General features: G+C 34.3%; 2 protein-coding genes across 3 annotated transcripts; one reads left to right on the top strand and one right to left on the bottom strand.

The window, feature by feature from the left end:
- Window positions 1-19,908: 19,908 nt before the first annotated feature.
- LOC100251019 (GATA transcription factor 1) lies at window positions 19,909-22,554 on the bottom strand. Of its 2 annotated transcripts, none has more exons than XM_010651913.2 (2): window positions 21,035-22,554; window positions 19,909-20,752 (listed from the first exon to the last, which is right to left on the bottom strand). In XM_010651913.2, the coding sequence occupies exons 1-2, from the start codon at window positions 21,200-21,202 to the stop codon at window positions 20,144-20,146; spliced, it is 777 nt and encodes a 258-aa protein (XP_010650215.1). In that variant the 5' UTR covers window positions 21,203-22,554; the 3' UTR covers window positions 19,909-20,143. The 2 variants fall into 2 exon arrangements, with proteins under 2 accessions (XP_010650215.1, XP_002285624.1); XM_002285588.4 differs by having other exon boundaries at window positions 21,532-22,554.
- Window positions 22,555-37,856: 15,302 nt separating this feature from the next.
- Window positions 37,857-66,780, top strand: LOC100256177 (protein PAM71-homolog, chloroplastic). Its single transcript, XM_002285584.5, has 10 exons — window positions 37,857-38,193; window positions 45,635-45,794; window positions 47,479-47,662; window positions 48,836-48,883; window positions 63,943-64,039; window positions 65,208-65,371; window positions 65,458-65,523; window positions 65,938-65,988; window positions 66,088-66,192; window positions 66,262-66,780. The coding sequence occupies exons 1-10, from the start codon at window positions 38,070-38,072 to the stop codon at window positions 66,325-66,327; spliced, it is 1,065 nt and encodes a 354-aa protein (XP_002285620.1). The 5' UTR covers window positions 37,857-38,069; the 3' UTR covers window positions 66,328-66,780.
- The last annotated feature ends 465 nt before the right edge of the window (window positions 66,781-67,245 follow it).

The following is a 67,245-nucleotide window of genomic DNA, read 5'->3' as shown; positions in this document are numbered from 1 at the left end:
GGACTAACCCCTAACAGCTAGTTTGGTCTCTTTCCTCTTTAAATTTGCTTCAATCTTCATTGTTTGAAGAGATTAACTTTCCTAAACCTTTCTTAAATATATTTGAGCCTTGAGAGAGTGTTTTTTAGTGCACCTTGTTCTAAAACTTTCATATCTTTAGTGCACCATTCAATCCTAATTTATCTTGTATCATTTTAGCTTAAATTTTGTATTAGTATTTTGTAGGAATTTTCTATCCTTATTTGTAAATCTAAGTGTGAGGTATCACTTAGGGATCCTCAAGTATGGGGTATCACTTGAGGGGTTCTTGAAGAGTGAGATATCTCCTAAGGATTGTAAAGAGAATTTGGAGTCAAAATTCCAAGTACAAGAGGGCTTATTGGAACCATAATCCAATTGTAGTGCTTAAAGGCTTAGTTTAGAAGCCTTGAATTAATGGAACCTCCAAGCTTGGGATTGAAACTAGAGGAGAATAGATGTAGGTCGAGTTACATCAAACCATTATAAAAATCTTGTGTTTGCAGTCTATCTTCTCTACTATTTTATTTTATATACAATTGTCTTGATATTGTTTTTATTATATAAACTACATATAATTATCTTTTGCATTCATATAGTTTGAATTTGTAAAAAGTGACCATCACCCTATTCATCCCCCTCCCTCCCTCCCCTTCTCTCTCTCTCTCTCTCTCTCTCTACCCTCTAAGGTGATTACCTTGGGTCTAGATTAGCTAATTTTTCTAACAATTGGTATCAAATCTAAACCTCTTGTTTGAGAACTTAACCGTCTAAGAAGATATGACTAATTCATCAAACCGGTACCATTTTGAAGGTTTTTGAACCACCTGACCTTTATTCTTTATGGGAACTTATTATCCCTATTGGAAAACAAAAATGACCTTGTTTTTAAAATCTCCTAATGTTGATCTATGGGATGTCATTGAGGATGGTTCCCACATTCCTTCAAAATTAGAAAATGGAGTTATGGTTCTGAAACCTAAGCAAGAATGGGATGAGCTTGATAAAAAGAATGTTCAATTAAATGTCAAAGTCGTTTATTCCTTATATTAAGCTATTGATAGAAATGAATATAATTGTGTTTTTCAATGTAAGTTGGCTAAAGAAATTTGGAGACTATTAGAAATCACTCATGGTGGAACCAACCATGTTAAAGAATCTAAAATCAACATCTTTATGCATAATTATGAATTATTTTCTATGAGGGATTTTGAATCTATTATAGAGATGTTTTCTAGGTTCATGGTGATTGTGAATGAACTTCAAGCTTTGAGAAAGACCTACACTGAAAAAGAGAAAGTCATGAAGATCTCGAAGTCCCTATCAAAGAAATGGGAATTAAAAGTAACAACTATTCAAGAAGTAAAGGATCTCACCAAGCTCCCACTTGAAGAATTCATTGGGTCACTCATGACTCATGAGATAAATTTGAACAATCATTAAAAAGTTGAAAAAAATAAGAAAAGTATAGCATTTAAGGCCTCAACAAATGATGATGAAGTGGAAGAGAGTAAAAATGAAGACCTTGATCTCATCACCAAGAAATTCATGACGTAGATCAATCTTGAGAAGATCAAGGAAAGAAAAAAATCTCATTCAAGGGAAGAATCCTTAAGTGCCTAAAAGAAGAAAGTCATGGTGGCAACATGGAGTGAAAGTGATGAAGAGTTCATGGAAGAAGAATTCACAAATAAGGATGCCAACATATGTTTCATGGCTTTAGAGGAATATGAAGATGAGGTAAATTCCGACTCTAACTATAATGAGTTTCAAGATGCATTTTAAGATTTATATTTTGATCTTGAAAAACTTTGGTTAAAAAATGTCTTTTTCAAGAAAAAGATTTCTTTTTTTCAAAATGAGCTCAATGAGCTTAAGGAAAATTTTGAAAATATTGAGAAGGCAAAAATCTATTTTGAAAAGGAAAAGGGGAAGTTGAAAAAGAAAAATGAACGGTTAATATCCTCTCTAGAAAAGTTCTCAAATGGTTAAAAGAATTTTAATATGATTTTGACAAGTCAAAAGTGCATTTTTTATAAATGGGGCTAGGTTACAAGCCTTTTAAAAATCAAAAATATTTTAAGATATTTTGTAAAGAAAGCCTCTAGTTTTTCACCTTCAACTATTTGCAATCTTTGTGGAAAAGGATGTCACATTAGTGATAATTGTCCTATAATAAAATCTCCTCATGTTTTTCAAAATTCTAAATTATTTTGGATTCCAATTGAGGAAAGGCTAACCCTTTAGGACTCAAAAAGATATGGGTACCAAAGATTACTTAATTTGTTTTGTAGGGATCCATGCAAGAAGGAGAATATGCTTACCTTGGAAAGAATGCATTGATAATATTGGTAATGGTATCCCTTTTAAATCTTAATTTGTAATATTATTTTATCATTTTGCTAACACTTGGTATAATTTTTGTTAATAATATAACAATTGGTATCATATTGATAAAATTGGCATAATTGTTAAACCAAGGTTTGGATTTAAAAAAAAAATTTTGCGTATAAAACCTTAGGTGAAATTGAAATTATCATTTTCATTTGCATGCTTCATGCATTTCTTTTAAAATGCATGTATGTTCTCCCACTATCTTATGCTTCTTTCCAAATCATGCTTTAAATTGGGAATGCTCCAAAGTTGAACAATCTTTTATTTGAAAATTTTTCTTAAATGAAAAAATGGGAGAAATAGTAAAATGATTCCATCATGCCCATTTTCACGTGAAATTATATTATGCTTTTATTGTTTATTTTTAACTTTTGATATCATGTGGTTCTCCTTATATGCTTTATTAAGATTTTTTGTTGATGACAAAATAAGGGAGAAATAATGGTAGGTTGCTAACTTGGAAAGAAATATTAATATTTGATTTTAGCAATCTTATCCATAGTGATGCAATGTGCCTAATTTGTCATATTTGTATGCATCATGTTCAATTATAATATTTTGCCAACTGCTAAATTGCTTTTTATACTATTTATGTTTGATTATATCATTTTGAGCACCCTTAATGTACTCCTTGAAGTTTCTAAACTTGAATATTTTCTAAATTCAAAGGAACATATATTGAAGATGAAATTTTTAGCAACCTTGGTTTTGTCTTCATAAAAAATGGGGAGAATGTAAAACCAAGTTTTGGTTAATCTTGGTTTTAATGATAACAAAAAAAGGTATTTAACTAATGATTATATTTCCAAAGTCGTAATCACAAAGACAAAATCAAACCAAAGGGAAATCAATAAGAAGAAGAAGACCTCAAAGAGAAGTATTTTTCAAGACCTAAACTTCATAGGATCTCTTTGTAAGGTTGTTGGTGCACTAGGTTGTTCATGTATTACATTCTTTATATATGCACCAAAATCATTCAAGAGTTATTTTATTTTAAATCTTTTAAAATTGGATGATTTCATGTTATCAACTAAAATCTTATGGCAAATGTTTTCCAAACTTGTTTAAAAGGTTTTAAGTTGAAAAAAATGGTTGTTGAACCGAAAATAGCTCAATAGTTAAGGAATCTGCTCAGCCAGTTGAACCGGCTAAGGAATCGATCAACCTATTCAACTCAACTAGTTGAAGGGCGCAAAAACCTTTTTCTCTCTTCTAGAACATTTGTTCGACCAATTGAGGAGTAGTCGAGGTTTAACGATAACCTGCTATGCATTAAATGTTAATGGCTAGTGAATCGGTCGAACCAAAGCTTGACCAGACTAGCCCTCAACAGCTAGTTTGGCCACTTTCCTCTATAAAAAGGCTTTAATCTTCATTATTTGAGGAGTTTAACCTTTCTTGAATATATTTGAGCCTTAGGAAAGTGTTTTTTAGTGCATCTTATTCTAAAACTTGCATATTTTTAGTGCACCATTCAATCCTAGTTAATCTTGTATCATTTGAGTCTAAATTTTGTATTCGGATTTTGTGAGAATATTTCCTATCTGAAAAAATATGGGTAATGCTCTTAATACCACTAGAATAACTAAAATTCCAATAGAGAATACTCAGAAGGGGGGTGAATGGGTGATTTTAAACATTTAAATCAATATTTGTGAATTATAACCACTTTTTCTTATCCCAATATATTATAGAGATAACCTGAATATTTAAATAGGATTTCACCCCGATAAAAAATATGATTTTTATGGTTAATTGAAATCCAAATATTAAAAATACATGTTGAAGAATGTTAGGGATAATAATAACCACAAGAATAACCAATCTAACAAACTCAACAACTAATTAACCAATCAATCCAATTTATTCAATATCTTCAACTAGAATATATGCAAGTATATATAAATATAAACCTTTTAGAATAGCCCTCCAAGATATTAGGTTAAAACTAATTAACCTATTCTAGGCAATTTAAACGTAATATTAAATATAAAGAGATAGACCATGAGGCACAAGATTATTACGTGGAAAACCCCCATAAACTGTGGAGATAAAAAAAACCACAAGGTCTAAGACTTATCAATTGAAATCCACTATTCAAAATCAAGTCACATAGATTTACCTAGCCACTTTGCCCTAAAGACTTACTCTCTAGTACCTACTATTTGACCCACGTTTGCAATGCAACAACTACCTATTGATCCATAGTAGATCCTTTGGTCCCTCAAAAGGGATTACGGTATTCAACCAACAATTCAAAGACTCAAATCCTTGAATAAGAGAATGGGAATGGTGTGGAAAATTAGGTTTTTTCCTCAAAGAATACCTCTAAAGAATGAAAGGTCTCTAACAATTAGATTTCTACGATCTCTAATCTCTTAGCCCGAATCTCTAACCCTCAAAAGATTACAAGTAAGGTATTTATAGGCAAAAGTCATAAGAATTTTAGTATCTCAAGTTTCCAAATTAGAGTTGGATTTAAATTTATTCAAAATACATTTCTACACTAGGTAAGATTGTCATGACCACTTGAGCGAACTTAGACCGCTTGAGCGCTCCAATCCCTTGATCAAGATTAACTACTTGAATGCTTTAATCACTTGAGCAGGATGAACCGCTTGAGTGTCCCCTGCTTTTTGAAAAATCATTTTAAAAACATTTTAAGCTCAAAAATGATACCGAACCTTTTATAACTCAAATAAGCCTTTAAATGCCACAAGCCAAACCTTGTTAGACGTACCTGTAACTTCCTGGTTAGACGAACAACAACCCTTGATCTTCAATGAAGAGTAAGTCCTTATCTAAAAGGACTTCTATGGCCAAACATAAATCGAAAAAAAAAATTGCCAACATAAAAACAAAAGTCAATGTCCTAACACTATCCTTATTTGTAAATCTTTGAGAAGAAAATTCTAAGTATGGGATACCACTTAGGGATTCTTAAGTGTCGGGTATCACTTGAGGGGTTGTTCAAGAATAAGGTATCTCTTAAGGATGGTAAAAGGTGCTTGAAGCCAAAAGTCCAAGAAAGTGGATAGGAATCATAATCCAATTGTATTGATTGAAGGCTTGGTTTGAAAGTCTTAAATTAGTGAAACCTAAAGCTTGGGATTAAAGCTAGAGAAGAGTAGACGTAGGTTGGGTTGTGCTAAACCACTATAAAAATCTTGTTTTTGCATTCTCTCTTCTCTACTCTTTTATTTTATATGCAATTGTCTTTATATTATTTTTATTATATTAATTTCATATAATTACCTCTTGCATTCATATAGTTTGAATTTGTAAAAAGATACAATCACCTTATTCACCCCTCTCTAGGGTGATTACCTTAGGTTGAATTAATCGATTTCTCTAACAATTATGATGTTGCAACCTGTAGTCCTTACAAACTTAAAAAATAAAATAAAAAGGCTAGGTTTATTAAATTTACTCACAAAAATCATCTCCCTTTCCCAATGTCAAAACCTCTTTTAGAATTATCAAAAAAATTCACAGTCATTGTTTTCTTCATTCTATGTAAAAGGTTTCAACACATTCAGAATTTCGCTTTCCATTTAACTTTAGTCCATTTTTTAGATTCTATCATACCAAAAAGTAACTGATTTTAACAATGTATCTCAAAATTATTTGGTATTAAGGGAAACATTAATAATAAGATGCAAAAAAAGGACAAATATTAAAAAAAAAATTACATTAGTAATATAATTAGGAAAGAGTAGTAACTAACAAGTAAATAAGTAGTAATTTTAATAACATGCCCTACAAAGTAATTTAATAAATAAAAAAAACACAAGCAAAATTTTTTAATTAGCAAATAAACAAAAAATTAAATAAAAAAAAATTAAGGAAATAGATAAGAAAAATACTAACCAATGTCAAACATCAAGGCCGAAAGGTAGCAATCTTTTCTACAAAAAAATTACAATCTTTATCGGCTTCTTTTAAAAAATACTGCAATTTTTTTAATAGTTTCTTTCACAATATATATATATATATATATATTGAGCTCCTAAAAGTAAAACATAATGTAACAAAGTTAGACTTAACTATCCCCTTGCTATCCTTTTTGGAGTATTGACATTGATTTGAGCATTCATCCTATATCTATTACATTGTACATGACTTGGGTGCATTAGGAGTTCCACATAAGATACAAGTCATGGGTTCCTTGTAAGTAGATAATTTGTCCATAGTTGGTTCATGGATTTGGGCAATCCAGTGGAGACCATATATAATGCACCACCTCCTAATTGAGGGATGATTTGTCTTGGTCGTCGGAATGGGTTTCCTATGGTAAGTGCACTAGTGTATGTAATACACACTAAATAGGACCTACAGTGAATCATGATGTAAGGCTATCAATTGACATGTTTACCAAGCTACTATACTGCATGAACTCTCAACCTTGAGAGGATATTAAGTCTGTGTCAAAATCAATAGGAGGCTTTGACCTATGAATGAGACCCTAAAGTAGTCATATATCCATATGGATTAAGTCACTATTGATAAAGTCTAGTGACAACATGTATTCTCAATAGAGAAACCATGATATCTCATAAGAATTGAGACAGTGTGTCTTTTTGGGTGATCCAAAGGATATGTGATCATAAAATTTATGGCCATAGTAATTCCTTTAGTGGAATTTGACATATGCTCCTTGGAGCTAGCGTATGTCATTTGATCACATAATAAGTGGGATCTGTAACTCAAGGATTTGAGAGGTAATCTTGATAGGTGATAACACTACTTTGTTAGATTACAGACACCGGTTCATAAGGAGTCTACATGTAGTGGATAGTAGGTCACGGACCCGAGCACTTGGTGTCTCGTTGTAATATACATAGGGTACTGGAGTGCAGTTGACTATCTATAGTGGGATGATAATTCAATTTTAGAATTTAATTATGAGGGAACCAATACTCCTATGGGTCCCAATGGTCCCCACTCTGAGCTCATATTCCTTGATGGCACGGTTTATAAAGGTTGGATGAGTTTTTAGTTCACTTTTGTGCATAAGAGTGTTTTGGTAATTATGCAAGGTTGCACATGGATAAGTGAGTGGTATCTCTAGACTTGGTTAATTGATTAATTAGGGCTTTCTATGGTTAATTAATCGATTAGCAACCTTTTTGAGCTAAATTAAGTGACCCAAGCCCATGGTGGGCTTAAGTCACTTAAGCCCATGGTGGGCTTAAATCACTTAAGCCCAGTAGGAAGCCTATAAATACCCCTTTAGGAGTTAGGGTTTTTATGTCTTGCTATTTTCCTCCTATAGTCCAAAGAGAGAACTCTATCCTCCATCTTTGAGATCTCCGCCATCTTAGTGCCTAAACACAAGAAAGAGTCATCGGATAGAAGATCATGATGTTTACAAGATATATTAGGACTTTGGAGTTATCTACATCGATTAGAATGGATATGGGAACATTCGGATCAAGGTATGTGGCTTTATTTTATAGATTTATGTTTTTGTGGTATCCATATTGTTTTTTTAATACCTGTTTATTCGATGCAATAGATTTTATGAGCCTGTGATAGATTTGCATACACCATACGCAATCCAAGGCATAAGAACGAAGTAATATGGGTTTCCCAATAATTGGTATCAAAGCCCTAGGGTAGGGTCTAGCATATTAGATTTGTTCTATAATGTGCTAAATATGTTCTAGGTTGTTAACTCTATTTTACAGGGTTTTTTTTTTATTCCATGGCCCTAAAGGATGAATGAATTTTATTAATTATTCATATATTGAATCTGATTGATTGTTATTAATTCAATTAAATGAATGAATGAATATGAATAGATATGATCTATGTCTTTTGATTCTCTAGATTGGGTTGTACAACCCATAAGGGGTATAGGATTTTTATTTCATTGTAAAAAAATAAAAAAATAAATAAAATAAAAATAAAAATTAATAGATGGGTTGTAAGCTCCATTATAGTAGCATAAGAATTTTTATTATTGTAAAAATTTTAGTTTTTTATATCCATCTATGGTGACCTAAGAGAAAAGAAAGAATCTTGAAGGTTCTTTTTGAGATTCTATGGTGGTTAAAGAAAAAAGAAGGATTTTTGGAAGTTCTTATTTTGAGATCCATGGTTGCACATTGATGTCATATTAAACTTAAAATTGATACTACCTCCTAGTGTTTTATTGGTGCAAACCACATGTAGATTTGAAGCTTAGGAAGTCATGAATCCAATGGTTCAAGCAGATTGCAATTTGGAGTTGAAATGAGGGAGATATAACCGAATGAACAAGGTTGCACAAAGTGCATGGCAGCACAGTGACATCAACTTTAAGCCAAAATCGGGATCACTTACATTGAGTTTCCTAGGTCAAATCACCAATTTTTTTGAAGCTTAGAAAGTCAGGAATCCAATGTTTCAAATGGATCGCAACTTGAAGTTGAAATAAGGGAGATATGGCTAATCGAAGCAATGTTGCGCAAAGAGTATGTCGTTACGGAATTGCATACAAGTTCAATTCCTTTTAGTTGTTTGGGCTGAATTTTGGGCCTCTCCTTTTGGGCTCATTTTGGTAGTAGTTAGGCCTTTTGGGTTTTCAATTTTCACTAACCCTATCTTTGGTTGTAGGGCTATTTTTGGTAATTTGGATTTTATCCAAATTTTAATTACCAAATATGTAATAGGATCCTCAAAATCCATGGGAAAAGTTTCTATTTATTTATTCCCTTGTTTTTATTATATGCTCTTGATTAATTGCATGTGTGGCATCAAGATATTTTGGTATTCTTAATTGGAAATAAACTTTCATGTTTTTTCAAAATTGAAAAACTTATTTAAATTGGAATGTGCATGGTTATGAAATTTTATTTTAAAGAAAAGATAAGTTGGAAAATGATTAAGAGTTTTCTTATCTTTTTAAAATTAATTCTTAGATATTTTAATTTTATTTAAAATCTTCTCAAATCTTTGAGATATCTAAGAATAATTTATTTATTTATTAAAGAAAAACTTTTATTTTTCCAAATCTTTATAAAATATTATTTTTCCTATTTAGCATAGGATTCTGATTTAAAGAAAATAAGTTAATTTTGAAAATTTATGATAGATAACTTATAATTAAGAATGGTTATCAAAATAAGTATTAGAACCCAAAGAAAAGTGTTTTGGTATTCTTAGTAAATTTTCATGAGAATATATTTTCTAGGAGTATTTATTTAAACTGATTGTTGCTAAGAATATTGTTATTTCTTTATAACCATATGTTTATTAAACTTTAGGAGGTTTTCCTATCTTTCTCAATAAGAGAAGGAAAATTATACCTATAGTTGGTCCTTCAAGCTTTTTCCCCCAAAGAGAATGAGGAAATCATTTTGTTTGGATAATTCAATGATAATGAATAAGAGAGCAATTCTTTCAGCACAAAAGTCTCAATTTAAAAAATAAATAATGGATTTTGAAAATCTCATGATAGAGAATTTATGATAAGAAGGATTACAAAAATAAGTTTAGAAAGTTTTAGTAATTTAATGGAGATATAAAATATTTTGAAAAATACTTTTTATAATGGATTATTTAATTCCTTTTTGGAAATAAACATTTTTTGGGGTTTTTCATAGAGAATATTTTATCCATTAAGGAATTACTAAAAGGTTCTATTTTTTTATAGTATTTAATGGAATAAATTATTATGAAATTGCCATGAAAATATTAATTAATTTGGAAAAGTGTAAGGAATAAGGAAAGTAAATTTTATGAGACTTTTTTAATATGAGAAGCAAAAGTTCCTTTCATGGATAAGGTACTCTCAAGATTATTCAAAATCTCATAAATTGGTAATTTCCTTATTACACAAGAGTTTCCAATTTGGAAAATAAATATTTTAAAATTTTTCATTATAGATAATTTATTATTAAAAGATTATTACCAAAAGCTTAGTAATTTGATGGAAATAAATTTCTTTGAAACATTTCCTAGATAAAATATTTATTAATTGGAATTGTGTGTAGAAGAAGATTTTATGAAAATAGATTTTAAAATTTTTAAGAGTGGATATTTTATCAAAATTCTTTTTGTAAATTACTGTCATGGATATTTTAAATTTTTCATGTTGGTATTCTCCTATTCTACTAGGTTTCCAATTAGGAAATAAATATTTTTTGAAATTTCTCAAAGTAGATAATTTATTCATCAAGAAAATTACTAATGGTTTTAAAATGTTTTTATTTATCTTAAATGATTAAGTAGGAAAGGGCCTTCGGCAAGCCCACGACCTCCATTGTTGAGCCCATCTTGATTTGAGTTAATCACCACCCCCACGGTAGGTTAGCCCTAAGAATCAGGAGATATGGACTCTCCACATGGATAAGACTAGATATGTCTATAGTGGGAGCGACCACCCCCACAATGGGTTTCTTTACTTGGTGACATTGATAGTTCATGGACAATGATTATACACTTCATTGGATATAAAGTGGTAGAATCGCCCCATGTGGTCCCACTTGTATAGTCCATGAGCCAAATAAAAGATATGTTGATCTTGCCTTTAGATACCTTTATGGTTAGGGCAAGGAGATCAATCTAAGAGGGTCTCTAACTAGTAATAAGATCATAACCTGCCCCATATAGGCTTGATTCTTATGATACTAGGATACCTTGCAAAAGCACATGTAGTTTGAGAGTGCTCCTGTGGACCCGTATTTTTCACATGCATCCCTACTCGGTCAACAAGACTTTCTTTTATTTGAAAAAATAGTTTTGGAAAATTCAGAGTTGTCACTTATTTTATTTTTATTTTAAAAGGGAAAATAAAACAAGAAAAAAAAATCTTTAAAAAAATGTGACTTCATAGTTAAAATAAAAGGATATTACCTCTCACTTACCTGCATAACTAACCTTACATTTGAAGTTAAGGTAAGTATAATCCCATCATTGAATCTTCTCACTTGTTGAACATCCTATAAGGACTTACAGGCAGAGGGTTTGGAATCTATCCACCATAAATGGTGAAATCCACCACTTAATATTTAACAATTAGAAAATGATATATACTTTTCTTTTTTCCTTTAAGTAAATTGGGCATTCCTTTTCTAGTGTAATAAAAAGTCACAAAGGAATCACTTGCCCTTGAGTTTTCTTTTTTATTCCTTCTCTTGAACTTTCCTTATTTGGTATTGTTCTTCTTCTTCTTGGTAAAAGAATTTGAAGAACCATTGACTTCCATTTGAACACCCTATAATCTTTGAGAATCTTCTTAGCCATCTCAAAGGAAAATGGCAAGGTCTCTAAGATCATATGAATACTAGTGTTCATAATAGTCCTAAGAGTAGCTTGTCAAAACTGACCTACTCTTATCACCAAATAACCATTGCAAACTAGAAAGAGAATATCAAAGTCTCTATTAAATAGGCATGTGTTGATATTGCAACACGGATATCTAAGTATTAGACACTTGGTATGCTTATTAGTCTAATACCACCTTGATATACCACTCTTTCTTTTTTCTAGGTTAGTTCATAAGAAATAGCTAGCTCTACCTAAACTAGCTTATATGCAATTAGTTACTATATCCAAAATAAAATTAGTCCAATTGATTAGTTAGGTTTGCCCTATTGTGAGAAAGGGAGTGATTATAGAACCAACATGATATTTGCAACAAAGAATATAATCAAGCATATGACATAATTGAGCATTCATGGCAATTGGTAATTAATTTAGCAAAAATGTAGTGCTCTCAAACTACATGTCCTTTTGCAAGGTATCTTAGTATCATAAGAATCAAGTCTATGTGGAGTAGGTCATGACCCTATTACTAGTTAGAGACCCTCTTAGATTGATCTCCCTACCTTAACCATAAAGGTATTTCAAGGCAAGATCAACATACCTTTTATTTGGCCCATGAACTATGCAAGTGGGACCGCAAGGAGCGATTCTACCACTTCATATCCAATGTCAAGTTTATAACCATTTTCTTTGAACTACCAATGTCACCAAGTAAAGAACCCCACCATAGGGGTTGTTACTCTCACTACAAACATATCTAGTCTCGTCCATGTGGAGAGTCCATATATCCTTATTCTTAGGGCTAACCCATCATGGGCATGGTGATGAACCCAAATCAAGATAGGCTCAACAATGGAGGTCGTGGGCTTGCCTACAACCCTCTCCCACTTAATCTTTTGAGCTAAATAAGAGCATTTTAAAACCATTAGTAATCTACCTAATGAATAAATTATCTACTTTGAAATTTTCCAAAAAATATTTATTTTCTAATTGGAAATCTAGTGTAATAGGAGAATACCAACATAAAAAAATTTAAAATTTCATGAGATTAATTTTGAAAAATAATTTTGATAAAATATTCACTCTTAAAATTTAAAAAATCTATTTTCATACAATTCTCCTTGTATATATAATTCCAATTAATAAATATTTTATCTAAGATATGTTTCAAAGAAATTTATTTTCATCGAATAACTAAGCCTTTTGGTAATAATTTTTTAATGATAAATTATCTCTAATAAAAATTTCTAAAAGATTTATTGTCTAAATTGGAGACTCTTCTGTAATAAGGAAATTACCAATTCATGAGATTTTGAATAATCTTGAGAGCACCTTATCCAATAAAGGGACTTTTGCTTCTCATGTTCAAAAATCCTCATAAGATTTACTTTCCTTATTCCTTACACTTTTCCAACTTAATAAATATTTCAATGGAAATTCCAAAATAATTTATTCCATTAAATATTACCAAAAATAGAACATTTTAGTAATTTCTTAATAGATAAAATATTCTCTATGAAAAATTTTCAAAAATGTTTATTTCAAAATAAACAATCCATTTTGGAAAGTATTTTCAAAATATTTTATATTTTCATTAAATTACTAAAACTTTCCAAAGTTATTTTGGTAACCCTTCTTATCATAAATTATCTATCATGAGATTTTTCAAATCCATCAATTACTTTTAAACTAGGACTCCTATGCTAAAAGAATTGTTCTCTTATTCCTTATCATTGAACTGTCCAAGCATAATGGTTTCCTCCTTTTCTCTTGGAGGAAGAGCCTGGAGGACCAACTATAGGTATAGTTTTCCTTCTTTCACCGAGAAAGAACAGGAAAACCTCCTAAAGTTTAATAAATAGATAATTATAAAAGAAATAGTAATCTTCTTAGCAAAAACCAATTTAAAAAAATAATCTGGGAAAATATCTTCTCATGAAAATTTACTAAGAATACCTAAAAACTTTTCTTTTGATTCTAATACTTATTTTGATAACCATTCTTAATTATAAATTATTTATCATGAATTTCCAAAATTAACTTATTCTCTTTAAATTGGAATCCTGTGCAAAATAGGGAAAATACTATTTTATAAAGATTTGAAAAATAAGAGCTTTTCCTTAATAGAAAAATTTTATTCTTAGAGATCTCAAATATTTGAGAAGATTCTAAATAGAATTAATTTTTAAAAAAAAAAATAAGAAAGCTCTTAATCCTTTTTCCAACTTAAGTTTTCTTTAAAATGAAATTTCCTAACTATGCACATTCCAATTTAAATAAGTTTTCCAATTTAAAAAAAAACATGAAAATTTATTTCCAATTAAGAATACCAAAATATCTTGAAGCCACATATGCAATTAGTAAAGCACATATAATAAAATAAGGGAAGAAAAAAAATATAAACTTTTCCCATGGCCTTTAGGGATCCTATTCATATTTGGTAATTAAAATTTGGATAAAATCCAAATTACCAAAAATAACCCTGAACCAAAAATTGGGTTAGTTAAAATGGAAAACCCAAAATGCCCAATTGCCACCAAAAATTGAGCCCAAGAAGAGGCCTGAAATTCAGCTCGGACAACCAAAAAGAATTGGACCCATATGCAATCCCATAACAACATGCTCTTTACACAACATTGCTTCGATTGGTCATATCTCCCTTAGTTCAACTTCAAATTGCAATCCGTTTGAAACGTTGAATTCTTGACTTCATAAGCTTCAAAAACATAGATTTTCCCTAAGAAAATGAATGGAAGTAGCCCCAATTTTGGCTCAAAGTTGACGTCATTGTGTTATCATGCACTTTGCGCAGCCCTGCTTCATTCGGTCATATTTCCCTCATTTCAACTCCGAATTGCAATCTGCTTAAACCATTAGATTTTTTACTTCCTAAGCTTCAAATCCATATGTTGTTTGCCTTACGAAACTACTAGTAGATATCTTGATTTTGAGTTAAAGTCAACATTATTGTGCTATCATGGATCTCAAACCAAGAACTTACAAGAATCTTTTTTTCTTCTTTAACCATCATAGAATCTCAAAAAGAACTTTCAAGATTCCTTCTCTTCTCTTGGGTCACCATAGATGGATACAAAAAAACTGAAATTTTTACAAAAATAAAAATTCTTATGCTCCTATAATGGATTACAACCCATTTATTGAAAAGAAAAGATTTTTATAAACAAATATAAATCTTATACCCCTTATGGGGTGTACAACCCAATCTAGAGAACTAAAGGCAAAGAAGATATTCATTCATTCAAATGAATTACTAACAATCAATCAATCCAAATATATTAATACATTAAAATGAATGAATAATTTCATTCATTCATCCCCGAAGTTTGAAATATTAGTAAACACGAATATATCGATACTTGGATTTTACGGATATATCAAAAATATCGGTGGATATTTTGACAAAAATATTGATAACATAGAAATGGTTCAAAATTCATGTAAATGTTTAGAAAACTTTCAAAAAAAAAAATGGTAAAATAAGGAAGACTACACATATTAAAGTTATTTGCAAGTGTAATTGACATAAGTACGATTAAAGATAATATTTATCAAATTTTTATTAAAAAAAATATTAGCTTAAATTCCTTTATTCATTTATTTTAAAAAAATTTAAATACTTTTATTAAAACATGTTTTATTACATTTTAAATATAAAAAATTAAACTAATTTATATAAAATATTTCATTTGAGATTTAATTTCTAAGATTTTATTACAAATTTGTGATGACAAATTTTTCTTAACATTAATTTATTTAAATAATTAAATTTATTAATAATTTATCTTATCAAATTAATTTTAATTTATAAAATCTTAGAACTTCATTAATTTTTTTTATATTGTTGCCATTTTGTAGTAAAATTACATTTTTAATATTTTAAAATAAAAAATATTTAAAATTAAATAAAATTACAAGGATAAATATAAAAAAAATTAAGAGTGAAAAGGTAGTAATTTTAAAAAATAGGATTAATGAGATAAATATGAAAAGTAGTTAAAAATAAAAGGATAATATAAATTTAAATGAATAATTAAAAAATCATAAAATAAAATAAAAAATTGGATTTTTTGAAAAGTCACCCAAAATATTGGCAACTTTTCATAAAAATCACCAATTTTTCATAAAATCGGTGATATATCACTAAAAAATTGCCCATTTTTTTTAGAAAATCAGCGATTCATCAGTGATTTTTTGAGGAAAAATCTCCTCCAAGCAAGCGTGCTCCCCACTTCTGATTTTTTGGCAATATTTTGGTTTCTTACCAAAAGATCAGCGATATATCACCAATATTTTTCAATTTTTTGGCGAAAAATCCTCTAATCGAAAATCGGTGGCCAATTTCGCTTCGGCCACCTCCAATATCCGATATTTCGATGAAATATCCCAATGTTTCAATCCTTGTTCATTCCTTGGGGCCATGGGAGGAATAAAACAACCCTACAAAACAAAGTTAGCACATCCTAAAATATATCTAACATACTAGAATCTACCCTAGGTCTTTGATACTAGTTGTTAGGAACCTTGGATTACTCTGTTCTCATGCCTTGGATCGAGTAAGGTGTATGCAAATCTATCATAAGTTCTCTAAATCTATCACACTGGATAAACAGGTATTCAAAAACAATATGGATACCATAGAAAGCATAGATCTAGAGAATAAAGTCACATACATTTGATATGAATGTTCCCAGATCAATTCCAATCGATATAGATAATTCCAAAGTCACAATGGATCTCGTAAACACCATGATCTTCCGCCTAATGCCTCTTTCTTATGTCTAGGCATTGAGATAGTGGAGATTTCAAGAGTGGAGGCTAGGGTTCTCTATTTAAACTAAAAGGGAGAATGGCAAGACTTAAAAAACCTAATCCTTAAAGGGGTATTTATAGGCTTCCTACTTCAGTGACTTAAGCCCAGCATGGGTTTGAGTCACTTAATCTAGTCCAAAAAGGTTGTTAATTGATTAATTAACCATATAAGGCCTAATTAATCAATTAGCTCAGTCTAGAGATATCACTCACTTATCCTTGTGCAACCTTGCATAATTACTAAAACGCCTTTATGCACAAAAGTAAACTAAAAACTCATTTAACTCTCATAAGTCATGCAAACAAGGAATATGAGTTCAGAGCGAGGACCATTGAGACCCATAGGAGCATTTGCTCCCTCATAATCAAATTCTGAAATTGATTCAACATCCCACTACAGAGAGTCAACTATACTTCAATACCTTATGTATATTACAACGAGACACCAAGTGTTCAAGTCCATGACCTATTATCCACTACATGTAGACTCCCCATGAACTGGCATCCGTAATCTAACAAGATAGTGTTATCACCTATCAAGATTACCTCTTAAATCCTTGAGTTACAGATCTCACTTATTATGTGATCAAATGGCATACTCTAACTCCAAGGAACATATGTCAAATTCCACTAAATGAATTATTGTGGCCACAAATTTCATGATCACATATCCTTTGAATCACCAAAGAGAACACACTATCTTAATCCCATAAGATATCATGGTGCCTTTGTTGAGAATACCTATTATCACCAGCCTCCATCAATAGTGACCCAATCCATAGGAATATATGACCACTTTAGGGTCTCACCCATAGGTCAAAGTCTCCTATTGATTTTGGCTTAGACTCAATATCCTCTCAAGGTTGAGAGTCCATGTAGTATAGTAGCTTGATGAATCATGACAATTAATAGCCTTGTGTCATGATTCATTGTAGGTCCTATCCAATGTGCATCACATATACTAATACAATCACCATGGGAAACCCATTCTGACGGCCAAGACAAGTCATCCCTCCAATTAAGAGGTAATGCACTACAATCTCTACTGGATTGCTCAAATCCATGAATCAACTGTGGACAACTTATTTACTTACAAGGAACCCATGACTTGTATCTTATGTGTAACTTTTAATGTACTCAAGTCATGTACAATGTAAAAGACAGGGGTTGAATGCTCAAATAAATGCCAATACATCAAAAGGATAGTTAAGTCTAACTTTGTTATATCATGTTTTGCTTTTAGAGGTTCAATCCCAACACAACTAACATTTCAACATCTCAACAAATGAATCATTATTGGAAGCATTTTCAAAAGTGATGGAAAACAAGTTTTTTTTTTTTTTTCTTTTCAATTCCCCATTCAATAAATAATGTATGTATTTTCTCAATCAAGCAAATACCATCGTGCAGAGGTAGCATGAAACAAAAATTAAGAATCCTTTCTACAACCTCCAATCCTAATCAATAAAACATGTTGTGATACATAAGTATCCATCGGTGGTTATAGAAGGCCACAAGTCAAATGTCAAAGAAATTCTACAATTATCTACCTCCAACAAAAATTGAAGCTTTGTTTTTTCTCTTTTATGAATCTTCAATATATCTACTTTGGCGGTATTCCTAGTGATATGTTTGACTTCCTCACACAAACAACTAAAAATTTCTCTAATACCTTCATATTCAACAAATTGAAACGGCAAGTCATGCATTCAAGTACAATGCAAATGATGTAGGTTGAATGCTCAAATAAGTAACAATGCAACCATAAAAATATAAAAATAGAAATCATAAAAAATATAAATATATCATATGATGCTTTTAACAGTTCTATCCTAGTAACTCCTTCGGTGGTCATGTTGCTTCCAAAGTAATGACAATGTATAATGCTTTATAGCACGGTGGGTCCCTCAGGGGTGTTAATGATAATTTCTAATCGGCTCTCTCATGCCTCTCCTATTGTAGTAATACGTGGCAATCAATACCCACATCCCTAAGATACAAAAATATGAAAACTAAAAAACTAAAAAGAGTCTGACATTGAAAAAATTGAGAGAGAAGTCCCAATAGTAGCAGTAGTACTGAAAACCAAATTAGGAGTGACAATTGGAAGCGAAGAACTCATCCGAGAACTACAAAATGGATCATATTCGAACCAACCCACATGTGACCTTTCGACGCATAGATCATCTCATATACGTACCTTGAAAAGCCAGCGGACGCCCAACTTTTACTCAAACTTGGACCTCAATCAAGGCCAAACTAGTACATCAGTTTTGTTAGTCATGAAAGAAAATCAAAGAGGCATCTGAATTTGACGTGGAAAAATAGGGATGAGTATTGAATACATGTTAGATTTGACTACATTTTTGCCTTCTTGTACGCTACTCAAGGGGAAAGTGGACCATTAACACTGATATTTATGTCAAAACACCCTGCCATGTCTAGAAAGTGCCCAACTTTCTTCACGGCGTGAAAATGTGGCCACTCAATATGCTTCATTTGGTATGATAACTTGCAACTAGGCAAAAATGATTCCCTTCCCTACCAAGTATACACCAACTGCTTCTTTACGTTCATGTCTTCAACCATATTTCTCCTCCAGATTTTCTATTATATTCCCACATAGACTTTCAGATTCAGATGCCCCAAGCATGGGCCTAGAGCTTACTTCCCTTTTCCTTTTTTTCTTTTTTTCTTTTTTCTTTTTTCTTTTTTTTTCTTACCTTTTTTTTGGGGGGTGCATATTCGAAATTATTGAGTCAATATGTTTCTACTATTTTTTAAAAGTCGGTCTACTAAAATCAATCAGTCTAGAGAGTTCGTTTTCAATCTCCAAAATGATTAATGCTTTTGGGAAGGAAGAATTGATGGCAGCTTTGGGCTGCAATTCGTCTTTTCATCCTGCAGGCTACATGTGTAGTTGTTTTCAATGCCCCGAAAATTCCAATGTTTACGGCCACCGGCCATGAAGACAAGAGCCCCAACCAGCTCAAGATTTTTTTTTCACCAAACATCAATCTCATCCCACAATCCACAAAATCCTGAATGCATTCGTGACCTGCATCCCACTACCCAATAAAAAAATAAAATTAAAAAAAAAAAAAACCTAAAGAAACAAAGTGGTGTGGATTGCAGGCTTGCAGCACCCAGCAAAACAACAAAACTCATAATGCTGTGGCCCTATATGTTCAAGGCATCTACATTCTACACTCAGAAACCTATACTGAACTGAATAATTATAGCACATGAATGGAATGGAAAGTCAATCCAACCTAGGCCTAGGCCTCAAGCTCAAGCTCGCCTGCTGCTTGCGTTATCAAACATGATCAAAAGAATTTTCTTTCAATTCAAAAATCAATAAAACCCTCAGTTTCTGAAATCCCTCCAATCCAAGCAATCGGGGCGAGTATAAAATGAACAAAACCGAAACACTTTCTTCTTTTTTTTGGTTCTAATTCTAAAACATAACCAAACACACTAATGTCAAAATTCCTCCTTTGGATTTTTCGGAATCCAAACAGAGATTTTGCACTATCCCATTACAACAAACCCTAATCTCTAACTAAGCTAAAAGGGGAAAACAAAAACAAAAACCAAAAAAAAAAAAAAAAAAATCTGAAACCTACCCATCACTCCCCTAACCACCAAATTATCCACAAGGCCTCACCACCACATCCCTCTGCTTCAGCTTCCTCATTTCCATAATCTTCCTGTGCGAATTAGAATGCACCTTGCTTGAGAAAGTCGGGCTGCTCGCCGGCCGATACTCAGCCACGAGGCGGCCAGACTTGTACCGCACCCCGCAAGCATTGCAGAGAGTTTTGGGGCCGAGGGGGCCTGCCCGCCATTGGGGGGTTTTCTCCGCTTGGCAATGCTGGCACTTCCTCCCAATTGTAGAGCTTGTAATTGTTTGTTTGCTATTGGTAGGGCTGCTGTGGTTGGCGTTGGTGTTACCCTGGCTACTCCACCACCACCACGGCTGGCCCGGGATGTCCGAGAAGTCCTTGTGGCGCCTGCGGCGGCGCTTGCTCCTTGCCCGGCTGGGCACTCGGAAATTCTCGCAGCAGCTCATGATAGTAGTGGTGCTGCTGTTGCTGTTATTGCTGCTACTGCTGTGGCTGCTGTTCTCGAGCACCGAAATTGGGCTCTGCTGCTTGGGAATGTTTTCCACGCTCGTTGGAAGATAGTCCAGGAATGTCTCCACGCCCGGGAAGACGTCTTTGTTCAACCATTCCAGCTCTTCCTCGACAGGAGGATCCTGCAGGGGTAAATTCATACACATCAGCGATGAGTCCGTACAATTAGTCTGACTCGCTTACAACCCGGGTATCCAACTCAATCACTCGGGTTGGTCGCCCAGTTGACAAGGAGGTTACCGGTTTGGGATGGGGCCCATGACTTTAAAATAATTGGGCCAACCCATGTTACTTATTTTGGACTCGGGTAAAAGGACAAATTAGGGCTGCCCCACATGGGAAGAAATAAAAGGTTTTCAAAAAATGATGGATAATAGAGTCTTTCCATATGGTAGACAACTTACCAAAAGCAAAAATATTGAAATGGTGGCCCTAAGAAAGGTTTGAAAGAGAAAGAATCTCCTTGCACATTTATTTGTACAGCTCTGATTTTGTGACTGACAGCTCAGAGCGATAAAGATGGTGGCCATCTCCACATTTAATATTTCCAAAAACAAAAAAAGGAAACGCATGTGGCTTAGTGGTCATTCGGTGTCCTTAGGGTTTCCCAGGGACAATATCGTAAGTACGCCCACACAAAGGTGGAGGCGTGGTGCCCCCCTTCACAAACACGGCCTGCGCCTGCGCGTTTAGAAAAAAATCGCACCACCATTTAATGCGTTTGGTTCCGACTCGGCCGTGTCACCGTCACACAGGGGAGGCTCACTCGTGACTCGGCTGAGCCAACTCGGACCAAACCCTAAAAAATACGCCAACCCAGCCCCGAAATGAGGAAACCCAGGCCGGACTCGTCCGGCTCAACAGCAAACTCGGTCCCCTAGCAAAGGAGAGGGAAACTTACAGGGAGTGAACGGCTATGACCACCAACTAAGAGGGAAGAAGAAGAACGGGTTCTCCTTTTGTGGTCATCGTCGTCGTCCTCGCCTATGTCCGACGAGAAGTCCAGAAGGTCGTCCACGAAACAAGCTGCTGGGTCCAAAGACTCCATTTCTAGAGATACCAAAGTTTGCGATGAATACCCACAAACAAAAGGGCTAGGGGTTTGATAGAGAGATAGAGAGAGAAGGCCTTTAAAAAAATATTTTTCTTTTTTTGTTAAATATTTTCTAGAGAGAGAGAGAGAAGAGAAAGGAGGAGAGGGAGAGAGAGCCTTTCCTCTCTCTTTCTTTTGCCTATATTATCACTATACCGAGGGTTTTTGGGTGGCAACGAAGGGATGTCCATTTTTTGCTTTTGTTTTATTTTATTTTTCCATCATTTTATTATACTCTGGAGTAGCATCCCACCCTTCTTCTGTGAACCCGCGTGTATTATTCTACTCAAGCGTCGTACAGAAAGCGTATTAGTGAAATCGGACGGTCAGAATAACTAGAAAATGCGAGGGTATAACGGGAAGAGTGGTTGGCAATTTCCATGGGAGGTAAAGGAGGGCGGCCAATGTACGCAATGGCCTGCCCTAACTCAACGACCTTAACAAAGCCATGGGCCAATGAGGAGCAACTCACACGTCATTGGACAAATGGGATACTGACACGTTGGACGGTGATTTTGAATTTGAAAAGTTTGACCCCCGACACCGCACGTGGCGGCGATGATATTGTGGAGTTAGGCCTTTTAAGCTGTTTGTAATTTCACTCGGTAGGAGGAGGGGGGCCCACACCACGCGTCCTTTCCATGTGCAATGGGCCCCACCACGTTTCTTGCAAGTAGGTGGATAAATGGATGCCACGCCGCAACTGCCCCCACTCCCCAATCAACTCCGTGACATGCACGTGATATCTCATTATTTACTAATATTTGTTTTTCCACTATTATTCTTCTTTAAAAAAATGTTAAAATGTACCGTGGAAACGATTTTTTAAAGAAAAAATAGTGAAATCGAGGTGGTTGATTTATTTATTATTAAATTGATATATTTATTTTTATAAATTATAATTAAGATAAAAGAGATTAAATAAATGAAAATAATGAAATATTAAAAAATATCATAAAAGTAATAAAATAAAATAAAAATAAATAAAGATATGAACTTAAAAATAAATTAATTATCTTTATTTATTATTTAAAATTATTTTTGATTTTAAGTTTGAATAAGTTATTTTATTAAATATATTTTATTTACTTAATAATTTATTTTAAGTTATTACATTGGTTTACTAAACATTTAATATCTTAATCTAAAATATTATGAATGAATTTAAAAATTAATTTAATCGTACTCTAATTACAATGAAATACTTTAATAAAATCTATAAGATATATTTAATTATAAATATAAAAAAATCATCAAATATCAAGGAATTATATAAAAGATGAGCGAAATTGGCTTGATTTAAATTTTATCAATTAAGAAACTAGGAAACTGAAAATTGGATCAATAAAATTGATTTTTCAAATTTTCAAATAACCTACTTGAAAATTTTGATCAATTTTAATTGGATTACATCAATTCTATGGACTTATCTATTTTACTATATCCTTATCCCCATTAAAAGAATTTGTTTGGTTAAAACAATTCTAAAAAATAACTTTTTGTGACCGTTTTTGAAAACTGTTTTTTAGAGGAAAAAATTATTTGAAAACTTAAAATGTCCTTAATATATTTTTAATATTTTTAAATATATTCTTAAATAATTTTTATATTTAGTATTTTATTTTTAATTATTTTACATATTTGTACAATTATTTCTTAAAATAATTCTTAAAAACAAATAAAAATATAAAACAGATTTTAGTTGCTAAACATGATTTTTATATTTTTTGTTTTGAAGAACAAAAAATTATTTTAAAAAATAATTATCAAACACGCTCTAAGTTTTTCTTTTATATTTTGCAAAGTGTTTGTTGATATTGTAAGCATTTTGCTTACAAAATTTAAAAAATGTTTAGAATCACTCAAATAGTTCTTAATTTCTTGAAGTTTTTCTCATAATAAATTGTCAAAAATATTTATACTAGAAAAAACTTTTTAAAAGGAATAATAAATCAAAAGCATTGTTTGTCAAAATCATTTTAAAACTATTTTAAGAGCTTCTTTTACAGTAATTTTACAAAACATTTTTAGTATTTGAAAACTACTCTTTTAATAAAAAAATTTAAGTGGTTAGAATATTAGGAGTGTTCTCAAAAATCAATGTTAAGAGGATTCTAATTTATTTTATATTTTTATTAGCTTTCTAGTACGAAGTGTTTTTAGTTTTGAGAACTACTTTTTTAATAATTTTTTTTTAATATTAAAAATAGTAGAAATACTTTTTAAAATTATTACTAAAATATAGTTTTATGAGAGAGAGAGATGTTTTTAGTTTTGAGAACTACTCTTTTAATAATTTTTTTTTTTTTGAATATTAACAGAGAGGGGGGGGGGGGGGGGGGGGGGGGGGTGTTACACCGGTGGAAATTACTTCACAATAATGATTGTAGGAAAATGTCACTATCAAGTCAACATTAATCCTTATCCAAGCATTTTCCATTCCTTTTTCACAAAGCAACCTAACAAACCATGATTAAAACAAGCATATATTTTTTTATGCCATGTTCTTACATTGTTAGGTTGGAAGCTTCAAATTTAGGATAAATTTGAACCTTCTCTCTAATCAAATGTCCAAACTTTGGAAAATGATGTTATCATTTTCAATATTTTTATTTTTATTTTTTATAAAAAAAATAAATTAATAGATGGTTTCCTATGTCATCCATCCACATAAGTTCAAATGCAAAATTTGTAACATCATGATGATTACAAAGTTCAAAGACTAGTAATTATTTACATTCCATTGTGAAGAGAAAATGTAAAAAGAAAAAAAAAATATTAAAATCATTTTGTTTCGTTATAGCACATTAAAATCATTTTTAGATTAATTTTTAAATATGGTATTTATTTTTTAACTAAATATTTAACTTTTTCTATTTAAAGTAATTCGTTAATATTAATTAAAATAACTAAAGTGAATTTGATGTTGATATTAATAGATTGATTTAATTAGTTTGATTAATATCAATACGCTACTTTGAGTTGAATAGAAAAAATAAATTATTTTATTTTTTTTATTCAATCAAAAAATAAACATCAATTAAGAGTTTTTGTATTTATTAAAAAATATATATATATATATATGATTTAAAAATAATTTAATATAAAAATAAAAAATATTTCTTTTTATAAAAACTTTATTTTAATTTATATAAAAAAATGCTTTCATATTTAATAAAATAAAAAAATAAATTAATAATAAAGGATGGGAGGTGTGGCGTGCTATCAAATGACAGATCACGTGAAATAATTGTAGGGAGGGGGCCCTCCAAGGCTGTCTGGTGAGTGTATCTTGCCAAGGATGCCATGAATACATGAACAAAACAAAAGACATGTTCCTAATCTTCTTCTACATTCATCCCTCGTATCATCTCCACATGTGACACCCTCTATCACACCTCCACATGTTCCCTCTCTATGCATCTATTACCATATTTGCCAACTTTTATCATATCATAATCCACCCTTTTCCTATTATTTATTCTTACATGTATTTATTAGGTGGAGTAAATGAAAAGATTGACAAAAATCCCCTTGAATGTATTTTTGAAATCTTCATCTAGGTTTTCCAAATATGTTTCTTCTTTCTTTTTAAAAAATAAATAAATTATATTATAATATATAGTTGTGCTTCAAATATAACTTTTACTAACAAGCCTCCATCATTTCTTTTTCAACTTCTCATCATTTGGCTTAGAGCTTTATTTGAAGGTGGCTTTGGGAGTGTCAAAAGCAATTTTCTCAATACTTAAAAAAATGCTTCCATATTTTAAAATCTAAAAATTATTTGAATTAATTTTTGGATAATATTTAGTGGGTGGCTTTTTAAAATCATTTTTAATTATGTAATATGAAGATATAGTGAGAAAACATTTTTATATTTATATAATACTGGCCTAGTTGATTCTTATTAAAAGTTTTTATATTATTGACAAAAAATGTAGTAAACACATCAATCCAGAGTAAGTGTTTTTTATATTTAGAGGGTGTTTGGTAAAACGTAATACTTATTACTTAATGATTTAAATTAACTTTAAGTTAAATTATACTTAAGTAATTAACTTAAAACTTATTACTTAATTATTAGTTTAAGTATAAGATTGTTTGATAAAATTAATTTAAAATTTATTCTAAACCATCAAATTAACATATTTATTTTCATAAACTATAATTAGAGTAAAGGAAGTCACATGATAATGGAGGTTTGGAGTAACAAAAGAGATTGTAGTGGTAATTAAGATAAATAATGGTAAAATGGTAAAATGAAAATATGGACTTAAAAATAAGTTAATAGTTTTTACTTATTATTTAGAGTCGTTTTTTACTTTAAGTCATGTCATTAAATTGTTTTACAAAATATACTTAATTTATTTAATAATTTGAATTAATTTATTAAGTCACTTTAAGTTATTAAATCGGTTTATCAAACACATACTTTGTATTCAACTTTTTTTATTATTGTATTTCTTATCATTTTGGATGTTACTTTTTAAAAATAAATAAATAAATAAATAAAATTCTTTCTTCTTAGAAGCAGACATAATTGATCCTCATTTTCCATTAACATCTTAAATTATTATTAAGATTATTTTTCAGTAAAAAAATAAATAGAGAATGAAATAATAATTACAATTTGGTATTTTCTTTTAATTTCTCTTATCCTTTTTAATCTTTTTTTTTTCCCCTTCAAATCATTCCTTTTCGCCCCACTTCACCATTTTACCCATTACATCATGGGGTATTTTCGGTCTAATATCAGTAAGTTTTGAATTGCTAATTTAGAATTCCCTTTTCTAATTCCTTCCTTTTATTCTTTAAATATATATATATATATATATAATCTTTTCTTGGATTTTCTCTTTTAATTACTTTCTCCTTTTTCTTTTCTTTTTTCTTCTTTTCCTAAAATTTTCACTATCTTATTAACTTATTATTTTTTAACTTTTCAAAAGATATGTTATTTGGCATGTAGGACAAGTTAATCATATAATACATGTCATCATCTCCTAAGAAAGCTAATGACGGTGCAATAATCCAAGTCATCCATGGCCACGCATCCCTAATTGGGACCACCATCATGATGGCACATTAATTACAATTTGAGTCTCCTCATCATTATGATGATGAGATGACTATCAATAGTTTTCGTGCACTCTCACTCAACATAGGGATGAAGACACGCCACACCATTCTCTAACAGATGACCCATCATTAATACCAACTAGAATTATTAATCTATAATGTAAGAAAAATGAATGTCCATTTAATGAAATTTTCATTCTACTAGTATCAGAGAACCTTAAAGGTAGTATAATACCTTCCTCAAAAAAATTATAAAGGGATGCTAAGCTATCCATATAGAAGTAAGTGAAGAGACACATTCTATTTGTTGAAGAAACACATTCTATTTGTTGGTTGTTTGTGTAAGAATCATGGTTGACATAATCATCAAAGAGTGGTTAGCTTAACTAGCTCACTCCACTTTCTTACCATCTTCTTACAAGTCTATGCATGGGATCAATGGAGAACAACTTTGAGTCAACAAAGGTTGAAACGAATTTGCGTTGTATATGAGAATGAAAGTAAAGTCATTTGTCAGCCTTGGTCCAAACTCAAACCACTTCATAGTCATTTATGACTACCATTGCCAAGTGGATAAGCTTGATTATGCTTGGATAGTAGAACTTAGGTTGACCATGACATAATCAAAAGAGTGAAATAATGTACCTTGATTGATGAAAAAGACTAAATATTCTTTCTTTCTTTCTTTTGATTTGTGTGGGTTTAAGATTCAATTGGTGTGAGACTTGATTATATGAGGTTAGAGTACCTTTTACAAAAGCCTTCATGGTGTGCCACTTAAGTATGATGCACTTACTAGTTGTGCCACTTAACTTTGGCATACTAAAGAATGCACCAAGCCTTATTATCTCTTTTGACTAGTCTAAGTTGCAACACCTTTTTAAAATCACCAAAATGAAAATGAAAACAAAAACACTATCGAAGGGAAAACAAAAATTTAGAGAAAAGCCTTAATATGATATTTGCAACAAACTATAAGGTTCTTCCCCAATTTCAAACTTTTTGGTTGTTAGTTCTAGAGCCACAGTTTCCTTTGGAGATGAGATTCTTTCAATAAAAGAGCTTCAATCTTTCTCTATTTACCTTGAATTTGTTTCCATTTGAGATTTCGCAACTCCATTACCCCATTTATACTAGTACCTTGAGAAGAAGGAAAATGTCTCATGAAGTTTATCCCTTAACAATAAAAATTTTCTATGGTAGTGATAGGGTTTAAGGGCATTATGTTTTTACCTTTTGGCACCTTTCACAAACCTTGTAGTAAGCATATGCATCTCTAAAAATGTGTGGCTAGTATAATCCATCATGGAGAATTTTCAAAGTTGTTTTCTTTGCTAAAAAGTGCCCCTTCACTAGCTTTAGAGTCACACACAGATAGAATGTTTTTAATTTCCTTATTAGGCACACAACTTCTAATGATTTGGTTAGAAAAATATTTAAACTAGTATGGATCATTCTAATAAAAATTTCTAACATCACTTAAAACATCTTCTATCCACTAATGTCTAATGACTAAGCATTTTTCTTGATATAAAAAAATTCACAATATTTGTATACCAAAGTAAGGTCTTAATAGTCATTAAAGACTTATCTAGAAAGGCATTACTAATGTGCAAAGAATCAAGGGTAGCTCTAATCCTAGAAAAGTGATCTGCCACTATATTATCCACTCCATTTTTGTCTTTGATAAGCTGGTTAAATCCTTATAGTAAGAGTATTTGCCTTAACAATCTTGCTTTAGCATCTCTCTTGGTAAACATGTACTTTACTATGAAATGGTCAATAAAGAAAGTTGCTAATGAATCAATTAGATAATTCTTAAAATTCTCCAAGGCAATAACAACGGCTAGAAGCTCTTTTTTAGTGACTAAATAATTCTCTTAAGCTGCATTAAGAGTCTTACTAGCATAATGGATCATATGTGGGCCTCCATTTCTCCTTCATCATAGTAAAACTCCTACGACTTAATGACTCGCATCACACATTAATTCAAATGGAAAAGTTCGATAAGAAGGTCGCACTATCATGGTTGAAGTTAAACATTTTTTTTTACTTCTGGAAGGCTTCTTAAAAATTTTTGAATCCAGAAAAACTCTTTATCCTTATCCAAAAGCTCGCACAGGGGTCTAACAACATTGACAAAATCCTGAATAAATCTTCTATAATATCCATCATGTGTAAGAAATGATTTAATGTCCTTAATAGACTTTAGGGTAGGAAGGTTCCTATTGATGTTAGCCTTCTCTTTTACTACTTCAATTTCCTTTCTAGAGATGACAAGTCCTAACATTATTCTTAAAGGTACCATAAATTTATGTTTTTCCTAATTCAACACTAGGTTAGTCTCCTCACACTTGATTAAGCCTTTCTCAAGGTATTCCAAACAATCATTAAAAAAACTCCCATAAACTATTAGGTCGTCCATTAAAACTTCACAAAATCATTAATCATATACTAAAAAATACTTAACATGCACCTCTGAAGGGTGGTTGGAGCATTGCATAATCCAAATGACATTATTTTATAAGCAAATGTTCAAATAAGACAAGTAAATGTGGTCTTATCCTAATCTTCTAAAGTAATCTCTATTGGAAATAGCCTGAATACCCATCTAGAAAATAATAATGAGGGTGTCTAATTACATTTTCTATGATTTGGTCCAAGAAGGACAAGGGGAAAGGGTTTTTCCTAGTTGAAACATTCAACTTTCTTAAATCAATACAAACTCTCTAGCTTGAAGAAATCCTTGAATGGATCAATTCTCTTTGGTTGTTCCTCACTATATTAACTTTAGTCTTTTTTAGGACCACTTGAGTTGGGCTTACCCACTCATTGTTACATTGTTAGAGATAGCATGGATCATTCCAACATCTAATAGTCTTTTTATTTCTTTTGTGACTATTTTTTTTTAAGTTAGGGTTCAACCTCCTAAGTGGTGTTGAACTAGCTTTGCTCTATCTTCTAAGAAGACCTTGTAAGTGCATATTTAAGTTTGATTTATTTGAGATCAAATAAGGTTCATCCACTTGCTTTTCTATGTCTTTTTAATAACTCTATCAATTGTTTTTCCTATTCAACACCAAGAGTTGAAGATATTACCATAAGATTTTGATTATTTGCTTCTAAGCACACATACTTCAAAACTTTTGGAACAATTTTGAATTCAACTTTTAGTTCAGGGCTTAGTATAACTATTGGTTCCTTTAGTTTTAGTTCAAAGTTTTCATAATTTTGTTGCCATGTGTACCCTTAAATAGTACCAATATTAAAATGAGCTTCACAATTATTATCAATGATTTCTTCATCAATTTCTAGTTTTCTTCCAAATGATCTTACACTAAAGATTTTATTCGGAAACATTTTTCATTATGGACTCCTTTTGATTCAAAAGGTTGCTATATAAGCTTAAAAATATTTAGCTCAATCTTCATGTTGTCAAAAGTAAGTTTTATATGAGCATTCTTATAGCTAATTAAAGCATTTGAAGTAGACAAGAATGGTATTACCAGGATAATAGGAATGAGATTAGTTTTTTCCATGTCCTTAATGTCTAATACATTGAAGTCAACAGGGTATAAAATTTAATCTACCTGTATTAGCATGTCCTTCACTATAGCTTTGAGCATTTTAATGGATCTATTAGCTAATCATAAGGTCACAGATGTGGGCTTGAGGTATTCTAATAAGGCTTTCCTAATGTAATTTTGGTCGATGAAAATTGTGATATTTGTGTTAGGATAAAACCCTTAAAAGCATAACATGATGTAACAATAAATAGATTTATTTATTTATTATTATTTATAAAAGATTCCAATTTCTCATTTCTCTATCCTATTGATGCATTATTCATTTTGAGCATTAGGCTTTGCATCATTTGTGTTCCACAAGACTTGGATGTATTAGGAGTTGCATGAAAGATCCAAGTCATGGGTTCCTTACAAGTAGATGAGTAGTTTACAACTCGCTCATGGACTTAGGCAATCCATTTGAGACTATAGTGGATTACCTCCAAATTGGAGGGATGACTTGTTTTGATTATCAAGATAGGTTTCCCATAGTGAGTGCACTAGTATGTATAGTTACACATTGGATAAGACCTATGGTGACTCACAATATTGGTTATTGAGTAGTCATGACTTTACCTAACTACTATGTTGTATGAATTTTCAACCTTGAGAGAATATTGATCTAGTGCTAAGGTCTTTAGTGGCTTTGGCCAACGGGTGAGAACCTATGATGGTCATATATTCCTTATAGATTGGGTTGCTATTGATTAAGGCAAGTAACAATAGGTATTCTTAAAATAGACATCATGATATCTCATATGTTGGAAATAATGTGTCCCTTAGGGTGATCTAAGGGCATATGATCAAGAAAACTATGGTTATTTTATTTCCTTAAGTGAAACTTGACATATTTTCTTAGAGAGGTAAAGTATCTTCACTGATCACATAATAGGAGGATTTAAGGCTCAAGGATTATAATGGTAATCTTGAGAGATTGATATCATTCACCTCGTTAGATTATTAACATCAATTCATAGGGAACTTGCATACAATGGTTAGTAGGTCACAAACTCGAACATAGTATCTCGATTAAATATCATAGGATATTGGAATGTAGTTTACTCTCTATGGTGAGATGCTAAATCAACTTTAGAGTTGGATTTTAAGAGAGCAAATATTTTCTATGGGTCTTAGTAGTCTTTACTTGAGTTCATATTCCTAAGTGGCACATTATATAGGGGATATTTGGATTCTTTATTCATATGTGAGCATAAGGGTGTTTTGGTAAATACGTAAGGTTGCATAAGAGCTTATGAATGGTTTTTATAGATTGAGCTAATTAATGAATTAAGACCTAGTGAGCTAGATTAAATGATCTAAACCTAAGATGAACTCCTACCATTTAAGCCCATAGGTAAGCCTATGCCCCTTAGGGATTTTTTGCTATTTAATATTCAAGAGAGAGAAATTCTAGCTTTCACTCACCCTTTCCCAATTGAGAGGATTCCACCATCTTTAAGTGTCATGATCCAAGGGAAAAAGCCATTGGGCGAAAGATTGCAAGGTATTTGAGATCCATGCTTACTTCTTCAACAACTGGAATAGATATGGGAACATGTAGGTCATAAGTATCACTTTTATTCTCATGGATCTATGGTTTTAATAAGGGTTAATTGGTTAAAGGGGTCAAAATAACCCCCATATTTGCAAATATAACCCACCAGCCAAAAAGCAAAAAAATTGACCCGATTGAGACAAAAATGTCATTCTTATTTTTTCTCTCCAACACATACAACTTCTCATTTCCCTTTCCCCCCTCATTTTTCCCTTCAAGACAGCTTTCCCTTTCCCTTTGTTTTATAGTAGATTAGGTTCTAATTTTTTTATTCAGTCATTGGTTGCTCTTCTATCTCTTTTTCTGTGGAGATCAAGTTTAACTTCTTACCATTGTTTCATCTATTCTTCATTCTTGGTCATGAAAATATGAAAAAAATGTAAGCAGCCAACAATTTCTTTTTTATATTATCATTTTATTTCTTTCTGTTTCTTGAAAATTCAAAATCTCACTTCAACATTGTAGGTAAAAAAATAGAGACTCCATTATTAGTTCTGAACAAGTGAAAAGTCCGTTCAAATAATTTTCACCTGAACTTAACAGTAGTTGAGTTGCATTAACAAAGAACTTAACCACAATTAAGTTTACAGTCATAATTTTCACCTGAACTTCATAGTAGTTGAGTTGTATTAACAAAGAACTTAACCATAGTTAAGTTCACAGTAAGATATTTCACCTGAACTTAACAGTAGTTGAGTTTCATTAACAAAGAACTTAACCACATTTAATTTCACAGTCCGAATTTTCACCTGAACTTAATAATAGTTGAGTTCCATTAACAAAGAGCTTAACCATAGTTAAGTTCACAATCATTGTTTCACAATAGTTGGGATTTTTGCTCACTAGCTTTGCTTTCCTTTGCTTCACTTTCTACTGCTTCACTTTTTTCTTATGTTCGCAATTGGCATTTTTGCTTTTCGACACTTTTTAAAATCTTTTTATCCTATCACTCTTCAATGAACTCATTGTTTCCTTCGTGCTTGAAGATATATAATGTGAGATAACTTGAAAAAAATAGAATAACAATTTTTCCAAGGATTCGGAATGAAACAGAGGATTTCTAGGGTTTTTGAAGGAAATATGAGATTTTTGTTTTGTGCATCAAATGAAGATAATAAAATAGAAGAAAATAATGAAAGATGAGGACTCATTCTGTAAATGAAGCGGAAGAGGAGATGGCCTTTCCGTTTTATGCACCAAAAGAAGATAATGAAGTAGAAGAAGATGATGAGAGAAACTTTTTGGAAAATATGAGGAGTCGTTCTATAAATGAAGGAGAAGAAGAGAAGTTGTATGTGTTGTAGAGATAAAAAAAAGAAGGGCATTTTTGTCTCAACTGGGTCAACTTTTTTGCTTTTTGACTGGTGGGTTATATTTGCAAATATGGGAGTTATTTTGACCCCTTTAACCAATTAACCCTTTTAATAACTATTTGATTTAATTGCATAGATTTAGAATGTTAGATGGAGCCCTAGAAAGCATGACATGATGTAACAGTTTTAGATTCATTAATAAATTTATTTATTTATATTTTTTTTCCCTTTAGTATCTCATTTGCATTAATTGATTATTTGAGCATACATGTCCACTTCACTTGCATTGTACATGAATTAGGTGCATTAGGAGTTGCATAGAGGATGTGAGTCATGGGTTCCTTTCAAGATGATTAGTTGTTCACAATTGGTTCATGAAATTTGGTAATCTAGTAGAGACTATAGTACATTACCTCTTAATTAGAGGGATAACCTATCTTGGTCATTAGGATGGGTTTCCCATGGTGTTTGCATTAATGTGTATGGTTACACATTAGATAGAAATTACAGTGAATCATGATGTAAGGCTATCAATTGTCATGATTCACTAAACTACTTTACTGCATGAAATCTCAACCTTGAGAGAATATTGAGTCTATGTTAAAATCAATAAGAGACTATAACCTACGGGTGAGACTCTAATGTGGTCATATATCCTTATGGATTGGGTTATTGTTGATGAAAGCTAGTGACAATAAATATTCTCAATAGAGGCACCAAAGTATCTAATGGGATTGAGATAATATGTCCTATTGGGTGATCTAAAATGGAACATGTGATCAAGAAGACTATGGCCATAGCAATTCCTTCAATGAAATTTGACATTTTCTCCTTAGAGCTAAAGTATGTTAATTGATTACATGATTGGTGGATCTGTTACTCAAATATCATAGAGGTAATTTTGATAGGTTGATAGCACTACCATATTAAATTATGAACATTGGTTCACAGGGAGTCTATATGTAGTAGATAGTTGGACATGGACTGAAGCTTTGCCTCATTGTAATTACATAAGATACTATAGTGTAGTTGATTCTCTTTAGTGGAATGTTAAATCAACTTTAGAATTAGATTATGAGGGAGCCAATATTTTTTATGGGTCATAGTGGTCCCTTATTGAGCTCCTAGACCATGGTGGCACATTTGTTTTAAGGATTTTAGGTTTCAGGTTCATAAATGTGCATAAAGGCATTTTGGTAAAAGTGCAAGGTTGTATTAGATCTTATGAATTATCTTTCTAGATTGAATTAATTAATTAATTAGAGTCCAATAGGGTTAATTGATTAATTAGGATCTAGGTAAGCTAGATTAGGTGACCCAAGCTCAATTTGGGCTTAAGTTACTTAAGCCCACAATGAACCTTATAAATACCCCCTTAAGGATTATGATTCTAGACCTTTTGCCTATCTCTTCCAAAAAGCGTCTAGAGAGAAACCCTAGCCTTCCTCTAGAGAGAAAAACCTACTTTTTTTCTAGTGCCTAGACCCTTAGGAAGAAAATCAAGTGGAAGAATAGTGGGTAGATGAGTTTTATGATGTTTTCCACATCTTTATTAGCTTGAAATTGATTTCAGAATTTCCAAATCAAAGATATGATCTCTATACTCTCTAAATATATATATATATATATATTTTATAGCCATATTATTCCACTACAATAGATTTAAAGAACCCTAAAGTAGAAAGCATGTGTCATATTTGATCTAAGGCCATGGAATGGAGAAATCTGGAGTTCCCAACATAGGAAAGCCTAAGATAGTTTTTGCATGAACCCTAGTGATCCAAGGCCTCGAACAATTTTTCTTAGTCATTCCTATAAGTTGGGCACTCATGATCCTTATATTTCATGGAATTTTTTGTTTTGAAGAATAAAACTCACTTGTTTTGCCATAAACGCCTTTTTTTGAACATTTATCCCTCTTTTAATGGTACATAGATTTCAAAAGTTTGACATATGAGGGGATTTGTGTGGACCTGCATTTTTCATGTGTCCCCACTTGATGATAAGACTTGTTTTTTAATAAAAAAAAAATAATTTTTGTAAAAGATTGGAGTTGTCACTTATTTTTATTTATTTTTTAAAGAGAAAATAAAATATTAAAAAATGAATCCTTATTTGGAAAAACATGTCTTTGAAAACCCGAGTTCAACTTCAGGGGTCAAGTTACATATCAGGAAGGTACCATAAGGTAACACCCCTTTAAGCCTTAAAACATGTCTTTATTAAATAAATTGAAGTAATTATGACAATTGATTTGTACATTAGTGGATACCAAGAAAGTAATAACATGACAATGGTGATGATAAATAGAAACATATCCATAAAACATTCACACAAAGCATACATATAAAATGAAATCAAACAAACAGGAAAGAAAAGTGTGCATTTTAAAAACAAGTTAGGCACTTTCATAAAACAATAAAAGTTAGTTCAACAATTAATAACAATAAATATAAACAATCATATTAAAATCCCACATCATACATAACATGAATAAAATCCAATCAAAAATAAAAAGTGATAACAATGCATAAGCAATAATGAATTTAACATAGATACATCTATAAAGCATACTCAAATGAAATATATAAAAATAATATAAGGTCTCGTAAACGCAATGATTTTCCACCTGATGACTCCTTCTTGAGTTTAGGCACAGAGATAGTGGAGATCTCTAGGTTAGAGGCTAGGGTTCTCTCTCTTGATTGAAAGGAGAAAATGACAAGATTAAAACCTTAACCCTTAAGGTATTTATAGGCTTCTTATAAGGCTTAAGTGACTTAAGCCCACCTTAGGTTTGAGTCATTTAATCTAGCATAAAAGGTTGGTAATTGATTAATTAACCCAATTTAGTTTTAATTAATCAATTAGCCTAACTTAGAATACCTTTCACTAACTCTTGTGAAAACCTTGCGTATTTACCAAAACACCCTTATGCATATAAGTAAACCAAGAATCGATCTAACCCTCATAAACCATGTCATTAATGTATATAAGCTTAAGCGAGGACCACTAGGACCTATATGATAGTACTAACTCCTTTAGAATCCAATTTTAAAGTTGATTCAACATCCCACTATAAAGAGTCAATTACACTTCAGTACCTTACATATATTACAATAAGATACTAAGTGTTCAGGTCTATCTACTATATACAATCTCTCTATGAATTGATGTCTGTAATCAAACAAGGTGAAAGCTATTAGCCCATTAAGATTATCTCCACCATCCTTGAGTTACAAATCTTCCTATTATGTGATCAAATGACATATTCTAGCTCACAAAGAGTGTATGTCATCACACGTTTGTAAGATCACCTAAGAGGACACATAGTCTCAAAGTACATGAGATATCATGATGCCTCTTATAGACGCTCCATTTTGTCCTCTTAGCACATGTCCTATTAGGTGTTCTTTGAGTACTCCATAGTAGTTCCTTGATGGCCCATTACTACTCATACAACTTACATTTTTTAGTCATCTTAAAGACTCTAGTTGAAGGATTAATTTGGCCTCTCATTCTGACCATTGGTAACCTTGAGTTGGATCGAAGATTTTCCTTTTTCTTTTTAGAATAGCAGACTTAGACACATTTAGATGCAATTTTTGGGTAGTACACTTAAACCCTTTGTGATGCTTATCTAGGATAGCTCATTTAGGTAACACTTGGGCACACTTAGACCCATTTTAGACACATCCTAGGATACTTAAGAACTTTTTTGATCCCCAAGGCTCACTCTAAGCTCACCTAGTGATATTCCAATAATACCCATTATGGTGTCGAACATTTCATGATATTAGCAAATGGGTTGCCAAAGTGTTGTTCACATTTATGGTGAATACAAGCTTTATTGTTATATTCTCTACGAACATGGGCCTTGTTATATTCATCGCAAATCATGAGTGATTCAGTAGCCTAACTTACATAATTATGGTTACTCGATTGACTTCAATTAACCTTCTTAGTTATATGTGCCTAAAACTCCAAAAATAGAACATGCGAGGAGGAAAGAGGGATCTTCTTGGTCATAATTTGGCCAAAAAGCCATTAGCGCTTCTACTTTCACCTTTTATTCTCAATTCCATCCATATATATATATATATATTAATACTTTGTTCAATCCATATCAATTATATTTGACTTTATCGTGGAGGAGTCTAAAGAAATTTTGGGATCTAAAGGTGGTGGAAACATTGCTCAAGTTGGGGAGTACATCACACCAATAACATTATAACTCGGGATGTATGATTATATCTAAGTTTAATTATAACATTTCCATAGTTGAAGAGGCCTTTTTAAGGGAATGAATGAAAGAGGTAAGGTGAAATCTATGCCGTTACTAATCAAAATTTAAACGAACCTAGTATTAGTGGATCAAGCCCATTATAAAGGTTGTTATGTAAGTCACTAAATATAATTTCTAATATAACTTGAATGATTTGAACTAGAATTTACGTATTCAAATCCTCAGCGGCGGATTGGATTGAGTTACTTCCCCAAAGCCTGGTTTTCGTATTGAGCGGAAAGTCTCGCTACTCCAAGAAGAGCGGAAAGTCTTTCAGCGGGAATAAAAAATTAGTATGAGTTCCACACTTTATCTACCTTAATACACGTGGCAGCCTCTAAGAGCCCCACCCACTAAATATTTAGATCCAGGAGAGCGAGGGTGCAAGGGACACACTCCTCTCCATGCTGCACTCTCACGAATTCTGGAGTCATCGAATTGAAGATTCGCAAACTAAAAATTAGGGTTATGATAAATTGAATGAGAATGCATTTGTAAGAACAGTTTCAATTTTCCAAGAAGAAAAAAAGGAAAATTGAAAGAAAATGCAGAGGCAGGGACAGGTTCTTGATACATCAATTGTTTCAAGAAGGAAGCTTCCATTACTAGCTTTGGTAGATTCATTTCCTTGCTGTGCTATTCTATCCAGAAGAACCATTCCATCTTCACGTAAGTTCCCAATTATTTTTTCTTCATTTTTCTGGTTTGATTTTCTTATGGTTTCAAAGAATTGGAATTTGAGGTATTTGGGGTCAATTGAGCAGGAATCAGTTGATTGAAGTCTATCAATTATTGGTGTTTATGGCAGTTGTAGTGTACTTTTTGAATTAAGGTTTTGAGTTTTCTAGCTTGGGAGGTTTTAGAGGGAGTTGAATTTAATCTCGGTCAAAAGTACATCACTCTTCGGGTCCAAGTGGGTTTAAGGAATGAGTTCTTTGGCTTCGTTGGGTTTTCTTGGTGGTCATGGAGATGTATGAGAAGTGGTGGATAGAGTTGTTGGGGTCTGATGAAAGAGTTAGAATTGCATGCTTTTGTGTTGCCTTTGGATAAGAAAATGACCTTTGGTGCCTCAGATTCATTTGAGATTGCTAATTTATAAATGACCTTTGGATGTATTTTCTAGGATATTGTATCTTCCCTTTATTAAAGTTGTGGCTCTTCAGTACATTCTCATACTTGTAGATCTGAAGTGGTAAAAGACCAGTTTTTAATTGGTCTTGGATTGAATAATATCCAGGGTAAAAAATTCTGTCTGACCTGAATCTGAGCTGAACCGGAATTTCAAATGGGGATAAAAACTTGCCACCCTATTTGAGAGTCTGCTGCTATTTAGCCGCTTGTTGAAGTCTAGAATGTCTAAAATTTTATTGCTGGAATTTCTCACCTTGAAATTACTCTTATCACTTATAAGCACAGGCGACCAAAATCTTAAACAATTTTAACATAGGATAGACATTGTAAGGAACTACTGGTCCTAAATACCAACGATGTCTAATAATTAACTTTTAGAAGATCTTGAATTTGTGGTCAAAAGAATGTTGAACCCACTTAACCATAAGTCAAAAAAAGAGGGAGTTGTGCAAGTTTAAATGCTCAAAGAATTATAGAAGCAATAGGGGCTAATGGGAGAGCTGGTTGGGAATTAGCTTCTCTCATCCAATTACAATCTGAATAATCTCCTGCGATGTTCGAGGCTTCAGTGATGCTGGGAAGGGGAAGGCAGTTAAATCCCTAATCTGCTACCAAAAAGCTGTTTGGGTTTGCTTGCAAGAAACCAAATAGATTCTATGTCACTTTAGATGGTGAGAAGTCTTGGAGTGGGCAAGTTATTTGAGCGGAGCTCTTTAGATGCTAGGGGAGTAGCAGGAGATGTGGTCATATATCGGGATAATTGGGTTTTGGAGCTGGTAAGGATGAGGGTGTATCCTCCATTTATTGCTGATTTAAATGTTTTGAGGCTAACTTTATCTGGATGTTACCTGAGTTGTATACTTTAGTTTTAAGAAGGTAGCATGAAGCCTCTTGGAAGGGTTGGGGGATGTTAAGAGCTTCTTGGAAGATCCTTTGTGCATTTGGCAGGGGAGATGTGAGGGTGTGGGGAAGTCGGTTTAATGTGGTTAGATTCCCATCTACTAGGGTAGCCCAGTTGGTTAGGGCAAACACTCTAGTAGTAAGTGGCACATGGTTTTGGGTTCAAATCTTGCCATTGATGATACCTTGAATTTACCGAATACTGGTTGTTGCGGGGTAGTCAACACCTCAAGGTTTGGGTCCCCATGGAGAGTCTTAAAGGCTTGACAGTGGAATGTTCCTCGGTTATCAAAAAAAATAAAAAAATGTGGTTAGATTCCCACATGAAAGAAGAAATTGAAGTGGGTTTAATGTGGTTAGATTCCCGCATGAAAGAAGAAATTGCTTTCGATTTTGTATATTATAGTATTCTTTACTAACTTCATTGAAGAATTTAATTTGTTAGATTTTTGTTTTTGGAGGTAACTTTACTTGTGTGGTGGTGAGTTTTGTATCTTTTTGTTGAGATTTGACCACTTTCTAGTTTAGGAGATTAGGAGAGTCGATTATCAAATATGATGTGGTGCTTGTTGCCAGGATAGGTCTCTAATCTTTGGTTTTGTTGTATGATGGTGGAGTGAGAATAAGAGACACCATATTTCATTTAGAGACCATGTGACTAAAAATGTGCAAAGCTTGGAGATTTGCTTTTGTGGGGGTGTGGGTAGGGTAGGGTGGTTAATGTGGTTAGATTCTTGTATGAAAGAAGAAACTGTTCTAATTGTCTGTATGTAGGAGGTGCTTTATTTATTTCTTTGAGGAATTTAATTTGCTAGATCTTCCATTTTTAAGAGGTGAGTTGGTGTGGTGGTGATGTTGAGATTTGACTACTTTTTGTTTGGGGATTGGAGAGTTTCTCAAAAGTGATGTTGTGTCTATTGATGAGGTAGGACTCTTTGCTCATTCTTTTATTTTGTTGATGAAGATTAGGTGAGAATAGGAAGCACCCTATTTCATTTTCAGAACAAGTGGTTCAAAAACAATTTCAGAAGTTAGTGATGTGCTAAAGGATCAAGAGGATAAGATATGTTCTAAGGGTGGGTGGTTAATGTTAAATCTTTCTATTTCTCTTTGGAGTCTAATAGAGTTCTATTCTCTGCTAAGGGTGTTTATAGTTCTTGGGCTGCAAAAGTGGGTTTTTCTTCACTTGGATGCAATGGTGGAAAAAATTCTGACAATATACTGGCTCAAGAGAAAAGGGTGGTATCTAGGCAATTGGTGTTGCCTTTGTCCTGGGGAATCGACCAGCCACTTGTTAATATGTTGTGGTAAAGGTAGGAGGTTGTATCACTTGTCTTTATTTCTCTTATCCTTTCATGGTTGCTTTTTAGGTTTGAGCCAGAAGGTTTTATTAGAGTGGAATGTGGCTTTGTAGATAAGAAGCATAAGAAAGTTAAGATACAACTCTATTAATCTTGTTTTGAAACATTTGACAAGAGCAATAGTGGAACTTTTAAAAGCTTGGAGCATTTGGTTCTGTTGCTAAAGGAGTCTTTTATTATAATGTATACTAGGCTAACACCCTCGCTCATGTGCAAACCCATATGCAGTAGCAGTTATGGATTAAAGATAAATAGATGGGAGAATAAATGGTAAGAGAGACACAAACTCAAGACTATCATATAGTTGATACCATGCTAGGCTACTAATTGACTAAAAAGCTTAAATTGTTAGTATTATAACATGACATGGATTGTGGACTCAAATCCTAACAGTTTAAGCTTTTAGGAAAATTAGTTGTCTAACATGGTATAAGAGTTTTCAATATCTAGAGGTCTTGGGTTCAAGTCCTTTTCCATCTATTTATCTATCTAATTATTTGATCATAGTTGTGGTATTAGAACTTCGTTAGTAGGAGGTTATGAGGCTATTAGTTTAAATCTCATTGCATGTTTATTTTCTCAATTAGAGCACAATATATTTAAGCTTTTAGGAAAGTTGTTAACTTAACATGTTATTAGAGCTCTGGTTAGCTGGAGGTCTTAGGTTGAAGTCGTTGGCCGATCTATTTATTTGTCAAATTATTTGTAAGGATCATAGATGTGTGCTCACTTCCTTAAGCTTTTATGAAAATTGGTTATCTAATAGTTAGAAAATAAGGCCATAGTATATGCAAAACTAACCTTTTCTTTTCTTTTTGTTCTAGAAAGGCTGGGGGGCAATGATTTTTGTTCCTTGCTTTGATTTTATTAATTGGATGGGATCTTTTTAGAGTGTTGGTTTTGTCTTTTCTTATGCCTCTTGTGTACTCCTTTTCTACTTACGTTGCACCATTTTTCTCATTGCTTTTCTAAATAAGATTTCTTTGCCCGTAAAAAAATGCATAACAAAACTTTTACCAACTTTCTAAGGTTGCCTATAGAAAGGGGGGAATAAGAAATTATTAAGGTCAGCCATATGATTCCATTTTAGCTATTTAGTTTTAAGTAGAACAATGCTCTCTCCTAAATCCTTGAAATCATGTTTCTTCATATCGTGTTGACCACACTATTTACCTTGTCTTCAATTGCTGCTGCCTTTAACATCAGTGAATATATTCATTTTTATTCAATAATTTTTTTGTGTTCCTATTTTTTTTTATCAAAAACAAAGGATGCATTTATTAAGGTTAAAAAGAACTTTAGAAGGATGAGGGACCCTCCCCACAATTACAAAAGCCTAATCAAAATGTGATTGAACTTTAAAAATAGAGAGAAATATTTGGGGGAATAATTTTTGTGTATTGACCCAATATGAAATGCTTTACACAATTCCTACTTATAGGAAATACAAGGTATAATAATAGGAACTAAATAACTACTCTAGCTAACCTACAACCAAACTTTCGTAATTTACAGGAGTTGACTAATTTTATATTTGGAGGATAAAGCAACTAGCAAATCTCTAAGAATTCGGGTTGTTTTGATCCTTTTGTGGTATTTCTCCCCCTATTTGTGATACATCTATACTTGGCAATTGACTAGGATTTCCTTTATTTCCAATATCTTGAACAAATTGTCCTTGAGTTTTTGTTTTAGAAAGAATAGGAGAAAAAAAATGGGAGAAGTGGAATTGGGAAGAATTGAATTAGGTAGAGGAACAAAAATGTCCCAAAAATTGTCTTCTTATCTCTCTTTCTCTCCCTGAAGATAATTTTTGCTAAAGTAAGATTGATTTTCCAAAAAGGAGGCATCCATATTTACAGGGATTTTTCTGGTTTGAGGATTGTAACACTTGTATCCCTTTTTGTTTAGAGTATAACCCATGAATATACATTTTGCAACTCTAAAATCAAGTTTAGATTGAAATTTGTTGGGTATGTAAACAAATACTGTGCAGCTGAAAACTTTTAATGGCAAATCAAATTATATTCTAGATTCTGGAAAATTTTTTTTGAGGCGCTCTAAAGCTGTGATATATTTTAAAACTCGGGTAAGCATCCTCTTAATCAAATAGGATGCTGTTAAAACAGCTTCTCCCTATAAATAGTTTGGAACATGCATAGAAAACATTATGGCATGAGCCATTTCAAGTAAATGTTTATTTTTTCTCTTAGTAATTCCATTTTGTTGAGGAGTATCACAACATGTAGATTGATGTTGGATACCTTTCTTTCAAAAAATTTCCCAAGTATTCATTAAAATATTTTGTTCCATTATTAGAGTGAAACATACTAATTTTTGTTTGAAATTGATTTTCAACCATATTGTAAATATCTTTGAACAATTTTTCGACTTCAGATTTTTCACTCATTAAATATACCCAACATAACCAAGTGTGATTATCCGTAAAAGTCACAAACCATTTTTTTCTGGATAAAGTGGTAACCTTTGAAGGACGCTTCAAATTTCTCTCCTCAATTCTTCAGAAAATACTTCGCCAATTAGGGGAAGAGGTTGTCTACCTATTATTCTTCCCCTCAATCAAATTCAATGTTGGGCCCAACAAGAAACTTGAAGATGTGATTGTCCTCCACTATTTTCTTGTTGTGATTGTAGTCCTCTGTAGATTTCCATTCATAATTGAGCAAATCCAGGTCTTGCCACAACCATATCAGGGAATTGAAGTACTTTGTGACACTATCTTCTCCTTGTTGGATCCCACCAAGTTTCAATGTCAATTCATAAACCTAGGATTGATTACCCAGATCAAAGTACATCTGTTGATATTGTTCCAAAGTTCCTTAGTTATTGGATAGAAAATACAGTTGGAGTTAATGTCTTCATCCATGGAACTCACGAGCCATGTCATGTCCATGGAATTTTCTGCATCCCAATTCGCATAAGTTGGGCTCTCCTTTGCTGATACCTTCCTATCTCCAGTCAAATATTCGATTTTCCCTCTCCCTCGAATATACAATTGAATAGACTAAAACCAACTTAGAAAATTATCACCATTCAAATGGATAGTGGTGATCTGGACAGACTGTGAATCAGAATTGGAGGCTTGGTTTTCAATGTTTTTTGTCGAGTTAGTAAGAGAAGGAGGCTTTTGTGGAAAAAAGGGTATAGGTTGGCTAAGGAGGCTTTTGTGGACTAGGTCCTAGGGTTTCTTTTAGAAAGAGTCAATAATCAAATCCTTGGTCTAATATCATAAAAACAGAGAGAAATATTTGGAGGAATAATTTCTGTTCATTAACTCAATATTAAAATGCTTTACACGATTCCTTCTTATAGGAAATACAAGACAAAATAATGGGAACAAATAACTACTCTGGCTAACCTACAACCAAACTTTCCAAATTTATAGGAGTTGACTAATTCTATATTTATAGAATAAAATAGCTAGCAAATCTCTAAGAATTAGACAATATCCCAACAGGATCTTCTATTTTTCAAAAAACTCCACTATACAAGGAGTCTACACAAAAGGTTTAGACTACAAAATAATTTACAAAGATGCCATCTCCTCAAGTCCTAACTAAGCTCCTCTCAACCCTTTAGATTTGTACACCAAATGTCAATTGAGTTGAATAACATTGAGAGGAATGTCTTTAAAAGCCTTGGTGCAAGAGGCCTAGAAAGAGGAATAGAAGTGAAGTAAATCCCACAATTTCTCTAACGTTCTCCACTTATTCTAAAAAATTCTAGTATTTCTCTCTCCCCATACCATCCAAAGTGAATTGAACAAGCGATCTTCCAAATGGTTTTGCCTTTAATGGAGCTCTTCAAACCCTTATATGAAATGATTATCATATCGCAAATACTCTTGGGTGGAACCTAATCAATCTTGACTTATTTGAATAGACTTCATCAGAGCCCTAAAATTATCAGACAATGTAGAAATAGATGCTTAATTGACCCTCCACCTCCCTTATATAAAATGTACCAATTAGGACTAAGGGATTTGAAAGGTCTTATCAACTATAGCATGTCATTTGTATTTACCTTCTCGTGTGCCACTAACCAAGTAGAGATCTTGACCTTAGATGGGACTTCAGATTTTCATATAAATTTGGCTAGGGAGAAAGGAACTATATCTGATATATTGGACAAAGCCATGAAGAATGATTGAATAATCCTAACAAGGTTATTTATCAAAAAAAAAATAATCCTAACAAGGTCAATGATCTCTCGCATCTATGGTAGATAAAGACAAGTGTGCACAAGTGAGAGATGACTTGAGTATTTTCAAGTCCTCAGTCTCCAAATTTGTAAGTTTGCGACTGAAATTTTAGGATTCCTCTATTCATCCGTCTAAAATCTTTGTTCTGGCTGCACTGATAATTCCTTCTTGAACAACATGATTCAGAACTTTCAATTCCATAGGTTGAGCCCCCAATTTTATGATGAAATTTTCTTTCATAGACAAAGACATTAATTTACTTAAAACATTTTATTTTCTGTACTGTTGATTGAAATCAGCGAATTCATGAAACCAGTCACAGACAGTGAGGACAAGTTTAGATGAGTTATGAGTCAGTCTAGTACTGGAACTGTTTCTTGAAAAGACGTGTATATTTTCTAACACGTATCTCTGTTTTTGTGCTGTGATATCTTATCTATTTTTATATGTGCTTGTGGAGCAACATTAGGTAATTATTTGCCTGACTTGTTTATAGTGAGATGTAGAGATGTATCAAGGTTGAAGTCAGTATGTGGCACAATCAGAGCCCAAGCATCCAATGTAGGTATCGGATCTGGTGGCTATGAAGGAAAGGGAGAAAATGACAACCAAAAAATCTTTGTCAATGGTCCACCCAGCGACAGTTCATCTAACATGTGAGTGACAAATTGATTTTGATGGTACTAACTGATGCTATTTTTCATGTGGAATCAACTCCTAAGATGCATGTTGTTGGCATTAATAGTTTCAACATATGAACTTTAACTGCAATATAGTTTCTTTGATGCACAAATTTTGGCCTCAATGGATGTCAGTCAAGTTGAAAGACATACTCCAACATTTGCATGACTGAATGAAGGTGTGGATCTAAGAATTCTCTTAATTTAATCTTTTCAGTTTCTGATATAGAATTCCTTCCATTCTGATGAGGCAAGCTTAACCATGAAATTAGTTAAGTGAGCTTCATTTGTATAAATTAAAGAACTACTCTTCCTCCAGTTGCTCTGCTTGATTCTCTTGTAGAAATATAAGAATGTTAATTGGATAGTACTTCTCAGTCATGGTTCAAAGTCGCAGTCTCAGTCATTGACTCAAGAGGTCTTGAGGCACATCGGTCTCAGTATCTCAAATTGGTATCATCCGCTACGCATAATATATACAATTAAATATACTTTTTTTTATTATAAAATTGTAAGTTTAATTATATTTAATATGATTTAAATAAATATAAAAATATGTTTATGAGTTTTTAATATGAAAAGTTCTTTTATTTAATATCTTCATGTTAAATTTAATTAATTATAAACTTTTTCAATTGTTAATATTAAAAGTGACTGTTAATTTTTTTAGTAATATGCTATTTAAAAAAATTTAATTTATACAACTTATTTAATTGTATTAAAAAAGTTAATAATTTATTTAAAATATAATTAAATTAAATTCTTATAAATTATATTTACATTTCTATTTATCTTATTATATCAATACCCATGGTATAAATACCACTATGTTCATTACCCATTTTATAAATACCTGAACATCCATGAGTAAACCCATTACCTCATTACCTGATACCCATTTCTCTTTCAAACCTTTTTTTTTTCTTTCTCTAACAATTGGGTGAATGGGAATAAAACCATCCTCTCCATCCTCTTTCGCTCTTTCAAACCCCTTTTTTTTCTCTACCAATGTGTGAATGGGAATAAAGCCTTCCTCCCTGTCCTCTTCTTATCTTTCAAACCCATTTTTTTTTCTTTGCAACTAGGTGAATGGGAATAAAACCATCATCCCCGTCCTCTTCTTCTCTTTCAACACATTTTTTTTTCTTTCTCTGCAATTGGGTGAATGGGAATAAAACCATCTGCGATTGATTCTCCTCTAGGCTCAAGTTCCAGGCTGCTTCTCATTACGAATCGATCCAGACCATCTCTGAGTCAAACTCGGATATCAGTTTCGTAGCAGGCTTGGCCAAGGCGGATATGACTCAGCCGATACTTCGAACCCTGTTCTCAGCCCTTTCCTTTGTCTGAAAGTTACATTCGTCTAAACCACAAGAACATCAGAGAATAATTTTCTTGACAAGAACAACTTTATTACTACTTAAAGCCTAGTTGTAAGTTTATTCAGATAAAAGGTTTAAGTTTTAGTTTGAATTTACAATGAGAACCTGTTTTAATACCCACAAACCATTCCTTTCTTCAACTTCTTTTACTGGTGGAATGATTTATATGGTATGTAATTCAATGCATTTGAAGTCATCGTATGTTTAACTACTTATGTCATGACACTAACTTCTTGATTTAGTCCAAACTCAAGATATATACTTTTGTGATTTGGCAGTGAGAAACCTCCCGATCGAATTCCTTATCCTCTCTCTATAGCTATTGTGTTATTTGGATGTGCCTTAGTATTTTCACTGATTATCTTTACGAAAGGAGGACCTTCATCACTTTTAGCTGCAATTGCAAAGTCGGGCTTCACTGCTGCATTCACATTGATATTTGTTTCTGAAATTGGAGATAAGGTAACTAATCTACCAGTGCCAAATGCTTATTTTCTGTTGTGCTTTTAAATTCAATTCACCGGAAACTATTTATAGATGTGCATGAGTCTTTGATGGTTAGTTCATTTTTGTTTTGACCTCTAGTTCACTTTCTTTATCTATTGCCATTTGAAACTATCAATAAATTGCTTGCTTAGCTTGACTACTTCAGGATGTTTTATTTCTTGCCTTTTTCTGTTTGTATTTGGTAGGTTTGTCATTATTGTTAAACTATCATTGGATCCTAAAGGGGGATGGGCGGTGTCAAGCTAACACTTGCCCTCATTATGACCCCTTTTTACATGTGGACAGGCAGACAAACTAAGAGACAGTGGATGGACAAATGAAGAAAAAATAAATGTTGCTAGGGAGGTTTGACCCCAAAAGCTCTAGGAACCAGAGCTTTGATTCCATGTGAGGTCAGCAGTAAAAGACTTTAGACAGAAAAATGAGAGAAGTAGAAGAATGAAAGAGATAACAACAAACACACCACCCTAACACTTCCTCCCCCATCTCTATACTGTTAATAATTCTAAAAGACTATGCACCCTTGTTACATATAGAAGTTATAACATTCCCCCAGAAATGGAACAAATCAGGACCAGCAATTTTTCCTTCAGTCATTTTCTTTTCTTACCTCAAATAAACTTTTTTTTTCCATTGGGTTGATGTACTGAAGTTATTATAAATACTTAAGGTTTTAAACAATAGCTAGGTGGATAAATGAGGTTTGGTTCTTTCAGTGAAAGATGCATTATCCAGAAACCATGAGTAATATGTACAATATTTCAATGAGGACAAGTAAAATGCCTATTGTAACAGATGGATATTGCTTAAAGGGGTAGTACAAATCATTAGTGCTTTACCAAACAATAGGATTTGCATTCAAGTTTAAATGGAAGTATGTGAATCTAATTCTTAGTGATTGAATTTTGAAGAGTGGACCAAGTCCATGGGCAAGGCAACACAGACAAACAAACACTCCGTGTCACTTTTATGAAGTATATTTCCCAACTCAGATGAAAGCAAGTTGTGAAACTCGACTCACAACTCAATCTTCTAATGTGGCACTAATACCACAAAACCACTGGTGACTGTGTGCCTTATGATTGCTGTTGAAATTCTAAATCTTGTATAATTTTTTTTCTTAAACAGACATTCTTCATTGCTGCTCTCTTGGCCATGCAATATGAGAAAGTACTGGTATGTTTTCCTTTCAGTTGCCTCTCTTGCTTCCCTCTCGGTAGTTAGCATTAGCATAAACCGTGAAATGTCCAATTTAGATAGCTACTGAAGATAATTGAAGCAAGCTGATACTTTAGGAGCAAAAACTAGAAAAATAAAAAATAAAAATTCACCCTTTACTTGCAACCTTGCACATACTTCACCACTGAGGTGCATGAGTTTCTGTTTGAATATCATTTGTGCAGATGTTCGGAAGGTGAGTATTGAGATCCAGTAGATACAGCCTAACATGATAGTGAACACATTAATAGAATGTCTTTATGTTTTTATTTAACTAATACAATATACTATTTCACATAAAAATACGAAATTATTCTCAGAATGTCTCATGAGCTAAAGCTATTATATAAAAATAGGTTTAATTGGATTTGAAACATAGGCCAGATTGGATCCAGCTATGATGAATTCCAATGCAATGACAACTGGATTTCATTAATAGGATTTGAATCATCCTGGACTGACCCATAGTCAGCACCACACCATATCTCAAAGTTGTACAATACAAACCTTTTTTTATCTTTGTAAGAATAACAATAACAATAATTGATTGAGTTTAAAATGCTATCCTACATGACAATGATTTCATTGAATAAAATAAGTTTCTTGGAAAGGTCTCCATAAAAAATGCAGTGATTGGATGTTAGATGCTGATATTTTCCAATTACAATCCCTCACCCCAGCATTATGTTGTCCCTTGTCAATTTAAACTTAATTCACTTAATTCCATATTGCACTTCCTTTCAGTAAACATAATCTTTAGGAGACTTGTCAAAAAGAGACATCAACACACGAATATACACATTCATTTTTATGGAATTTGAGTCATCCATAAAACTACGTTTCTATTTGTGGCACTTAATTTGGATATTTTGCAACTAGTGAAGTTCAGGATGCAGAAATCTGAAATTCTTTGAACAGAACACTTGGATAAGCAGAATGTTGAAAAATAATTCATTTAGCATACCCAATAGTTGGCCTTTTTTTTTTCTTATTGGAAATACAAAATATAAATTATTTCAAAACATTAGAAGTGCAAGAAGGTGTGAGAGATCCTTCAAAAGACAAGGGAAAAAACAAAAAAGAAATACAAGGGCCTAAACAATTAAGCAGGACACCAAAACAGCCCCTACCATATCATCCATTTACATTTAATTGCTGTGATGTTAACCTGACACGTACCCTAGTAGTGGGAATCAATTTTGACTGACATTAGAGTTGTCATGGAAAGTGCCAACAATGTGTTAGTTCCCATTATGTGTATCCCTCTCTCTAAGACAGGAGTTCTGATAGTATGTTAGATTAGCTATCACTGGGAAAAAAATTTGAGAGATTGACCTGCAATGAATATCACGTTAACAACTCAAAAAAAATGTAAGATCACTCAATGCAAACTTTAAAAGCCACATTAGAATCAAGTTAAATTGGATGTACAAAAGTCCTAGTTGTGATTCTGTGGATCTCAAAATCCCATGACTTGGATGTACCCAACTTGTTACATGTTTTGACCATCAGGGGTATTAATATCCTCATACCAGAATTTCATAGATGATTGGCATATGCTGTAAATTTGAAAACATCCAAGCTTTGATGAATCCAGTCAATTTTCAGTAAGGAGTAGCTTTCTGATTAGAGACTGGAAGGGTTTTCCTCAATTCTTTTATGGATTAGTCTATAGTTTCCTTTGGGCTCTTAAACTCCTCTTTTTTTAATTTTATTAATATATTGGGTGAGAGCTGGGGGATCACCCTTGTTGTTTCTTCTTTTCCTCTCTTTTTTCCTCAACTTCAGGTCTATTTATACACTTCCTGTATACTTGGGCTGCACCCTTTTAGTCAGACACTTTAATCCTATTTATCTTTTGCTCATCAACAAAAGAAACAAAAAAAAATAAAATAAAATAAAAATATCAAATTGTCCTCCATGTAATAAGCAGTCATAATGTGCACTCACCATTAATACATTGCTATTAATTTCTGTTTGTTAATATAATATGCTTTTCTAAAAATGCTACAGAAAGATTTTTTTATTTAATTTTTTATAGGTAAAGGAAATTTTCTTATAAAACGCCGAGAATTAGGAGTACAACCTTGGTGAGTAGGAAGCATATAAGATACCTTTGAAAGAAGATAGAGAACATGCAGGCCAAACTAGGGACCAACCAGCCTCCTCCCCTACTCGCCCCTAAACACAGCAAACCTTATTTTATCCTGATGTGCCAATATAAATATATTAGAAACACCTAACAAAACGAAGGGGACGCTCCCCAACTACACAAGAGCTATACAAAAAGCAAAAGGAAACACAAAGAAAAGCCACAAAAACTCCTGCACTACTTAGAGCTCCACTGTTCAATGAAGTTTAGCAAGGATGGAGGCCTAGCTTGAAGAGACTACTGGGAGCAGTTGAAAAGGGTAGAAAGGGAGTCCTTTAGAGATTAATATGATTGCCAAACTCCTTAAAGGGATCTTCAATTACCTTTCTACCAAATTATCCAAAATTGGCACAGAGTTGTCTTCCAATCCTTCCTTCTCTTTTTGCCCACAAAAATTCCTCAATAACACATTAGAAACTCTTTTAGTGAAGAAGGGAGAACCCATGAAAAGAGAGAACAAAATGTCATAGCACTTTTGCTTTGCCACAATTGATTGATTCTTTGACATTCTTGCTCGTAAAACAATAATTTATCCAAAACCACCTTTTTCTTTTTAGCTGGTTCAAGGTCTGGATCCTTCCCCATGCATCTTCCTAAGGAAAGAAAGCCACTTCCAAAGGAGTCCAACTGCCCTACACTTCCCTTAAGAGAAAAGGCACTCCTTTTTCTAACTCCAAACAAGAACCAAAAAGACTTCATCGAGAATTTCATACTCCTACTAGTCTCCTATACCAATCTATCCTCATTCCCATTCCCCACTACACCCCCTAACATTTGAAGTCTCTAAAGCAAACCCTCAATGCTAATCGAACTCCCAATCTTGAAAATGTCTTATGAAGTATGAATTTCAAAGGGCTTGTGCACCCATTACCTCCCAAACATCAACCAATCAAGCAACCTTATGAGCTGCAAAAGAGAAAAAAGCTGTAAAAAAGTCCTTTAAAGGATAATCATCACACCAAACATCTTTCCAAACCTAGATTCTCTTCCAATAAGCTACTACAAATCTTGTTCTATCTTTAAAAACTCCCCATCTTTTTCTTATTGTCTGCCACACATTGACATCTTGCCTCTCCCTCTTTACATGAGAGCTGGTGCCTCTCATCTCTTCCCCATGCTTTCCCAAAATGACCTATCTCAAAAGGAACTCTTTCTGCAAATCTAGCACAATTGTCCAACTAAGGCTTTATTGAGAGAACAAGAGACAACCCAACCCCCCTATCCTTCTCTCTACAAAATAGATGACCACTTTACTTTACTAGATGGGGTTTCTTTTCAAGAACTCTACCCCTCCCCCCCAAAACAGGAAATTATATATATATGTATATTTTCTAATGTCAATGCCACAAACTCAAGGATAACAAATAGAGGCATAAAGTAAATAGGCGTGAGTCTCCATCCTTTGAAAGGTATATCCTTTTCCATAGAGCTAACTTGTCGTGAATTCTCCCCTCTACCATATCACACACCATTGAAGACTTAAAAAGAAACTTCTAAAAGCAAGCCTAGATAAGTGTAAGGAAGCTTCCCCATCCTATAGCTTAGCACAGAAGCAAGCTTCTCTACATTAGGGCCCTCTCGTATTAGAACATTCATTTGTATTTAGATTAACTTTCAGACCTGCAGAAGCTTTAAACCATTGAGGAATCCAACTCATATAAGTCAACTGTCCTGAATAGGGTATGCAAAAAAGTAAGGTGCTGTTAGCAAAGAGAAGATGAGGAGCATCCACTCCTTTTCCTCCCCCACCTCCTCCTTGAAGCCTTAAACCAAACATCCTCACTTTTCCTTCTCAAGAGAACACTAAGGTTATGTTTATTCCTAGAAAAGTTTCAGAGAAGGAATATACAGAAGGTAAGTATAAGAAAGGAAAATTTATAAAATTTTGCTCTTCTTTGTTTATCCATGGAGAAGTTCGAGTGAAAGAAAATTAAATTATCGAGGAATGCACTTCCCCAAACTTTCCTTTCCTTTCCTTTATTGAAGTTTTTTCCTCACCCTTTTCCATGAGATCCAAACATAAGAAAATCATTTTTCTTAATTTTTGTTTCCTTTTATTTAGTACTTTCTGGGAATTAAACATTTCCTAAGGGCTTTCATCACCAAAATAAGCAAATAAGTGGATAGATGTCCCCATATCTCAAACTCCTCAAACTTCAAAACAAGGCATAATGTGTTCACCAAAACTGAAAACCTCACCACTGAGATTCAAAGCTGAATCGATGCCACTTCTACCAAAATCCCATTTTATGTAGTATTGCCAACAAAAAACACTAATTTCAATGGTCATAGGATTTTTCAATGTCTAACTTACAAATAACTACCTCTCTATAACTTTCTAGTCTCAAGTACGTAGCCTTTTTGGCAATAAGAGCCACATCTAGGTTTTTCTTACTTGTACAAAAGTATTCATAATGTTTCACACCATTGTTCTTATCACTTTCTTTGACTTGTAGCCTTTAGGTTAGCTAAAACCTTATATAAACTATATTAGGTTAATGGCCCTAAGGTTCTTCAAATCTTTAGCGCCTCCTAATTTTAGAACCAAGACAAAAAAATTGTAGCATTTAGATTCCACCAAATTTTCTTTTGGAAATCAGACTCTGCCAAATCTTTCTTTGGAAAATAATAATAGTAATGATAAGAAGAAGAATCAAGACTAAAACTTTTCTCCTCATCACTCTTGCTCATGATTGATTGTCTAGCTTCAAACTTCAGAACTTAGCAGTTTTTGTTCTTCTTCCTTTCTTTCATGCTTCTATTTGAGATTCCATTTTACTGCCTTGCACTCTTGTTTGCTCTCTTTATTCCTAACACTAAGCTAAACCATAAGAAAAATGTATCAAATTCTAAAAGTAAGGTACTAGCATCAATAAGTACTCAAAATTTTATGTTTGAGTTCTTATCAACCTCCACCAAGGATGCCTCACTGAGAGGCAAGATCGCCTACTTCAGAACCTCCACAATCTTTCCTAAAGGTAGAAAAATCTCCTTTTTAATGAAAAGGCTAATCACAAGTCACAATGCTCCTATCCTATCAAAACAAGTCACAATGCTCCTATGTTGTAAAGGAGAGAGAGACTTCTCTAAAGAAGCGCTAAGCTCAATATCTAGATAAGCTTCTTGCAGCCTTTCACTTACCCTTCTTTCACTTTTTTCTCATTAGCTTTAAAGGACCCCCCAACCCAATTAATGTAAAAGTGTGTGGTTTGTTAAAGGAAAGGGGACCCAACCCATCAACAATGCTTGAAGATAGATCCTTAAGCCTAACTCCATCCTTCTCAAGTTCAAAAGGATGAGCCTTGCCCTTACAAGTCCTATAACCCTTACCAAGCTTAATCGGCAACCCATGAAGATGGAAATTAACTATGGGGTATGGGCTCATCAATTGGGTTTAAAAAAGGCTCCTCATGATTTCATCTAATCTAATTCACTTCAAATTAGCTTGTGTCCTCATGTCCTAATGCAAACCTAGTACCAACTACCCATGATATGTGTCCACCTTTTGTAAGGGCTATTAACTCCACACTTACTCCAACGTGGGCAATATTCTATTCCCTTTCTCTAACCTCAACTCTGCTATAGCTCTAACTTGGAACAATCATTGATATTCATAGGGGGACCCTCTACCTCAGGTGAATTGCATAGTTCATATATTCAACTCTATATGAAGCTTTGAGGAGTGCTAGTCTCTTCTTGAAGAGAGATGAGAGCCAGGGTGAAGCTGGTGTTGCCAGGGGAGGAAGAAGTTGTTTTGTGGTGGAATCCAAATCCTTCGAGATTTTGGTTAAGGTGTTGGGAGGAAATCTGAAAGGCTGCATTTGGGAGAGAAGCAAAGGTGTCTCCTCTTGGATTAGATTCGGGGAGGCTAGTTTACAGTGCTTACTGGATGGAGTAGAAGCTTGTTGTAGAGAGGTTAATAATCGAGATTGGGCTATTGGCTGGGAGGAGGGGAATAGAAAGTATAGGTTGGAGCGTCGCTTGAATGAGGCAGGAAGGTTCATCCTCTGCTCAGTTTGTGATATTGAATAAAAAAAGTATAGCATTATTTTTCTAAAGGGGAAGGGACAGTTTTTTGATTGGAACTCATTGGCCGTGAGGTTGAGAGGTCTTGGTGTGGCCCCATCAGGTGGCTTATAGGTTTCCAAAGGGCCAAAGGATTTGTTGAGGGCGAAAGGGGGCTTGAAGGTCCAGTGGAGGGAGAAAGGGGTGGAGCTGAAATCATATGCAGATGCTGTTAAGACAAGCCCGGGAAGGGTAGGCCAGTCAGTTTGGTTAGATGTGGGGAAAAGAGAAGTGCGTGGAAGGTTAGATTAGTTGAGACAATGTCTGGTAGGTTGGTGGGGTCTTAACTCAACTCCTTTTCCTTAGTTGGAGTACGTAAGGAGTTGGGCGCCGCAGCTATGATAGGCAGAGGTTTCTTGCTATTTGATTTCGAGTCATCAAGTGAGGCTGAACGTGTTTTAGCCAGAGGCTTAAGAAACATTAAGGAGAATGTTATTATTTTGGATAGATGGAACCCTGAGGTGGGGTGTCTTTGCAAGGATTCCAGTGCTAACAAAGTTTGGGTAAGGGTGGCCGGGCTCTCCCTTCATTTGTAGAGCACGGAGGTGTTTAAAAGAATTGGTGATGGGTGTGGAGGATTTGTAGCAGTGGATGAAAACTCATTTTCTTTGTCTGAGTTGCAGTGGGCTCGAATCCTTGTGAAGTGCGTGGACAGGGAGTTTCCCAGCACTGCCCACATTGTTGTGGGGTTGGGATGATATTCCCTTCAACTTTGGTGGGAGTCCTCTCCTTGGTTCACGCAGGTGGTGCCGGCGGGAAGCTTCAGCGGGGAAGGTGGCTCAAGGGAAGGAGAAGAAGATGGTGGAACATCACGTGTTCTTTGCTGTGGAAGTCAAAGGGAGAAGGTGGAGCAGTTGAGGTTGCAGCAGGGAGTGCTTGATGTGTCATCTTCTGGAGGTGTTCCTTCCTTTCCTCCTGCTGTGATCTTTGATGCAGGGACTGCAGTGGAGGGTAGGGTAGGTACTGTTGATGGACGTGTGAAAGGGCGTATGGAGTTTTCTTTTAAAAGAATGGATGACTCTGTTTTTGGGCCAAAAGGCCCTTGTTTTGGGCTTAATGGGTTAGTTAATGGGGTGACTCAGGGCCCTTTAAAAGAAAGTGGGGAGATCCAGGGCCCATTTAAAGAAATCCAAGAGGGTCTAGGCCAAGACTCCAGGCCCTTTGACTCTTATGTCGTGAAGGGCTGCAGAGAAGGGGAGAAGGGCGTGGGCCTTGGGCTTGAGGCCTTAACGCAGTGGATGGAGGGGTTTTAATTGGGGAAGGACCCTCGGCCTCTCGTCCTAGGGCACAAACGTTAAGCATGGATAGAGACGTAAATGGAGACGCTGACCCTCTTGTCCTAAGGGAAGAACCTTCGGCCACTCGTCCTAGGGCACAAACGATAAGCATGGAGAGAGGAGTAAATGGAGATGATGGCCCTACTGTCGGCATGACAGGAGTTGCGATGTTGATGGAAGTCTCTGCGGTGGTGAAAAGAGGGTTGATGACTGACGAAGCGTTGCGCGTTGAAGCTTCCAGGTATGTCGAAAATTCTTTGCTTTTTGTGGGGGATCGGGAGCTCTCTTCTTCTACTCTTTCTTCTAGGTTTGACCGAGCTGGGGCAAAGGAGGGGGCCTTATCTGGTTTGGTCTCTGTGATTGAGGGAGAGGAGCAGCTTCCTCTAAGCATTATTCTGGTAGATGGCAACAATGGGGAGTTGGGCACCGAGGAGGAGAAATCCTTGGGTGGTGATGGAAGAGAGAGGGGGGGGGGGGGGGGGGGGGTGTGAGTTTGAGGATTTGTTATAGGATCTAGAAGGAAAAGGATGTCGGTGGGACGATAGCTGCTTGGCGAGGTTCAGTAAGTTCCTAGGTTTTTCGACGGAAGGTTTTGAAGGTGAAATATTGAATCTGCTCAACCAAGAGAAGAAGAAAGCAGAATATTAAGAAAGATATTTCGGGATCCACTAAGTTTGATCGTGAATTGAAAAAATTGGAGTGGTCCATCAATTATAATGGTGCGAGGAAGGAGAAATCTCTGGTTAGAGATGGTGGGGATAGAATCTTGAACCTTAGATGAAGATAAAGATTTTATCTTGGAATGTAAGAGGGGCCAACGATAGGGTTAAAAGGAAGATTATTAAGGCTTTGATCAGGTCGCAAAGAGCGGATTTGGTGTGTCTGCAAGAGACTAAAATTCAAGATATGTCTAGGGGGATTGTTCATAGTCTTGGAGTGGAAAGATTCTTAGGCTGGGATGCTATGAGTGCAAGGGGGGCTGCTGGTGGGGTGATAGTGTTTTGGGATAATAGAGTTTTGGAGTTAGTAGGCATGGAGGTGGGTCTTTTCTCAATTTCATGTCGTTTTAAAAATTGTGAAGATGGCTTCTTGTGGACCTTTACGGGAGTGGACGGACTTACCATGAAACGGTACAGAGAGTTGTTTTGGGAAGAGTTAGGTGCCATTCGAGGGTTGTGGTCTGATCCTTGGTGTATTGGTGGGGATTTTAATGTGGTAAGATTTCCCAGTAAGCGTAGTAGAGAAGGAAGATTGACTGGATCCATGAGAAGATTTTCGGAGGTGATTGAGGAGTTAGCTTTAAGAGATTTGCCTCTCCATGGGGGGCCGTTCACGTGGAGTGGAGGGCTGAATGGTCCTTTCCAGGTCTAGACTGGATCGCTTTCTGATATCGGAGGATTGGGAGAACCATTTTAGTGGGGCGATCTAGTGTTCTCTCCCAAGACTGGTGTCTGATCACTTCCCAATTTTGTTAGATGGGGGTGGGGTGAGGAGAGGTCCAATTCCGTTTCGGTTTGAGAATATGTGGTTGAAGAAGGAGGGGTTTAAGGACGTGTTAAAGGGCTAGTGGCAAGGATTCAACTATAGTGGGTCTTATAGTTTTATCCTGACAGAAAAATTAAAGGCTTTAAAAATTAAGTTGAAGGATTGGAACTCGAAAGTGTTTGGTAAAGTGGGGACGAACAAAAGGTTGGCTCTGGACAAAGTGTCTTACTGGAATAATCAGGAGCGGCTAAGAGTTTTAAATGACCAGGAGTTAGAGGCGAGAAAGGAGGCTAAGGAGGATTTCAAGAAATGGGCGCTTATGAAGGAGATTTCGTGGAGACAAAAATCAAGAGAAACTTGGTTGAAGGAAGGCAATAAAAACACGGGATTTTTTCACAAGATGACAAATTCTAATAGAAGGAGGAATTGCTTGAAAAAAATTAAAGTCAATGACACCTGGCTATTAGAAGATCATGATATTCAAAGAGGAGTGGTGAGGGTCTATCAGAATTTATTATTGGATCCAGGTGGTTGGCGCCCTTGTTTGAACAGTCTTGAGTTTGACAGTATTGGGGTTGAGGAGGCAGCCAAGTTGGAGGAGATGTTTTTTGTGGAAAAGGTGTCTTTGGCTCTTTCAGATCTGAATGGGGATAAGGCCCCTGGTCTGGATGGGTTTTCCCTTGCATTCTGGCAATTCTACTTGGATTTCATCAAAGATGAGATTATGGGTTTTTTCAAAGATTTTTTTGAGAGGGGAAAATTTGTCAGAAGCCTGAACACCATCTTCCTAGTTTTAATCCCAAAAAAGGGTGGGGCTGAAGATTTGAGCGATTTTAGACCCATCAGTTTGGTGGGAGGTCTTAACAAGCTGCTTGCAAAGGTCTTAGTCAATAGATTGAAAAAGGTAGTGGGAAAGGTGGTGTCTTCAACCCAAAATGCCTTTGTTGAAGGTAGGCAAATTCTCGAGGCTGTGTTAATAACCAATGAGGTCATAGACTCCTTGCTGAAAAGAAAGGAAAGTGGGGTATTGTGTAAATTGGATTTAGATAAGGCCTACGATAGTATTAATTGGGATTTTTTGCTGTCAGTGATGCAAAAAATGGGTTTTGGGGAGAAATGGGCTGGGTGGATTAGATGGTGCATATCCACTGCCTCATTTTCTGTTTTGGTTAACGGTTCTCCAATCGGTTTTTCTGGAGCACTAGGGGGTTAAGGCAAGGAGACCCCCTCTCCCCTTACCTTTTTGTTTTAGGAATGGAGGCTTTAAGTAGCCTCATTAACAGAGCAGTGAGAGGGGGTTTTCTATCAGGCTGCAGGATAAGGGGAAGGGAAGGCGTTGGGATCCAAGTTTCACACCTGCTGTTCGCTGATGATATGCTGGTCTTTTGTGAGGATTTCCAAGAGCAATTGGCTTTTTTAAGTTGGTTATTACTGTGGTTTGAAGCCACTTCTGGTATGCGTATTAATTTGAACAAAAGTGAAATTTTGCCGGTGGGTAGAGTGGAGAATGCTGAGTTATTGGCTGTTGAGCTTGGATGCAAAGTGGGATCTCTCCCTTTCACTTATTTGGGGCTCCCTTTGGGTGCTTCGCATAAGTCGGTGATGGTTTGGGACGGAGTGGAAGAGAGGATGCGGAAGAGACTTGCCTTGTGGAAGAGGCAGTTCATTTCTAAGGGTGGAAGAATCACTCTCATTCGGAGCACTTTGGTGAGCATGCCAACCTACCTTATGTCCTTATTGCGTATGCCAAAAGTGGTTAAATTAAGACTTGAGAAAATTCAAAGGGATTTTCTTTGGGGAGGGGGAGCGTTGGAGAAGAGGCCCCATCTTGTAAAGTGGGCTGTTGTTTGCTCTCATAAAAAGAAGGGTGGATTAGGGATTAGAAATCTTTCTACTCTCAATAGGGCCTTCTTGTGCAAATGGAGTTGGCGTTTTGCGGTTGAAGGGGATTCCTATTGGAAGCTTATAATTAGTACGAAGTTTGGGGTTGAAAGAGGAGGGTGGAGTACTTGTGGGGTTAGGGAGGACTATGGGGTGGGGCTTTGGAAGAAAATCAGTAAGGAAGGTTTGTTGCTGCTCAACAATGTTTCATTCTCGGTGGGGGATGGCAAAAGGGTGAGGTTTTGGAAAGATATTTGGTGCGGGAACATTTCCCTTTGCGAGGCCTTTCCCTCCTTGTTTGATTTAGCGGTTTCTAAAGATGCGTGGGTAGCGGACTGTTGGGATTCAATGGGGGAAGAGGGAGGGTGGACTCCCCGCTTCCTTAGACCTTTCAATGATTGGGATGTGGAGGAGGTGGAGAGATTCCTTTCGACCATTCAAGGAAAGAGGTTGAATGCTGATGTGGAGGATAGGATGGTGTGGAAAGAGAAAAAAATGAGATTTTCACTGTAAAGTCCCTTTATAATTCTCTTGATCATAGCTGTGCAGTCCCGTTTCCATGGAGCATTATTTGGAGTCCGTATGTTCCTATAAAGGTGGGTTTTTTTGTTTGGGAAGCTTCATGGGGGAAGGTTCTTACTTAAGATCAACTCAAGAGGAGGGGCTGGATTTTAGCTAACAGATGTTCCTTGTGTTGTGCTGAAGAGGAGACGATAAATCACATTCTTGTTCATTGTTCTAAGGCGAAGGTTTTATGGGATCTCGTGTTTTCTTTATTTGGTGTTAATTGGGTCATTCCGTTTACGGTTAGAGACACTCTTTTAGGTTGGTATGCTTCTTTTAAGGACAAGAAGTATAGAAAAGTTTGGCGGGCAACTCCTCTTTGCTTATTTTGGATGGTTTGGAAGGAAAGAAATAGGATAGTTTTTGATAATGAGGTCCTGTTGATTCAAAGATTGAAAAATTCCTTTGTTTGTAATCTCTTTTCTTGGGCTAAATCTTCTATAGTTGTAGGCCCCTTAACTTTGTTTAACTTTGTGGACTGATTGGGTTCTTGTTGAGGGCCGGTGAGTGCTTGTCCCTTTTGTTTCTTGTTTTTAGGTGATGCTTGTATACTCCCTTTATGCTCTGGGTCGCCTTTCAAGCACCCTTTATCTAATTTATCCTTGTGCGTTTATTTATATAAAAAAAAAAAACTCTATATGAAGCTTCCTTGGAATTACTTTCTTGTTCATTTTAACGAAGATCCTTGTCTATTGCAAGTTTTGGTGAGAAGCTATATCTTTATGCACCCCTCATAAAGCCAATGCAGGAGTCTAGGTCTAAAAAATACATTGAAACCCCACAACTCTATCCCAAGACTCGTTGGGCTGAAAATCACTGCAGTAATATCCTGCCACTTGAACCCACCTATCTAAGAATAAAAATTTATTTCTAAACCACTTCTCATAATTGCCTTGACATCAAGAGGAGACTTGCCCTCTCATGACTTAGGTATCTTAGACAATCCCAACATAAAGAACCTTGAATACTAGAAGCAAAGCACTAATACCTAACAAGATTAAGTGAATACCCAAAATTTGACGGTGTCTGAGGCTTCTTGAAAAACGTGATATCTCACATTGAGTAATTCCTTAACCCTTCCCTTTTAAAAAACTACTATTGTTCTTGTGAATTATAATCAATAGCAAGTATATAAGTAGTAATTTCAAATCTGTAGGTTAATTGTACCTTGTTAATTTTAATGAAAAATGGAGTTTGGTTTTTATGGAGGTGATAGTGCACAATTTTTGACAAATCAGTCACAAACTCTACCATAGTGACAATACTATAGAGAGGTCTAATGAAAAATAGCTCACCAGGAGCTTCATACCTAACACATCTGATTGTTAGGAGTAAATCCCTATTTACGAGAGCAATACCACACAAGAAGCAAAAAATAGACAAAGCTCACACAGGATTTATAATGGTTCACTCTCAATATTAGAGCTATGTTCACTTTGTTGCTACAGATTTTCAATATGATTAATATATATATATATATAAGGTAATCCAATGCCTTGCAATGATCGCCTCTCCTCTTTTTTTTTCCACTCTTAAAATCAATCATAATAATCCCTAGTATAATGTGAAAATTAGGGTAGATTAATGCATGTGTAGACTACTTAAAATACCTCAAACAGGAGGAAGAGGGTGGTGATCCAAACCACCCCCCACACCCACCCACCCACCTCTTCAGCCTTATCATGAAAGTCGATTTGCAGTCCTGGGAAAAAGTGTACAGTATAATTAGGCTTCACACAGCTCGACATTGATTACTTTTTAAATATAAAAGAAAAAAAAAATGAAAAATCAAAAGAAGAGGTTGTCTTATTTAAAACCCTAATTATGGCATCCCTTCTCTCTCACTTCACACCTCGGAATGCACCCTTCTTACAGAGAGAAACATGCTTTCACATCTTAAAATATCTACAGAGGTCCTCTTCTACTAAAGCCTCCCTTTTCATAAGTTGAAGCCACTTCTCAAGCTTTGCAACTCTGGATGATTGTGAGAAAAAATGCCTCCATCTGCCCTCTAATCAGCACCTCATAGCCTCCATTGTGCTGCAAACCTCAGCCTCATTAAGCGGGACGCTCAAAACTCAACAACCTTATACTCACTTCCCCTGGTGATTCCCTTGAGGAATAAATGACTTATTCAAATTCAGCTTTCACAGCTCCTAGCCTTAAAGAATTTTCTGCTTCTGCTCCTTCCAGATTCACCAGAATAATCTCCAAGGGGCTGTTTTCCATTCTTTCCTCTTACTTTTTCCTATGAAGTTTTCATACCGGTTAGACAGAGCCTGCTTCATTTGTTCTGGAAGCACTCTAGAGACACCAACAATGGAGAGAAACATGGCTTTAAAAGCTTCCTTGTAATAATTCCTTATGATCCTTTTCTTCATCAGATGGTTGATCATAAGAATCTTCTCCTATGCCATTTCCTATGTGAAGAACCCGTTCTTAGAGGGGCATTGCCCACACCCCCACACCACACGGCACCTTGTAGAAAAGATTGACCAAAAAATGTTCCTTTCCACTCCAGATTGACTTTCCTGCCCTTTCACCTTGACTTTGACAACTGGAAATCCATCACATGAAAGATTTTATCAATTCCAACTCCTAGTTATGGTGTCCTCTTAGAAATTTTGAGTTCCAATACCCATTTGCCCCCTCTGAGTACCAATAAACAACTACCATTTATCTTTGTTTAAGACCACTGATGAACAAATCTGGATTGGAATCCCTAAGAGGAGCCTCCTACACCAATTTAGAACTCAACACTAAGTTCATTTCCCACAGAAATACAGGTTAGAAAATAAAATCATTCTGTACTTTTTTGATATCTTTTCATAGGCCCAATCCTCTTGCCCCTCTCCCCACATTATAACACCAACTACCTCGCCAAATTTTGCCACCAAGTTCTTCCTTTCACTATTTATCTCTTGCAACTGCAAACCTCCAAAACACTTCCCTAGCAATATTTAATTACATGCATAAATTCTAATGCCTTGTCCTTCCAACTTCCTTGCAAAACAGACAGTGAACCGCTTTTAAGGATGAGCTGTCCTTGTTTTCTCCCATCCCCCCAGTTAATTTCTTTGAAACTGCTCTAATATGTTCCAAAAAGAAACTGGCATTACACAGGTGGACATAAATAAATAGGTAAACCTGAAAAGGTAGTCTCATTAGGTGTTTGTCTTCCTTAGGTATGGCCCCTTCCAAGACTTTATTATATATTGCAGTGGATATTGTCCCTTCCAAGATGTTCACCTTCCGTCAATGCATTCCAATACTGAATCCCTTACCAGCTTACCATTAATAAAAGATCCCAATAGCATGCCCATATAGGTTGAAGGCCAACATAACATGCTGCATCCAAGAATTGAAACCACATCTTCACTCCTCCACACTTCCTACTAGAATGACTTAATTGTATGAAAATGTTCAAATTTTTTGTCACTCAATATGAACTTATGAATGTATGGATCTTTTGGTACAAACATTTGAGTTTAAATTGATGTTGGTATCTTGAAAGTGCTGTTTGAAGGAAGATATTGATGGGTTTTTATTTTTGGAAATTGATTGTGTTCATGAACTACTGAATCATTGACCAGGTTCTTTTGGGATCAATGGGTGCTCTTTCACTTATGACAATCCTGTCAGTTGTGATAGGACGGATATTTCACTCAGTGCCTGCTCAATTTCAAACAAGTAAGTTTGTAGTTATTGGCATCTCTACTTCTGGCTGGTTGTCTTCTGTGAGTAGAAGTGGAAGTGTACAGCCTATTAAAACACTGTTGCTAATGCTTTGTAATATTCTATCTTGAACCAAATAGTGCCAAACTGGTGCAGCTATTCTTTTGTTTCTTATGATCATTCCATCCCAATAGACTCTCTCATGTTGTCCTCATGGAAGGCAACATCTAACTTCTCAGAAGTGCATTCACTTCTGATTCTGTTTTTCATTTATTTTTTTCTATTAAAGAATGCCAAGAAAGTTCTAGCTCAAAATAGCATTTTTGGAGACCTGGAAGCTTTTGAAAATTATTTTATCATCTTTCTTTCTTTTTGTTTTTCTATATCATCTTTCCCATCCCTCTCTTCCCTTTTTTATTTTTTATTTTTTTGGTTCCCATGTCATCACACAGACAAGATGTTAAGGCATAGATGGGACTGCAGTTAACAAACAGGGCTGGCATAGTCTGTCTCACTGGGTAATCTGTTGATGTGCAAACAAAATTTCATAGAACTAAGCAATTAAAGGGTCCCATTTCTAGAAGCTTTTTATAGAGACACATGAAATCAGTTGAGTATTAGTCTTGAAAATGATTCTAATATAAACTCCCTCAGAATGGCAATTCATCATCCATCTAGAAATTGATGGATATATTTCTTTTTTTGCTTATGACTAAAGTATCAAAGCTGTCCATTTGATGGAAGATGATTTTAGGCATATAATATGGGAATGCTTGTATGATCATCTGGATTATCAGAAAATGTGGGCTAACCCAAGTACCTAAATATTATTCTGGTCAGCATTTAAAAGAATTACACCCTGTTTTGGATGTGCCAGCATGTGGGATTGTGGTAGACATTGCACTCTTGACTGGGACTATTAGTTTCCTTTTTCAATTTAATGATCACCTTCCTCCGTGGATGGTCTTTTACACTTGTGAATCAGCATTGCTCAGCTCATGTTGATTCTTTATGTTTTTGCTTGCTGCCACTGCATCATGTATCAGAAAGTATTTATCCACCTTGAAATCCTTCCAGTATTTTCATCTCTTTGCGGTACGACATTTTTTTTAATTTGAGAACCTGCACCTTTCAATCATTAAGTCTCTTGTAATCTGATCATGTTCTGTGATTATCTGAACAGCCTTGCCAATTGGAGAATATGCAGCAGTAACTCTTTTAATGTTCTTTGGCCTCAAGTCAATAAAAGATGCATGGGACCTTCCATCAATTGTAGTTAAGAGTGGTGATAAGAGTGGACCTGAACTTGATGAATTTGTGGAGGCTGAGGAGCTTGTAAAGGAAAAGGTGGTCTTTCTAAAGCCTGCCTTCTGTGAAGGTTTTTTCAGAAATGAATTTCTTATTTTTAGTGATGCTGTGTTTAATGTCTTCAGGTGTCAAAACGACTCACAAATCCACTTGAAATTGTCTGGAAGTCATTTAGCCTTGTATTCTTTGCTGTAAGCATCTTCTTTTAGCAACACCTAATTATAACTGAAAGATATATGCTTGCTTTCATTATGGTTAGTCAATCCGAAATCTGAAACTATGATGCAGCCTATAAAAAAAATGAAATTCGAAACCAAGACATGGTCTCGGTGATCCAAATTTTCTAAAATTGTTGCAATGCCAACTCCTATCTCCCTATCCTTGTGTCTCCACTGCCATAATTTATCTTCGTCTGGGTAATTTTTCCATTTTTCCCTTTTCAATTAAAAGGCAGCAAACCAAGATACCATGGCTATGACACAATGATAGTACAGTAGCCCGATCCTATTTTCATAAGCAAATTAGTAGCTTCATTTGGATGTCTTAAAGGATTTTATATTCTGAAGCACACATTCCATTTTTACTATATTGTTAAATGCTTTCAGGAATGGGGAGACCGCTCTATGCTTGCAACAATTGCTCTTGGTGCGGCACAGGTGCAATTTTATAAAATCTCAACCATAGTCTTCCTTTCATTTTTCACAAAATCTCAATCATGGAATTTTATTGATTATTTATATTTATGAACTCTGTAGTCTCCATGGGGTGTGGCAAGTGGTGCCATTGCTGGACACCTATTTGCAACAACCATTGCAATTCTAGGAGGAGCATTTCTTGCCAACTACATTTCTGAGAAACTGGTAGGAAATAATGTTTTTTACAAAGCTTGTACTTTGATTTCTATATAACTGACTCAAATCTCCCATCAGGTTGGCTACTTGGGTGGAGCACTGTTTCTTGTTTTTGCTGTAGCCACATTTTTTGGAGTTTTCTAATAAATTCTTGAGAGCCTATGGGAAAAAACAAAGCAAGCAACTACATCTTAATCCATGAGGACACATTGCAGTGCCTAAGGACTGGGCAGAACTAAGGGGGAAAGAGGTAGAGGAAGGCCTGAGATCTATCAGAGTTGCTCAAGTGGCAAGTTTCATTCCTTATAAGCCCCAAGGTTGGTCCCATGTGAGTATGCTGATTTTGTTGAGATAGAGCTATTTACTAGAGAATTTTATCTTAGACAGCTTTAGACAATATTGAAAGATGAGCTTGGACATTGAAGCCACCCAAAATCAAAGGCTCGGTGTTTTAACTGCTTTCTGTATCTTGAAATGCAAAGTTTCACCGTCCAATGATTCCTGGAAAGGATGATGTGACCATGTCTTTCTATCTATCACTTAGAATGATTTGAAATAAAGGTAGGGATCAGTCTCTATGAATGTGCTATTGTTAAAGCCTCTTCCATGCTCTTTTGTTTTCATGCTTGTCCAATTTTGATAGAAGCTACATGTTCTGTCATTGCACTTTGGCTCCCTTCAATCTTAATGATGATAATCGTTTGAATTATGTGCAAAAGGAATTGCATTTGTTATAATATTTCACTCCATATAAGGCAGGGTGACTTTGTAGTGCAACTAGTCATGGAATCTTTGAACTGTTAACATGCATGTGAAGAATTGTCTACTATAAAATTGATACTGCCATTATTTGTTTTGTCCTTTGTGGGAGATTTACTTTCAATATTTCCAAATTTTCTTTAGCTATTGTCAAGATTCTCACCAAATTTGCTCTTTTTTGTTGGTTCCTCCACTAAGTTCAGATCATGTAACAAAAAAGAGAAACATATCAGAAGTACTTTAAAATAAATGGGTCTGATTTCGTAACTATTTCAGATCCAAAAATAGTCTCTAGCCTTTTAT

Source organism: Vitis vinifera, chromosome 5, assembly GCF_030704535.1.
Source record: "Vitis vinifera cultivar Pinot Noir 40024 chromosome 5, ASM3070453v1".
Taxonomy (NCBI): Eukaryota; Viridiplantae; Streptophyta; class Magnoliopsida; order Vitales; family Vitaceae; genus Vitis; species Vitis vinifera.
This window is presented reverse-complemented; position numbering and strand designations above follow the sequence as displayed.

What these genes read in the sequence shown, in the direction of transcription:
- LOC100251019 (XM_010651913.2), bottom strand. Translation starts at nt 21,202, where the DNA reads ATGCGTTTCCTTTTTTTGTTTTTGGAAATATTAAATGTGGAGATGGCC. An exon ending in TTTCAATATTTTTGCTTTTG is followed by an intron (nt 20,753 to 21,034) that starts GTAAGTTGTCTA and finishes TTACCCCTGCAG; the next exon opens with GATCCTCCTGTCGAGGAAGA.
- LOC100256177 (XM_002285584.5), top strand. Translation starts at nt 38,070, where the DNA reads ATGCAGAGGCAGGGACAGGTTCTTGATACATCAATTGTTTCAAGAAGG. An exon ending in TGCAATATGAGAAAGTACTG is followed by an intron (nt 48,884 to 63,942) that starts GTATGTTTTCCT and finishes ATCATTGACCAG; the next exon opens with GTTCTTTTGGGATCAATGGG. An exon ending in GCCTGCTCAATTTCAAACAA is followed by an intron (nt 64,040 to 65,207) that starts GTAAGTTTGTAG and finishes TTATCTGAACAG; the next exon opens with CCTTGCCAATTGGAGAATAT.